This window comes from Rhododendron vialii, chromosome 5a (genome assembly GCF_030253575.1).
Source record: "Rhododendron vialii isolate Sample 1 chromosome 5a, ASM3025357v1".
Taxonomy (NCBI): Eukaryota; Viridiplantae; Streptophyta; class Magnoliopsida; order Ericales; family Ericaceae; genus Rhododendron; species Rhododendron vialii.
This window is the reverse complement of record NC_080561.1, coordinates 4,171,451-4,243,233: the sequence shown is the minus strand read 5'-3', so window position 1 is coordinate 4,243,233 and position 71,783 is coordinate 4,171,451. Positions and strand designations below refer to the sequence as shown.

At 39.1% G+C, this 71,783-nt stretch overlaps 4 protein-coding genes and 1 pseudogene across 11 annotated transcripts; 4 read left to right on the top strand and 1 right to left on the bottom strand.

The window, feature by feature from the left end:
* The first annotated feature begins 14,133 nt into the window (after nucleotides 1–14,133).
* Nucleotides 14,134–16,245, top strand: LOC131327452 (uncharacterized). The gene is made up of 3 exons (XM_058360619.1): nucleotides 14,134–14,157; nucleotides 14,697–15,183; nucleotides 16,022–16,245. Exons 1-3 carry the CDS (start codon nucleotides 14,134–14,136, stop codon nucleotides 16,243–16,245), a joined length of 735 nt encoding a protein of 244 aa, XP_058216602.1.
* Nucleotides 16,246–42,223: 25,978 nt separating this feature from the next.
* Nucleotides 42,224–55,503, top strand: LOC131327450 (glycine-rich cell wall structural protein-like). The gene is made up of 3 exons (XM_058360618.1): nucleotides 42,224–42,702; nucleotides 43,614–43,726; nucleotides 55,364–55,503. The coding sequence occupies exons 1-3, from the start codon at nucleotides 42,224–42,226 to the stop codon at nucleotides 55,411–55,413; spliced, it is 642 nt and encodes a 213-aa protein (XP_058216601.1). The 3' UTR covers nucleotides 55,414–55,503.
* Nucleotides 55,504–58,532: 3,029 nt separating this feature from the next.
* Nucleotides 58,533–62,765, top strand: LOC131325927 (uncharacterized). Of its 8 annotated transcripts, XR_009199875.1 has the most exons (5): nucleotides 58,533–58,634; nucleotides 58,778–58,858; nucleotides 59,821–59,893; nucleotides 60,171–60,934; nucleotides 62,411–62,765. XR_009199875.1 is itself a non-coding variant. In XM_058358420.1 (4 exons), the coding sequence occupies exons 1-4, from the start codon at nucleotides 58,623–58,625 to the stop codon at nucleotides 60,692–60,694; spliced, it is 675 nt and encodes a 224-aa protein (XP_058214403.1). In that variant the 5' UTR covers nucleotides 58,533–58,622; the 3' UTR covers nucleotides 60,695–62,765. The 8 variants fall into 8 exon arrangements, 7 of the variants coding, with proteins under 7 accessions (XP_058214403.1, XP_058214402.1, XP_058214407.1 ...); XM_058358420.1 differs by having other exon boundaries at nucleotides 59,836–59,893; nucleotides 60,171–62,765; XM_058358419.1 differs by having other exon boundaries at nucleotides 59,824–59,893; nucleotides 60,171–62,765.
* A 1,341-nt stretch (nucleotides 62,766–64,106) lies between these two features.
* On the bottom strand, nucleotides 64,107–65,601 carry LOC131325925 (cytochrome b5-like; annotated as a pseudogene).
* LOC131325926 (hexokinase-1-like) lies at nucleotides 64,143–64,667 on the top strand. The gene is made up of 3 exons (XM_058358416.1): nucleotides 64,143–64,269; nucleotides 64,377–64,458; nucleotides 64,544–64,667. The coding sequence occupies exons 1-3, from the start codon at nucleotides 64,163–64,165 to the stop codon at nucleotides 64,601–64,603; spliced, it is 249 nt and encodes an 82-aa protein (XP_058214399.1). The 5' UTR covers nucleotides 64,143–64,162; the 3' UTR covers nucleotides 64,604–64,667.
* Nucleotides 65,602–71,783: the final 6,182 nt, after the last annotated feature.

Below are 71,783 nucleotides of genomic sequence, written 5' to 3'. Positions count from 1 at the left end.
TTTTTTTTAACAAGAAATAAAAGAACGAGTGTACAAAGATTATTCCCAAAACCCAAGTCAATGATGGGTACCCCTATCGCTAGGAGCCGGGTCCACTTCTTAGTGAAGACAGTGGTACGCGAAAGCTACCCATCAGAACGTAGCCCAACGACTACACAACATGGTCATCCGAATAAACAGGATCGACCAACAATTCATCTGGTTCACCTACTTCTACATATTCCAAAAATGGTTTTAGACGCTGTCCATTAACCTTGAAAATATTACCATTCTTAGGGTCACAAACATCTACCGACCCATTCGGATAAACCTTATGCACAACGTAGGGACCGTCCCACCGGGACCTCAACTTACCAGGAAATAAATGAAGGCGCGAGTTATACAGTAACACTTTCTGACCAACACTAAAGGTTTTGCGCTGAATATTTCTATCATGATATGCTTTAACCTTAGCCTTATAAATACTCGCACTTTCATACGCATCATTCCTAATTTCCTCGAGCTCACACAACTGGAGCTTCCTATGGGCACCCGCCTCAGGTAAACGCGCATTTAGCGTTTTAATGGCCCAATAGGCTTTATGCTCCATCTCAACGGGCAAGTGGCAGGCCTTACCATAAACAAGCCGGTAGGGTGAAGCACCTAACACGGTCTTGTAAGCAGTGCGGTAGGCCCACAAGGTATCAGTCAACCGAAGTGACCAATCCTTCCTATTCGGGTTCACGGTCTTCTCTAGAATCCCCTTAATCTCGCGATTTGCTAGCTCAGCTTGACCGTTGGTTTGAGGGTGATAGGCAGTAGACACCTTGTGAGAGATGCCATACTTGTTCATTAACGCCCCAAAAGACCTATTGCAAAAGTGCGTACCCTGATCAGAGATAATGGCACGTGGCATGCCAAACCTTGACAAAATGTTAGTTCGCAAGAACTCTAGCACGACCTTAGAATCGCTGGTCTTAGTGGGAATTGCCTCAACCCACTTGGAAACGTAATCCACCGCCAGGAGGATGTACTCATAACCGTATGACACCGGAAACGGGCCCATGAAATCAATACCCCAACAATCGAAGACCTCTATCACAAAAATGTTTTGTAGGGGCATCATATTCCGCGGGCCAACCTTGCCTAATTTCTGACAACGGTCACACGACTTACAAAAGACGTATGCATCCTTAAAAAGACTCGGCCAAAAGAAACCACACTCACTGACCTTGGCGGCGGTCTTCTTTGCGGAGAAATGACCTCCGCACGCCTCGGTGTGACAAAACTCTAAAATTCCCCTTTTATCAGTTTCGGGGACACACCGGCGCACTATCTGGTCCGCGCAATACTTGAACACATATGGATCATCATAAATATATTGCCTGACCTCTCTCAAAAATCGCTGCTTCTCAGCTGTGGACCAATGGGGTGGAATTTGCCCAGTCACCAAATAATTGGCGATATCTGCAAACCATGGGCACACATTAGCAGCGAACAACTGCTCGTCAGGGAAAGAATCCACAATGGGGAGATGAGAGGTGGGGTCCTCAAACTCCAGACGAGACAGGTGGTCGGCTACTACATTCTCAACCCCTTTCTTATCCTTAATCACAAGGTGGAATTCTTGCAGCAAAAGAATCCACCGGATAAGGCGAGCCTTCGCATCCTGCTTGGTCATCAAATACTTCAAGGCCGCATGATCGGTATACACCACAATCTGCGAACCCACCAAGTAGGACCGAAACTTGTCCAAGGCAAACACCACCGCGAGCAATTCCTTCTCGGTAGTGGTGTAGTTCATCTGTGCCTCATTTAGCGTCTTGCTCGCGTAATAAACGACGCATGGCTCTTTCCCTCGCCTCTGCCCTAAAACCGCTCCGACTGCATAGTCGGAGGCGTCACACATCAACTCAAATGGCAAACTCCAATCTGGAGGCTGAACAATCGGCGGAGTAGTGAGACTCCGCTTCAATGTCTGAAAAGCCTCCTTACACGCCTCGGACCATACAAAGGGCGTGTCTTTTGACAGTAAATGGCACAACGGCCGGGAGATAGCACTGAATCCCTTAATGAAACGCCTATAGAAACCGGCGTGACCGAGGAAAGATCGAATGTCTTTTACAGACTTTGGAGTGGGAAGATTTGCGATCAAATCAATCTTCGCCTTATCCACCTCAATACCCTTGGATGAGACAATGTGTCCTAACACAATCCCTTGGGTCACCATGAAGTGGCACTTCTCCCAATTAAGCACAAGTTGCTTTTCCTCGCACCGTTGCAAGACCTTTCCTAAGTTCTCGAGGCATTCGTCAAACGAGTCCCCGAAAACTGAAAAGTCATCCATAAACACCTCCACGATCTTCTCTACCATGTCGCTAAAAATTCCCATCATGCACCTTGAAAAGGTTCCGGGAGCATTGCACAAGCCAAAGGGCATGCGACGGTAGGCAAACGTACCATAAGGGCACGTGAAGGTGGTCTTCTCCTGATCCTCCATGGCTATCTCAATCTGATTGTAGCCAGAGTACCCATCCAGGAAGCAATAGAATGCCCGGCCAGCCACCCTCTCCAAAATTTGATCAATGAATGGGAGAGGGAAATGGTCTTTCCGGGTGCTCGCATTGAGCTTCCGGTAATCGATACAAACTCGCCACCCGGTTTGAACACGGGTCGGCACTAGTTCGCCTTCGCCGTTTCTCACGACGGTCACTCCTGCTTTCTTAGGCACCACCTGCACTGGGCTCACCCACTCACTATGGGCTATCGGGTAAATAATACCCGCATCTAAAAGCTTCAGCACCTCAGCCCGAACCACCTCCTTCATATTGGGGTTCAGACGACGCTGAGGTTGCCTAGTAGGCTTCACATCCTCATCTAGAAAAATGCGGTGTGTACACACCGTTGGACTAATACCCTGCAAATCTGCTATTGTCCAGCCTATCGCACCCACGTGCTTTCTCAACATGGTAAGCAACTTAGCCTCTTGATCTTCCTCAAGGGATGAAGAGATCACAACCGGAAAAGTATCATCGCCTTTAAGGAAGGCATACTTAAGTGTGTCCGGCAGAGGCTTTAGCTCTGGTTTAGGTGGCTGGACAGACGATGGGAAAGCTGTAGGAAATGGGGCGCCCAGCGGCTCAAGAACTGGGTTCCAAGCGGCGCCACACACATCCTCCACTGCAAGCATCTCCATTAAACTTCCTACCTCTGGAGAATCTAAAAATGACGCCTCCTCGGCGGTTAAGGTTATCTCCAGAGGATCCTTGTATAACACACTATCGACATGCTCTTGTACCAACGTGTCGATCAAACTCACCTCATATATCTCCTCATCATCCTCAACCCGGCTATCCACGTTGAAAACATTCACCTCCATTTTCAAGTCCCCAAACGACAATTGGACTTGTCCAGTTTTGCAATTCATGACAGCACTAGAGGTGGCTAAAAATGGACGGCCTAGGATGATAGGAGTCTTTTCAAAGACCTCTGGTATTGGGCATGTATCCAGGACAATGAAGTCGACTGGAAAAAGAAACTCGCCCACTTGAATTAGAACATCCTCCACCACCCCCTTTGGAATTCTCACACTCCGGTCAGCCAACTGTAGCGTGACTGAAGTGGCTTTCAAATCGCTTAAGCCAAGTTTCAAGTATACTGAATAGGGGAGCAGGTTGACACTCGCTCCTAAATCTAGTAAAGCCTTATCGAACTTTTGGCCTACAATCGCTATAGGGATGGTGGGACAACCAGGGTCCTTACACTTGGTGGGGATCTCAGTTTGGAGAATGGAGCTCACTTGCTCCGTCAGAAGCACTTTGTCCTGACTCTTGGTTCTCCGCTTCGACGTGCACAGATCCTTCAAGACTTTAGCAAACTGAGGAATTGCGTCAATGGCTTCCATCAAAGAAATAGGAAACTGAACTTTCTTGAATAATTCAAGCATTTGAAAGTTCACATTGACCTTAGGCTTCGCCACCAAGCGATTTGGATATGGAGCGACGGGTGGTGTTGGAGTCGTGGGGGCCGCAGTTGCAGGCACCACCACTTCAGGAGATTCCGCCTCTTTCTCTACTTCAGGAACACTTCCCAAGTTTGGAATGATTTCTGGAATAGCTACCGGCACCGAGGGTGGCACCGATTTCTGCTTTGGGGGCAAATCTTTGTCAATCACCTTCCCACTTCTGAGAGTGGTGATCGCTTTAGCATCTTCCAGACTGAGATTCGGATTACTTGGGCCAGAAGAATCGCCCACATAATGGGTACCAGCGGCATTGACTAAAGGTTGAGAAGGAAACTTTCCCTTCTCCTGTTGGATTTGTCCAACTGCCGCCGTCAACTGGGTCAATTGGGTCCTAATGTCACCAATTGCCTGTTTGGTTTGTTCAGTGAAGCTTAACTGAGACTGCATGAGAGCTTTCATCATCTCATCAGTCTGTTTATCCCGCGGGGGATGGTTTATGCCTGGGGGTGGTCCAAAAGATGAAGGACCGAACCCCTGCTGCTGCTGAGGTGGGTAACGAAATTGGGTCATTTGGCCTTGAGGAGGCCGGAATTGCTGAACTTGTGGCTGAGGTGGTGCTTGGGGTTGCACCGGGGCTTTTTGATCCCTCCAACTCAAAAGTGGGTTTTGGGCCCACCCTGGATTGTAGGTATTTGAATAAGGATCCCAACGCTGGTTAAGTGCGTTCACCTCAGCCTGGTTACTATGGTATGCGTCTTTGACAATGGGAAATGCGGGGCAAGCAGTGACAAGATGCCCCGGACACTCACATAACGCACACACCTCTTCGACTTTCACCTCATTCGCCTGATGGACTTGCTTAAGCTTCAAGTCCTCTAATTGTTTAGCCATCTTGTCCAGCTGAGACTGGACATTGTGCTCTCGCACACTAGAAGGAAAAATGCCAGACCCACTGGGTCCCTGTGTAGCCATGGCCCTATCACCGAGGTCGGAAGGTTCCCAACTTCGGTGCTTCTCGGCCAACTCTTCGAGAAAGTCCCACGCATCGTCCGGGGACTTATCTAGAAAATCCTCCTCTTTACAGAGGTACTCCATTTGTTGGACCGTAGCAACATTCAAGCCCAAATAGAAAAATGACACCAACTGGTGTTTCATGAAACCATGATGTGGTAAGGACAACAACAAGTCCTTGAACCGCTCCCAGCACCTTAAAAATGACTCGCCCTCTTTCTGCTTATACGATTGGATTTGGCGAGTCAGGTACTTCGATTTACTTTCCGAGAAATATTTCTTGTAGAATAAATCTCGGACAGCAGCCCACGTCGTGAGAGATTGTGGCTTCTGCATCCGCAGCCACTTATCTGCATTGTCCCTGAGCGAGGCTGGGAAAAGCTTAAGGCAAGCATTCTCCCACTGAGTAGTGGTGGCCAGGGTGCGCACCAAGCCCTCGAAATGACGGACGTGCTCATACGGATCCTCATTCTCCTTCCCATGAAACAAGGGAAGGGCATTATGTGTACCAGGTTTAATGGTGAAAGCATTACGTGCTTCCACCGTCTCGGTTGGTAAAACTATTGGACTGAGAGGAGTGGTCCTCTCAGGATGCATGTGTGCACGCATCGACATCGGTGGCTCTGCTATTGGTGGCTCAATTATTAAATCAACAAAAAGAGCACCGATATCAAAAGAATCACCACTAAAAGACTCTCCCTCCACGATTACTTTCGGCTCTCTCTCAATGGCTACGAGACGCCTGGTATTGTCTCGGTAGTACTTAGGCTTTAGTGGTGATTGCGTTCCTACAATGGAGGATTGCGCACCTCTACCTATGATGGCTCAAACAAAATTAAAAAGAAAAAATAAAAATAAAAAATAAAACTAACTACCCGAATTCTTTAACACACGTTACCGTCCCCGGCAACGGCGCCAAAAATGCTTGATCGATTTCCTAGTCCTAAATTAATGGGTTGCCCCAAGCGTAGGGCGGAGATCGACGCAGCATAATATCCGGTAAGTCCGGAGTCGAATCCACAGAGACGGTGATGTGTGCTGACTAAAAATTCGAGTTGTAGAATTAAAATTAGCTCTTAGGTAGCTACCCCTTGTTGTTTTGTTTGAGATTAACTAAAACTTAAGAAAAATAACTTTTCTTTTCAAATAATTAAAAAGAGGTACAGTCGTAGGGTTCATAGCACTCGTAACCAGTCCAGATCAACCTGCTCAATTTGGTATTCTTAAAAATGTTCAATTTTGGATTGAAAAGATACCCCGCAAGATGCGAAACCTTAGGGTCGCCGTATACCCATGCGCAGCGGATAATGGGTTTTGGACCCCCATTCCCCCGTTCACAAGGGCTCCGACAATGCCCAGATTTGTCCGCGGGAAGTATTTTTCCAATCTTAAATCATTTTTACATTGTTTGATAAAAAGAGCAGTACCCGAACTGATCACGGCGTGCTAATCACCCCGCGACCCTACCTATATCACTACTCACTAATCATTATGTGATAAACAAAAGAAACCCTAAATTGAAACATGATTCTATTACGCAAGATGAAAAATAAACAAAAAAAATAACAACTAATTAAATACCAATGAATAACTTTAATAAAGAACAGAAATCAATACGAGTTACCGGTGTGCGGAGATCTGAACAAAACTTAAAAGAGAAAAACAAAGCTTCGAAGAAATCAATACTGTAAAATAAAGGTCGGAGTGTGTACTGAAAATACAGTGGGAGAAATTGCAGCCCTGTTCTTTCTTTAACCCTCGATCGCTGCTTGTGTTTTTCTTTGACAACGCCAAAAATGCTTGATCGATTTCCTAGTCCTAAATTAATGGGTTGCCCCAAGCGTAGGGCGGAGATCGACGCAGCATAATATCCGGTAAGTCCGGAGTCGAATCCACAGAGACGGTGATGTGTGCTGACTAAAAATTCGAGTTGTAGAATTAAAATTAGCTCTTAGGTAGCTACCCCTTGTTGTTTTGTTTGAGATTAACTAAAACTTAAGAAAAATAACTTTTCTTTTCAAATAATTAAAAAGAGGTACAGTCGTAGGGTTCATAGCACTCGTAACCAGTCCAGATCAACCTGCTCAATTTGGTATTCTTAAAAATGTTCAATTTTGGATTGAAAAGATACCCCGCAAGATGCGAAACCTTAGGGTCGCCGTATACCCATGCGCAGCGGATAATGGGTTTTGGACCCCCATTCCCCCGTTCACAAGGGCTCCGACAATGCCCAGATTTGTCCGCGGGAAGTATTTTTCCAATCTTAAATCATTTTTACATTGTTTGATAAAAAGAGCAGTACCCGAACTGATCACGGCGTGCTAATCACCCCGCGACCCTACCTATATCACTACTCACTAATCATTATGTGATAAACAAAAGAAACCCTAAATTGAAACATGATTCTATTACGCAAGATGAAAAATAAACAAAAAAAATAACAACTAATTAAATACCAATGAATAACTTTAATAAAGAACAGAAATCAATACGAGTTACCGGTGTGCGGAGATCTGAACAAAACTTAAAAGAGAAAAACAAAGCTTCGAAGAAATCAATACTGTAAAATAAAGGTCGGAGTGTGTACTGAAAATACAGTGGGAGAAATTGCAGCCCTGTTCTTTCTTTAACCCTCGATCGCTGCTTGTGTTTTTCTCTGACAACCCTCCGTTCTTTTTTTTCTCGCAGCTCTCTGTCCTCCCTTTTATATTTTTTTCCGCTGACAGCCGCCCTTTTTTTTCAAAAGCTGCTGCTGCCGATTTTTTCCAAAAGCTAAAGCTGCTGCCGAAATAAAATCCTAACCAAAGAAAATGGCACTCGGCAGTCCCTTTCTTCATTCTTTTCCGCCGCCTTGTTCTTTGATTTCGGCAGCCCCCAAATCTTCTCCTTTCATATGTGGGCATGTGTGTATATATATATATATATATTAAGCCAACAACCCTTCTCTCCTTTTTTAATTCTAATTCCAAGTCGGGGCCACACTTCACTGACCGACCTAATTCCCAATTGATCCAAAAGCCATTATTATCCTATGTAGTCATGCCCATGGACTACTTAAGTTCATAGCAAAATTCTTGACTCTGTATTGACCTTCAAACGGACCACCTCCAATCACCATATAATATTTTAATTTCGCACTTCTTGCACTAAATCCTCCAAATACCTACAATACACAAATTAAGCATTAAACTTTAAATAATAACATAAATGAGACGTAACAAAGATAAATTAGGAGGCGCTAATGTGAACATTTACGCGCCTATCAATACAGAACGGCCATGAGAATCCAGCAAGCAGCTTCCCAATCAACAGCATGCTCGGTATTTTTGGTTCCCCAGTATATGGCTCCGACATGAACGATGATGCGCAGTCCAAACATCACAAAGTTATACCAGCAACATATGGCGCCTTTCATTTCTCCTTGAAACCTGTAAATGCACGAGCCAAAACCGTGGAACACAAACAGATTTGTAAATAGAAGATCATTGAGTAATCGAAGAGGAAGAGGCTGAAAAAATTAAGACAACAACATACCCTTTGCTATCTTCGGGTGCACCGGCAGTGGTCTATATAGAGAAATAGTGTGACAGAGACGTATAGTTGGGCAAGAAATAGAAAACTGTTAGGCAAGAGGGGGGCCCCCGAGATTTGAGAGAACATAAATAGATTCATTGTCGCAGTATTCTAGAATATTAGCATCCAGTTCACAACAATTAAGAGGCAAGACATGAAAGCAACTTTTTTTATATTTTGAAACTTTTGTTCTTTGGTGCATGGTTTTTTTGTCAAAATTTTATGTTTTCCACTTTTCCTCAATTGTCGAGCGAAATTTAAAATGTAAAAAAAGAATATGGTTTAAATTGGAAATTAGTGCAATTACACGAACAACAAAAAATCAAAATAAAAATCGAGTATTTAATTTAACCATCTGTAATTAAAATTTCCCAACTAAAACATTTTTTTTTTCCTGTTTCTTCCATTCAAAAAGAAACGAAGAAAGCATAATATTGAAAATTGGAAAATAGTTCGTATGGCTGAAAATGTAATCTAACAAGGTTGCTGTTCAAAAAAAAAAAAAATCTAACAAGGCTGTAAGCTGGTCTAAATATTTGGGTTATGAAAAAAAAAGGGCTCATATGGATTTGTTGTTTTTCCAGGTGAAAATCAATCGCCGAATATACTTAGCAGTGGCAACAAGAAATTAAAGATTTTCAAATCGGGCCCATTTGATTACCAAAGCTTAATTGAGGCATGTAATATTTATAGGCCTATTTTACCTTTCGAACAAGTGTCCTTACTTTATTTAAGGATGCTACCGAAAAGTGAGAAAAGTTATTCGCATAAAGACTCGTGAAAAATGATTCCCCTAACGTACGTGATCCACCGAATTAGGACTAATTGTTACGTGATTGAACAATTCAGTCGCATCCCTAATTTCCAGGACTCCAAATACATCCCCTAAAAAGAGGACGGTTTCAAGCGAACTACGTAAACTTTGTAGTTTGGTATTTTCTTAGTTAGATCCTGAGAAAGGACGTGATGAGAAACAAATCTCACAATTTTTTTTACTCTTACCAATTCCTTCTTTCTTTACTTACCAAATCACTCAATACAAAGGGACAATTTTTTTTACTCTTACCAATTCCTGCTTCTGCATTGGTATCCGGTGCAATGTAATTAATGTGCATTACAAACAGCCCGTCTTGGACCAGGATTGCACACACATCCACCAAGGCACCAACCGTTACGTGCCCATCAAAGAGCCAAAAAAAATTGCAATCAGTAGTAGTAGCATTGTACCGTTGTAGCATGTCCAAAATCCTTTACCGTGTGGCCTCCATATGAGGTTGAGGACATACAGAACGGCCATGAGAATCTAGCAACCAACTTCCCAATTAACAGCATGCTCGGTATTTTTGGTTCCCCAGTATATACCTCCCACGTGAAGGATGATGAGCAGTCCAAACATCACAAAAGTTATACCAGCAACATATGGCGTGCCTTTCATTTCTCCTTGAAACCTGTAAACGCATGAGCCAAAACCGTCGAACACAAACAGATTTGTAAATAGAAGATCACTGAGTAATCGAAAAGGAAGAGGCTGAAAAAATTAAGACAACAACGTACCCTTTGCTACCTTTCGGTGTACCGGCAGCGGTCTATATAGAGAAATAGAGTGAGGCTGAAAAAATTAAGATAACAACGTACCCTTTGCTACCTTCGGGTGTACCGGCAGTAGTCTATATGGAGAAATAGAGTGAGAGAGACGTATAATAGTTGAGCGAGAAATAAGAAACTGTTAGGCAAGAGGGGGGGCCCCGAGATTTGAGAGAACATAAATAGATTCATTGTTGCAGTATTCTAGAATACTAGCATCCAGTTCACAACAATTACCAAGCAAAGACATGAAAGCAACTTTTTTATATTTTGAAAGTTTTGTTCTTTGGTGGTTTTTTTGATCTTTTTGTCAAAAAAATTTACGTTTTCCACTCTTCCTCAATTGTCGAGCGAAATTTAAATAGTAAAAAAAGAATATGGTTTAAAATGCAAATTAGTGCAATTACACGAACAACAAAAAATCAAAATAAAAAATTGAGTATTTAATTTAACCATCTGTAATTAAAATTTCCCAACTAAAACATTTTTTTCCTGTTTCTTCCATTCAAAAAGAAATGAAGAAAGCATAATATTGAAAATTGGAAAATAGTTAGTATGGCTGAAAATGTAATCTAACAAGGTTGCGGTTCAAAAATAAAATAAAAAATCTAACAAGGCTGTAAGCTGGTCTGAATACTTGGGTTATGTCTGGGAACTAGGCTCATATGGAATTTTTATTTACCTAGGTGAAAATCAATCGCCGAATATACTTAGCAGTGGCAACAAGAAACTGAAGATTTTCAAATCGGGCCCATTTGATTACCAAAGCATAATTGACGCATGCAATTTATAGGCCTATTTTACCTTTCGAACAAGTGATCTTACTTTTTTTAAGGGGATATTACTGAAAGTGAGGAAAGTTATTCGCACAAAGACTCGTGAAAAATGATTCCCCAAATGTACTTGATCCACTGAATTAGGACTAATCGTTACGTGATTGAACAATTCAATCGCATTCCTAATTTCCAGGAGTCCAAATACACAGGCCCCCTAAAAAGAGGGCGGTTTCAAGCGAACTACGTACACTTTGTAGTTTGGCATTTTCTTAGTTGGATCCTAAGAAAGGATGTGATGAGAAACAAATTTTTTATTTTTATTTTTTTATTTGTGAGAAACTCTACCAATTCCTTTTTCTTTACTTACCAAATCACTCAATCCAAGAGGACAGTTAAACCAAAGGGCTTTTTTTTCCTTTTACCGATCGTCTATATATAAGTGTCTCGTCATCTTTATTTGATAAATCCCCAAAAAATATTTTTTTTAATCTTGAAAAGGGAGAACTATGGTTACAGATTATTAAAAGGGGGAAAATTGAACTTGAGGAGTGATTTGTTCTAAAATTAGGACTACATCTCTCTGTCTTTCACTTTCAAGCCTTTTATTATTCACCTATTGAAATGCATTGCAATTAATTTGACCAAATGTTGCTACTTACCTTAGATAAAAAATAAAATAAATTGGTCTAGGGTGCACTATAGCATGTTTGTAACCTATCTCACTATCAAAAGTGAGGGGATTTTTTACAGATAGTATAGCTCCGTTAGTTTTCGCATCTAAGTTAGATTAGTAGGTTATAATTATTTTGATTACCCACTAAATTAAAAAACTTCAAATAAGTTGGAAACGTGTTTGGTGCAACTTTTTATAAGCACCAGTAAAAGTTAAAAAGTAGAATAGATTATTACCATGTAGATGTCTAGATCAATCTCAATAACATGGTAGCCCTTTTTTTTTTTTTGAACAGCAATGGTAGCCGTCTTGAATTTAGTTCATAATAAAATTTATTTTTACATCTTTAAATGAACAAATAAAGTTACAAATTGAAACTTAAAATAATTAAATTGTTCTGATGAAATAAGCTCAGAAAACTAAATATGTAATTATTCACATTTAATACCAAATACTCCCTTCGTCCCTTTTTTTGTGTCCAGTATTCCATTTTGGGCTGTCCCTTTATAAGTGTCCATTTTGTAAAGTTAGGGGGGTAAAAATTGGTGCATTGTCTATTTTGTCCCTAAAAGTAGATTTCATTTTGAAAAATTAGTGAGTAAAAGTGTAATGATGATGGGTAAGTAGGGAAAGTGGAGGAAAAAGTTGATATGAAAGGTGTAATGATGATGTCTTTTTAATAAGTTTGAGTTACGAAGCAGGACACTTAAAAAGGGACGGAGGGAGTACCATTTATGAACTTTTTTAAGCAAATAAACCTATAATAGATATTAAACTAAAAGTGCTAGAAAACGGGGCCTATTTTATCTTTTGAACAAGTGTCCATACTTTCGTGGATCTCTATCCACCGAATTAGGACTAATCGTTACGTGATTGAACAATTCAATCGCATTCCTTATTTTGGGTACTAAAAATAGTTATTTCTCCTTCCACTATATATGTATTCCAACCCTGTCATTTTCCCAATAGTTCTGTTCTTGAATCAATCACTTCATCTTCATGATTGAAATAGAAGTGCTTTCTCTCCCTCTCTTTCTCTCCGAGGATTGTGCATCACAAATGTATAATTGCCATCTGCTACGATCCACTATGCACCCAATCCACCCTTTTGTGTTTTTGGCCACATGTAAGTGCAATGTGCTTGGAATCCTAGGTTCACACTGGATCATACTAGATGGCATTATACAAGATTCATACTGTCCATTGTTTGCATTTTTACAGTAGTTTAGGTCTTTTCATCTCTATTATTTGAGAAGTGGAGTGTTCTAAAAAAAATCAAACTTTCGATCGTTCTAATAGAGACATCAGTTTTTCCGGCATATATATACCAACAAATGTCAACTCCTGGTTCCTCATTGGAACTTATTGCCCAGTTATTATCTACCCGTTTTTGAAGTATAGCTCGCCCACCCATCAATACCTTTTTTCTTTATCCCTCACAACAGGGAATCAATCTCTTGACCTTCTTCCAGCATTGGTGTTTCGGCAACTAAGTTTTGAGTTAGTTGCCAATTATTTTTAATCTTCTTGCGACAAAATATGTTTTGGTCGCCTAAGTATTTAGTTTCAGCGACGACATTTTTTGTTGGCTGCCTAAGTGTTAGATTTCAGCGGCTAAATATTTCATTAGTAGCGGTATTTGGTCGCCAAATGTGTAATAGCGGTCCCAGTTGTGAGGGATAAAGAAAGAAGGTATTGATGGGTGGGCAAGCTATACTTTAAGAACTGGTAGATAATAACTGGGCAATAAGTTCCAATGAGAAATCAGGAGTTGACATTTGTCGGTATATAGATGTCGGAAATACTGATGTCGCTGCTAGAATGATCGGAAGTTTGATTTTTTTTAGAACACTCCACTTCTTAGATAATAGAAATTAAAAGAACTCAGCTACTGTAAAAACGCAGATCTGTTTTGGTCGCTTAAGTATTTAGTTTCAGCAACGACATTTTCTGTTGGTTGCCTAAGTGTTAGATTTCAGCAACTAAAATATTTCATTAGTCGCGGTATTTTGTCGCCGAACGTGTAATTTCTTGTAGTGACGTTATTATTGCAAGTAGTATTTCTGTTATTGAATCACTTCCCTTAAATATATTTGCAACTCTTATTCCATGACTTGTGTATGTGCTCATATACCAACTTTAGGCGGGTGCTTGGTCTACAAGTTCCACGCCCTGAAGTGATACACTTTGCTAAAGAAGTTGAATTAACTTTCTAGGGTTTTGCTGCAACCTTTTTGTTCGTACTTGTAATGTTTACAATCGTCTTTCCAAAGTGCTATAACTCGTATCACTTTGTTTATATTACTTGGAGGTACCTCGGAATTAAAATTAGATAGTTCTATCTCCTATCAAGGAATAGTAGTTGACACACGACTAGAAAATTAAGGAAATTACTAACGGCAAAGAGTCCCTTTAAATGGTAAAACGAGATCGTTTGATTTAGTTTGTATTTCAAAAAACGGAAAGTGTAATTTTTGCCGAACGCCGAAGTAGTTCTGATAAAAATGATCTAATTTTACGAGAATCTTTTCTAGATCTTCTTTCTCCAAACATGTGACTTGCAGAAGGAGTAAATGACCGTGAAAATGAAAGAGAAAGTAATGAAGTAAGGGAGCAATGCACTCTTGCAATAAATTGTGGGTTCCATCGTTTCTATAGTTACTTCTTAAACGGTGAGGTCTTCACTATACACCGGAGCCTCTTACTTCATTTTTCTTGGTAAATTGTACAGATACCACTCTTTGGCTCTACCGATGAATTATTTAGTAATAGGTCTTTCACAACGAGATCTACCTATATAATCAAATTAGTTCTTTGGTTGTTGAGACGAACTCAAACTTCGCTAGGTTTCGCGTTCTTTATACTAATTTTCTTTTTTGACGAGCAAGAGAATCGCAAAAAGTGTAACAGAAGGGTAGAAAGAGCGCACTTTTGCGGCAATTCTCTTAAGAAAAAGAGGTGTACATATTAAAGAAAAGTCATCGAACAGCTAAAATACTACTTGCAATAATGAATATTCCTTTTTACTCTACTCTCTCTCTCTCTCTCTCTCTCTCTCTCTCTCTCTCTCTCTCTCTCTATAGAATTCAAACAGGCATGGTGGCAGAGGGTTGTTTGCTGGTGGCGATGTGTGCAGGTTGCAGGAGCAAGGGTTCGTGGATCTGGCGGTCATTGGCGGTTCAGGTGTTGGAGTCGTTGGTGGCAGATGGGGGCTGTGTTGGGCGGCGGCATCATGGTGGCAGCGGCGGTGGCGATTGGGGCACATGGTGGCTTTTGGGTCAGCAACAGGGAGGCGGCAGTGATGGATCGGCAACAAGGGGGCAGCGATGTAACGGAGCAAGGCGGCAGCAGTGCAATGTGGAGGCAACGAGGGTGGTTTCTCAGGCGGCAGCTCTCTCGTCATGGCAGCATGGCGGCAGCATTTCAGCTGCGCACAGCAGCGACAACAGATCGACTGGCATGGGAGGGGCTTCTTTGCCGCTTTGGGGCAGCAATAGGGGCTGGTTCTCAGGGTTCCGATAGCGGTGATGGAGCGTCTTCATTGTTTGGCGGCTGTTTTGGGTGCCTTTGGCAGATTGGGTGGGTTTTTTCTGGCTGGTTTACGGCTCAGGCAATGGGGAGAGGTAATGCTCGGAAGATATCGGTAGACAAATTTTGACTTATGGAGAGAGGTAATGCTCGGAAGATAAGGTTGTCCTAGCAGTATGCATCTATGCATAATGATCTCTTATTGTGTTTTTTGTATGCATATTTATTGCATCTAATGGATTATATAAGCAAGTATTGTGAAAGAAAAATCCGTGTAATTTTTTTTTCTAGATGCTCTATTTTATGTCTAAATGATATATGATTTGTTGGCATATGCTCTTTCTAGCCTTCTGTGGTTTGAAAGATACCCTCGTCTGCCATGCTAGACTATGTACTAGTCCCACATTCTTTTACTAGCTTAAAAATGATGTCGAAAGGTTGTTCCTTGGAGCAAGACAATGCATTCTAGTTTCCACACTATTTGGCAGGACTTTCTTAATTATTTGGTTTTGTTCTTTGTAATGTCTCATAAAACAACCCGGAGCTATTGTACCTTAGGAAAGCCTCTTCATGTTGGACCACAGTTTGGCACTTGTGGTGAACCATGTGCCTGTTTCCTCATATTGGAATGAACCATGTTTCAGGTAAGTAACATAGATTTGGAGGATCTGCTGATCAAAAGCAAACAGAAAATTCGGTGGATCTATTTTTCTCGGTTCCTCCGTCTCCATAATCGGACATTGGATTAGTTTTATTTCCACCTTGCTGACCGAGGATAGGCCAAATGCGTGTTTTTTTCTTGTTAATCGTGCAGTGTGTTTATCACTTCTGTACGGATATAGTAGTTTAGGAAAAAGGAATCTATACAAGAGTAGACTTAATTCTCTTTGACCTTTAGAAAAGTTTTCTTACTTCATATCGTTTATGTTTTAGGAAACCTCTGGAGCATTTCTTGGGGGCTGTGGACGAAGTTTCAGCTAAGGGTATTGCTTCCATTGCTCAAAAGCTTATTTCTTCCCCCCTTACGATGGCATCTCACGGAGACGATAGTTACCTGTTTCACAAGTTTTGTGACTAGTATCCTCAGTATTTTTTGGTGGAACTTTTCCCTAACTCAACGTTTTGAATCTAAATTTCAGCTACTCTTAATTGAATAACGTGTCGAATTCCTTTATTCAAAATCCACATTTTGAACACTAGGAAATCTGTTAATTTTTGTTTCAGTAGGTGAGATCTTCAACCTTTAGGTTAAGTAACAAATAATCCAAGATCAATAATTTGGCTTTTCATTTTTGTTCTGGGCTTGACATAGATGGTTTTTGATAAGCAGGCAGTCAAAGAATGCAAGCAGCACCGATTAACTTCTACTCCTCACTCTCCATCCTCTGGGGATGCAGTTTTGATTACAAAACCCGATTTAGAAGGCTACCGTAGCTCTGGTGATGAAGATCACAAAAAGTATGGAAAAACAAGAATACAGAGAGAGAATCAAGAGAGAGAAACATATTGATGTTTATTTCTTTTCCTTGAACTGATTACAGGACTGAGATCGTGCTTTATACCCAGCACTCTCTCTCTCTAACAGAATCTGTTACAAAACTAATTATACTCTGCAAATTGTAGCCAACTAATTACACAAAACTCGATTAACTAACCGCTAAACAAGATTAACTAACAGCTAAGTATACTTGGAAATTTAACTACCTAACTAACTAATGTGATTGCTTGACAGCCCCCTGCAAACTCATGGGAGTTGGCTGGACCATGAGTTTGGCCTTCAAGAACTGAAACCTTTCCACAGATAGAGATTTAGTAAAAATGTCAGCGATTTGAGCCAAAGTACCAATATGATGCACTGAAATGTGTTTACTCAGAACTTTCTCTCGGATGAAATGATAGTCAACCTCGACATGCTTGGTTCTTGCATGGAAAATAGGGTTAGAGGCCAGTGCAATAGCAGACTGATTGTCGCACCAAATCAAATGAGGCAAAGTAGGGAGAACATGAAGATCAAGAAGTAATTGTTGTACCCAAGTTACATCAGCAGCTGTCTGAGCCAGGGCTCTGTATTCGGCTTCTGTGGATGATCGTGCCACTGTGGGTTGCTTCTTAGCACACCAGGACACCAAATTTGAGCCTAGAAATAGACAAAAACCTGTTGTAGACCTTCGGTCTACATGATCCCCTGCCCAATCTGCATCACTAAATCCTGTTAAAGTTAAAGGACCAGGCATAAAGTGGAGACCCTGGTGTATGCTGCCCTTGATATACCTCAGAATACGTTTTACAGCTACATAGTTACTCTGTCTTGGGGCATGCATATGTTGACAAGCAAGGTTGACAGCAAAAGAAATCTCAGGTTTAGTTAAGGTAAGATACTGAAGAGAACCAACCACTGTTCTGTACCAATGTGGATTCTCAAAATAAGGATCAGGATCTAAGAGAGCAGGTTTGGTAGAAGATGGTGAAGGACTAGGTTTGCATTCATACATTCCAGCTTTAACAAGTAGATCAGTAGCATATTTGCTTTGAGAAAGAATAATGTTCTTACCATGTCTCAGAACTTCGAGACCCAGAAAATAGCTAAGAGTGCCAAGATCCTTCATCACAAACCTGGAACTGAGAATCTTGATAAGCTCGTTAATGTAAGACGTGTTACTACCAGTGATGAGAATATCATCAACATACACAAGCACTAAAGTAAGGCCTTGATCTGTCTTGAGAGAAAAGAGAGAAGGATCTGCCTTGCTATTGATAAATCCATGTTGAATAAGAAAACTGGAAAATAGAGAAAACCAAGCCCTTGGAGCTTGTCTCAGACCATATAGAGCTTTGTGCAACTTACAAACATGGTAAGGATGAGACACACTCTTGTAGCCAAGAGGTTGTTTCATATACACCTCTTCTTCAACAACTCCATGGAGAAAAGCGTTGGATACATCAAGCTGTCTAATTGCCCAATCATAATGAACAGCAAGACTAAGAACAACCCTGATAGTTGGTTGTTTAATGACTGGACTAAATGTTTTAGTGAAGTCTAAACCCTCTTCCTGTTGATTTCCATTGGCAGCAAGTCGTGCCTTATATCGTGCCACACTGCCATCAGAATTATGCTTAATTTTGTAAATCCATTGGCAACCTATGATATTTGCCCCTAGAGGTGGTGGAACAAGAGACCAGGTGCCTTGTTTAACCAAGGCCTGATATTCTTCAGCCATGGCAGCTTGCCACACAAAATGTTTAACAGCCTCTGAATAGTGTGTAGGTTCAGTGTTAGGGGTGGGAACAGAAGAAGTGACAGCAGTCAAACTCACAATAGTTTTAGGTTTAACTATCCCATGCTTAGCTCTAGTGGCCATAGGATGCTGATTAGTAGGAAAAGGGGTGTGTTCTGTGCACGAAACCTCAGAGGAGGAAGAAGAAGAAGAAGAAGAAGAAGAAGAAGAATGGGAACTATTAGAAGAATGATCAACAGAAGTAGAAAATGGAACAAGTTCAGAAGGAGAAACAGGAGATATAAGAGGAGCTAAAGGAGAAGAAGCAGAAATAATAGGAGTGCTAGAAGGAATAGAAGTTCTAGGATCAACAAGAGGAGTAGGGATAGAAACTGAAGTGGAATGAGATGGTGAAACAGATACAGGCACAGAGATAAGAAGATCATCAAATGAGGTTACAGGAACAGTAAAGGAAGAATCAACAGAAGATGAGTCAGATTTAGAAGAGACAAGACTGGGATAAGGAAAAATATTTTCAAGAAATTGCACATGCCTAGAAGTGTATACCTTTGTGGTTTGAGGATCATAACATCTGAAACCCTTAGTGTTATCACAGTAGCCTAAGAATACACATGGTGTGGATTTAGGAAGTAACTTGTGACTTGTATATGGTTTAAGCCAAGGATAGCAACAACAACCAAAGGGTTTAAGATTGTAGTAATTGGGTGTGGTGTTATACAGACGAACATAAGGAACTTGATAGTGCAAAGAAGAATGGGGTAAACGATTGGCTAAGTAAACCGCAGTGATTAAAGCTTCAAGCCAAAAGGTAACAAGTAAACTAGCTTGAAGTAAGAGAGTGATAGTGGTTTCAATCAAATGCCGATGTTTCCTTTCAACAACACCATTCTGTTCTGGTGTATGAGGGCAAGTTGTCTGATGAATGACACCAATGGAAAGAAATAAATGAAGAAGAAAGTGGTTAACAAATTCTCCTCCATTGTCACTTCTAACAATCTTAATAGAAGTACCAAATTGGTTCTGAACATAAGCCTTGAAATCCGAAATCTTGAACTTAACTGCGGATTTATAATGCATAGGGAACAGCCAAGAAAATCTTGAGAAATCATCTATGACAAGAAGATAGTACTTGAAACCTTTATTAGAAGCCACAGGGGATGGTCCCCATACATCCATGTGTACTAACTGAAAAGGTGCTGTAGTGTGAGTTTCAGAGATAGAAAACTGAAGTTTGTGACTTTTAGCCATGTGACAACTATTACAGTCAAAAGAAACAACTCTGTCAACAGGTAAACTGAATTGTTTTATTAAGGAAACAAACAAAGGAGTACTAAGATGCCCTAGTCTTCTGTGCCAAAGCTCAGAGGAAGTAGATCTACTAAGGAAAGCAGGAACAACACCAGTGTCTAAAGTAGAAAGTGGACTAGAATTGGATGACACTGACCTATATTGGCTCAGAATGGGGTATAAACCCTTGTGACATGGGCCTCTGTACAGAACTTGAAGAGTGTGCTTGTCCTGGATAACAAGACCATTGGAATCAAATGTAAGCAGACAATGATTGTCTTTAGCAAATTGATGAACAGACAAAAGATTGTGAGTTATATGTGGAGTACGAAGAATGTGAGAAAGCTGAAAAGTAGTATGAGGTGTTGGAAGTAAACCCTTACCAGTGTGAGTGACCTGCAGTGTATTCCCATTACCAACCATGACACCTTCATTCAGAGCTGAGGAAGGAGAATGACCCAAATTGAGGTGCTGCATATTGTTAGTAATATGATTTGTGGCCCCACTATCAAAATACCAAGGTTGTGAGACTGAATCATCATTGTAAACAGATGCAGAAGAAGAATCTAAACCATAGAAGGCAGTAGACGGTTGTGAGATGCGAGGATTTCCATAGAAACCAGTAGAACCAGAAGGCAACTCATAACCACCAGTAAAACCAGCAAAAGCAGTTTGAACAGGTTGCATTGGGTGCACTGAATGAGTAGGAGGAGGTCTGAATCCCCCATTAGGTCTGGTCTGTCCGGTGAAATGCTGAGGAAATCTCGGTGATGATGATGAAAAAGGAGAATAAGGAGGTGCATGAAACTGATAGGAACCAGAACCAGCAAGCATAGAAGGTATCCATGGAGAGAACTGATAGGGATCTTGATAACCCCTCCACTGAGAACTTGACATACCAGTAAACCCATTGTGTGGTCTATAATAACAGTAATTAGTGGAGTGATTAGTTCTGCCACATATATCACAAGGTCCTTTGGGATAATAAGGTCCTCTACTCCCTCTACCTCTTGGAAAATGTCTAAATTGCTGAGGAAACGGTTGGTGAGAGTTTGGTAGAAACTGATTAAAACCAACACCCTGAGTCGGAGATGGAAATTGGTTAAAATTAACCCCCTGAGACTGTGATGCACCAATATGAGATTGAGAAACAGGGTTAACCAAGGGCACAGAGGAAAGAATGCCTGTGTCATTATGAGATGATGTTGGATTTCCATGAGCAGCAACCAAAACGGTATTGTGCACCTCTGTCTCAGCAGTTTCTCTACTTAACTGTTGATTTTCACTTTTCATCATTACCGCAAGTTCATCAAAACTCACATTATGACCTCTGGTGCGTACAGCCCGTACAGCAGTTCTAAGACCATTAAACACCTTAGGTAAGCCATGTAAAGCACGAAAAACAAGTTCATCATCTTCAATTGGACAACCTGCTGCAGCCAATTTTTGTGCGATTTCCTTGATATTATCAATATAGACATCAATAGTAGATGTTTTGGTCAGATTATACAGCTGATCCCTAAGCTCTTGAACATGAGTTTCTGATAAGGTATTATAGCGATTTGATAAAGATTCCCAAACATGATGCGCAGTGCGTAACCCTAGAACATAGGGAAGTGTGGCTTGGGAGAGAGAAGCAGTTAAACAAGACCGAAGTTGTGAATCTATCAAACGCCATAGAGAAAAGGTAGTATTCAGAGTAAGTTCACCTTGAGTATCACGAACATGTGTGGCTGGAATTTCAACCGTACCATCAAGATAACCAAGAAATCCATTTGCTTCGACAACATTCTCAACCTGAATTCTCCGGGGTAAATAGTTGGTGCTATCCAACTTGATGTTGACCAGAGAGTGCCAATTTGAAACGAGAAAGGCAAGCGCCGGAGGTAACGTAACAGCCGTGGTTGTGGTCGACATTGCAATAGTTGAATTTGATGTCATAATCGATAAGATCGATGACCTAATTTGCTGAATGTGGAAACGAACAAGATTGAGAAGATAACAATGACCTAATTTCGTCGAAGAATGAGAATGATGACCTAATTTCGCTGTTGTATCAAAGAACTGTGTTTTGATCGAAGGAATGATGACCTAATTTCGCTGTTGTATCAAAGATCAGTGTTTGAATCGAAGGACTTTCGTCTCTGTAATGGCTTTGATACCATATGGAAAAACAAGAATACAGAGAGAGAATCAAGAGAGAGAAACATATTGATGTTTATTTCTTTTCCTTGAACTGATTACAGGACTGAGATCGTGCTTTATACCCAGCACTCTCTCTCTAACAGAATCTGTTACAAAACTAATTATACTCTGCAAATTGTAGCCAACTAATTACACAAAACTCGATTAACTAACCGCTAAACAAGATTAACTAACAGCTAAGTATACTTGGAAATTTAACTACCTAACTAACTAATGTGATTGCTTGACAAAAAGGAGTTGGCAATTATCCCGAGAATGGCTACGTCTAAACCAATGATTGCAAGGCTTTCCTGTCTCTTCGCTTCTTTGAGAGTCTCCGGTGGTTGTGGACCTGTTCCTAGGCAGCTGACTGAGAGGCACGTGCTTGCTAAGGCCTAAGGGCATCCGTAGTAGTTAAGGCAGTTGCTTGTACAGAGTGTTGGTGGAAATAGCATAAAAGGAAAGTAACCTATTTCCATGTTTCCGGTAATCATGTGTTTAACGGAGAGAAAGATACGGAATAATTGCAAAGAGGGGAATTTGATTGGTTGCCCAGTTGAATTGTTATGTAATGATTGCACAGTACAACCTGCAAATCTATCTGTAGATGACTCTTTGCATCAGTATATATTTTGCGATTTTGAAATCAAGTTGCTTGTGAAGTGTTGTCAGGCCATATCCAGGCCCAAGCTGTCATCAAGGATGCATGTTGTGCATCTTCTGATTCATGTCTGTACAACTCCAACCAAGAGACAGGTTGCGATTTTCAGCTACTGTCACGTGCCTTGTTTTCCTGCAACAAAATACTTATACAACTCCAACCAAGAGACCGCGCGGTTGCAATTTCCAGTTATTATTCTCCTATTTCTGTTTGCTGTTAAAAAAACAAAAACGCATGCCATGCTTATATGTAGGTTGGAACGCGAAGCTATGCTAATTTCATAACCTGAAGAGAGCCCTATTTTCCCACTAGAGAAAATTGAATTGCACTGAGCAACCTGTACTTGTTTTCTATACCTTCAACTGTCATATACACATTTGCTGATGGACATCTTGCATTGAACCCATAGCTCCAAAATCAGCCCAGGGAAGCTCTCAAACCGCTAAACCGGTCCTTTTAGTTGGGATTCTTCCTGCTCTTTTTATTTTTTTGATAGGCGTGATGAGTTTCTTTTGCTGTTTCAGTATTACTAGGTACCTAAAAAACTTACCGAGAAAGTACCCCACGGGTCCAGATCATCTTTTGAGCGAATCTGGACCCTTGATTTCTCTTTTCGGGATACTTTCTGGGCAATTCGTTTGGGTACCTTGCATTGCTCTCGGTGTTTGAGGCGTATAACCTTTACGTTGTACTCTTCCTTTGTCCTATTAATAAAAAATCCTGTTTTTATTTATTTTTTTTATTCTGAGAAAATTATTCTAGTGTGCTGATCAAAAAACTAGAGACCTTCGGTTTTCAATTGCGCAGAGCAGAAGCCTGTTTCGCTCTTTAGGAACCAAAAACCATTACTGATAAGAGTGCAAAGATAAAACTTACAAGATAAGCACATAACATCCGGAGTCTGGTTCCTCGATCACCAACTTTTTGGGTCTTAAGGCAAATGATTGTCGAGGGCTAGTGTGTCAACCTTATTGGGATGCCCGTTTTTCTTCGTTGTGATGCCGTTTTCTTTGTCCTGTTCATGATGATGGCATGCAATGTCACCAACGGCGCCATCAAAAACCTGTGCGCAAGACTAGTAGATAAACAAACAAACAAACAAAGAATTAGATCCAACAGTAAACACCATAATTTTGTAGCTTGGGTTTTTCTTGCCATCACCACAGGGGATAATTGGTACAGAACTACTTCATAAGGTAACAGGTTGACATGCAGCAGCTTTAAATAGGTTCCGTCAAGGTTTTTATTTTTTAAGTACTTTTATTTCTTTTCTTACGAGACAAGTCATTTTCTCATGATACATCGCACTTAATTTAAAATAAAATATTTATTCAAAAAATAACTACTTATTTTCCTTAGGAGAATGGGTACAAGTCTTTCTTTCTTTTTTCAGATGAAAAGGATGATTTGAAAGGAGCTCAAAATTCTAAAAAGGTGTTGGAATTGGGAAGATAGTTATTAATGCCGGGAAGATAGATATTTATCTCGAGGAGAATAATAGAAAGAGTATAAAAATATAAATCGAAATTGAAATTGAAAAAAAAAAAGTTCAAATCTTTTACTCTCGTAAGCGAACTTTTTATTTTGTGCTTTTGATCGTAATATTTTGTTTTGAAGTTCTTCTCCCGAATATGAATAATACTACATGTAAAAATTGAAAATTAAACTCAAAGCTGACAACAATTTAAAAAAAAAGACGGATAGAAACACTATTGAGATCTAATAAGCCAAATGGTTTTTTTTTTTTTTGTCTTTATTCAAAAAAAATCGCATTTGATAGTTTTTTTCAATTTTTTTTTGGATTATTGCTTTGTCATGAGAAGAAGAATCTAAAAAGTAAAAAATTACTACAATTTAAAACCTTTTTTTTTAATAAAGACAAAAATAAATCGATATACTAATTTTGGTTTCGATTAATTTTTTCCTTTTTTTCTATAGTACGGTATCTAATTTCCGTTAGGCTGAGGTCAGTCAGGAACATGGCGAGTTCTTCCCTCTCCACCAAACAATTCCTCTCCGCCCAATCCTCCTCGGACTACGGATCTTTGCAACGGCGCGGTCACCGCAAGCTCCCGTCTCCAGCCCACAAATTCTCTAGTCCTCGATCCCGCCACAAGAAGCTTGTTGAGCATAGTTTTAAATATCGGCCGATACGGTACGTATCGGCCGGTTCGTACCGAAATTTTCGACTCCCGGTTCGGATATAGGCCGATATATCGATGAGATTGAAATTCACAGGCGTATCGGCCGGTTCCCGATACGTATCGGTTTGTAACCGATTTTTGGACCGGTACGGCCGATACGGCCGGTATGGCCGGTACGTATCGGTTCTGGAAAAAAAAAAAAACAGAAAAAACCAAAAAACAGAGCTAAAAAAAAAAACAGAAAAAATCAAAAAACAGAGCTCCTTCCACACATATGTATATATTTGCTTCCACGTCATTCATGTACGTATTGGTACCCCCACGTCATTCATTCTGGCATTGAAGTTGTATTAGCAAAATTATGTTTGACTTAAAAGCTATGAGCTTGAAACTAGTTGTGCCTAGCGATTATGTAATGTAAAACCTCTATGGTGTGTTTATTTTAATGTCTTCATCTTATTTTTGCTATTTATGTCAATTATATCGAAACTTATAATGTTGAATTTTTCTCATATTTGTAAAATCTTATTGACTTGCGAGTTTTGATAAATTATCGGATATTTCACATGAAGAGAATGGGCTATTACATGTCTTAAATTAATTAAAATGTGATAATTTAAGCCAATGTTTGGGGCAAAAGTATATTTTTAAAGTTTTATATATGTTGCTGATGATTTTTAAAAATTCACGACCGCGACACCCAATTCCCGCGACGTATCACCGATATGTCCCGATACCGATATACCGCGACCGATACCGCGACGGCGACCGATACCGCAATTTAAAACTATGTTGTTGAGTTTCTGATTAATTCATCAATTCGTCACATGATCCTTCCAATAGTCCCTTCGCTCACGCTCTCAATTCTCGCACTCGCGAATTTTTTTCGGGTCTAAGTCCTATGGTAAGCAACCTCAGAACTAGAGCTGCAAACGAACCCAGTTGCTTGTGACTCGGCTCGGCTCTCTTAGTAATCGAGCTGAGCTCGAGTAGTTTAAGGCCGAGCTGAAGACTCAAAAACTCGGCTCAGCTCGTTTGTATTGGCTCGGCTCATTTAAAGAGGCTCGTGAAGTAAATTAACCTGGGCTCGAGCTCGTGTTTTTTGCAAGTTTACTAAATGAGCCGAGCTCAAACACTATAAAGCTCAGCTCATTTGCACCCCTACTTAGGAACTGAAATTGACGATTCCTTGAGATTGAAACTCGAAAAATCTATATAAGAGAACTCGTAAGTGCTTGCCAAACAAAATCTGTAACACCCCATCCCACATCGGAAGTCTACATGGATGATCTTGGGCATATAACAAACCTTGTGGGCTACTACTAGTACCTTGTGCTTAAGCTTTTGGGCTATGTGGTGTGGCCTGTGGATCAAAATCAGGGTACTGGGCCAGTGGTTTGCTTGGGGCGTTACAAAATTTATGCTCGATTTACGTACTCAAACTATCTATTTGCAGTAATGCTACGCACACAGATTTTATACACAGATTTGTTGTGGGGCCCACTACGGGTCCCACACAAATAATCCAAGCCGTTCATTAAATGTAAAACATTTTTTCAAGGGCCTCCGTGAAAATTCAGCTCAATCCGATACCTATAAGTGCTTGATTTAATCATCTAACTTTTCATTATCCTGAAATTCGAATGAAAAGTTAAATGATTGAATCGAGCATCTGTAAGTATCGGATTGAGCTGATTTTTCGCGGAGGCCCTTGAAAAAATGTTTTACATTTAATGAACGGCTCGGATTATTTGTGTGGGACCCGTAGTGGGCCCCACAACAAATCTGTGTATAAAATCTGTGTATAAATGCTGTGTGTATAGCATTACTGATCTATTTGCCTATTCGTGTACTTTGATGTTTACCCCGGCCCGTCCGACGGATTTTCCTAGTGTACGTGGAGATGTTTTTGGTCATGCACGGCGCTAGCATAGTGTGAGGGGGTTTAGCTGAACCCGTTTGAGGTTTAAAAAATTGATCACAAACATATGAAGTCATGCGTACGTGTGGATCGAGATCGCATCCTTCCACTGAACTCTCTGTTGAATTGGCTTTGTATCGGTTTAACTTACTGGCTTCTATAAGAACATTTGCAATAAGCTTTAGAACATGCTACACATTTTAAATGGCAGCATGGGATACTGGATTGGTATTGGTATCACGTTTTACCAACATATTTGAGTCACTTGAGCTCATCTTACTGCACACTGCACGCTCAGAAGTCAGAACAAGTGCAATTAGGGGAACTTGGTAAGCTTCTATTGAAATTCTGGTCTCTCCTCAATGGAGATCAACATGTACTAGATTTATTACTTGCCTTTTAAGCTCATCTTACTGTATGATCAAGTATTTCGATACTCAATGTTCGTCTCTTTCACATTTGATTCACAGTAATACAGGCAGCTGGGAATAAATACATTTGGAACTTACTTCCGTGTTACCACATTTGGAGAATCTCATGGTGGTGGTGTTGGTTGTGTAATTGATGGATGCCCTCCTAGGCTTCCTTCCTATTTCTGAAGCTGATATGCAAGTAGAGCCCGACAGAAGGTAAAGGTGGTGGTGTTGGTTGTGTAATTGATGGATGCCCTCCTAGGCTTCCTATTTCTGGAGCTGATATGCAAAGTAGAGCTCGACAGAAGGTAATGGTGTGATTGGCAGTTGTTGTCTGCTTCGTAATTCTGTACTTTAGCTTACGTAGTAACGTGTGTAGTTGCGTGTATGATCCCTTCGTTTTGAGATAATTAGTTGGGATTCGGGAACTTAATTCGACTGCCGGAGGACAAGTTGTGACATGAATAGTGATTTTAGATTGCCTATATCTGTCTGTTTATGTGAGAGACGATCCACAGCAGTTGCATAACGTTTCAAGTGTAATTGCAAACTGAGTTTTGAACTCTCATATTAATCCAAACAAGTCAAATGTTCGTTGGAATCAAACAAACCCCGTGTATAAATCAACAGCAAGCGCCTATTTGCACAAATGGTGCCAGCGAGAGCCACAATTGATAGGGAAAACGTTACGATCGCATAGACCAATTCTTCTACTATCAAATTCGAATACCAACATCCATTCAATAGACACGCAAGCGATTTTGTATGAGATCTGGAGGATGACGTTGATGGACCAAAGTAGGGTGAACGCATTAATCATTGCCACATTGCCGAACAAGCCACCGGTTGTGTTCCTTTTTTTCTTCTTGTTCATACATTGCCGTAGTAACTTCTCGTGAAGGTAGTTAATATGGAGCAGTAGCATTGCTCAAATGTTGTCTCCTCAGACAAAATGAAAGGTGCCTTGCCCGCTCCACATTGTCTTATTCTGCTTCTGCATTGGTATCCAGCCCAATAAAATTAATGTGCATTACAAACAGCCCGTCTTTGGCCAAGATTGCACCACACACATCCACCAAGGCACCAACCGTTACGTGCCCATCAAAGAGCCAAAAAAGATTGCAATCAGTAGTAGTAGCATTGTAACGTTGTAGCATGTCCAAAATCCTTTACTGTGTGGCCTCCATATGAGGTTGAGGACATACAAAACGGCCATGAGAATCCAGCAAGCAGCTTCCCAATCAACAGCATGCTCGGTATTTTTGGTTGCCCAGTATATGGCTCCGATATGAAGGACGATGAGCAGTCCAAACATCACAAAGTTATACCAGCAACATATGGCGCCTTTCATTTCTCCTTGAAACCTGTAAATGCACGAGCCAAAACCGTGGAACACAAACAGATTTGTAAATAGAAGATCATTGAGTAATCGAAGAGGAAGAAGCTGAAAAAATTAAGACAACAACGTACCCTTTGCTAGCTTCGGGTGCACCGGCAGCGGTCTATATAGAGAAATAGCGTGACAGAGACGTATAGTTGGGCGAGAAATAAGAAACTGTTAGGCAAGAGGGGGGCCCCCGAGATTTGAGAGAACATAAATAAATTCATTGTCGGAGTATTCTAGAATATTAGCATCCAGTTCACAACAATTAAGAGGCAAGACATGAAAGTAACTTTTTTTATATTTTCAAACTTTTGTTCTTGGTGCATGGTTTTTTTGATCTTTTTGTCAAAATTTTATGTTTTCCACTTTTCCTCAATTGTCAAGCGAAATTTAAAATGTAAAAAAAGAATATGGTTTAAATTGGAAATTAGTGCAATTACACGAACAACAAAAAATCAAAATAAAAAATCGAGTATTTAATTTAACCATCTGTAATTAAAATTTCCCAACTAAAACATTTTTGTTCCTGTTTCTTCCATTCAAAAAGAAACGAAGACAGCATAATATTGAAAATTGGAAAATAGTTGGTATGGCTGAAAATGTAATCTAACAAGGTTGCTGTTCAAAAAAAAAAAATCTAACAAGGCTGTAAGCTGGTCTAAATACTTGGGTTATGAAAAAAAAAAGGGCTCATATGGATTTGTGGTTTTTCCAGGTGAAAATCAATCGCGGAATATACTTAGCAGTGGCAACAAGAAACCAAAGATTTTCAAATCGGGCCCATTTGATTACCAAAGCTTAATTGAGGCATGTAATATTTATAGGCCTATTTTACCTTTCGAACAAGTGTCCTTACTTTATTTAAGGATACTACCGAAAAGTGAGGAAAGTTATTCGCACAAAGACTCGTGAAAAATGATTCCCCCAACGTACGTGATCCACCGAATTAGGACTAATCCTTACGTGATTAAACAATTCAGTCGCATTCCTAATTTCCAGGAGTCCAAATACATCCCCTAAAAAGAGGGCGGTTTCAAGCGAACTACGTAAACTTTGTAGTTTGGTATTTTCTTAGTTAGATCCTGAGAAAGGATGAGATGAGAAACCACTACAAGAAAAATGAAAATTTGTGACGAAAAAGTGGCAACGAAATTTAATTTCGTCACTAAATGAGTATATTTGGCGACGAAAAAATAAATTCGTCTATATTTTGACAACTTTCGTGACAAAATAATTTCGTCACCAATTATATCTGTTTAGCGACGAAAAAAATATTTTCGTCACCAAAGGTACCCATTTGGCGACAAAATACATTTTTTCGTCGCCGAAAACTTAAAAAATGTGACGAAATTATTTTTCGTCGCCAAAGATAATCATTTGTGACAAAATATATTTTGTCGCCAAATAAGAGCAATTTATTAACAAATTGTTTTTCGTCACCAAATGCTTAACTTTGGTGACGAAAAATAATTTCTTCACCATTTTAATGCTTTCAGTGACGAAAAATATATTTCGTCGTCAAATAGGTACCTTTTGTGACGAAATTTATGAATTGCACTTTGTCACTAAATGTATTTCAGACGTAACTCTTTACTAAAATCTCCGATTGAGATAATTCAAATTGGGTTTGAGCAATAACTAAATTGCCTACAACTTTCATGTTTATCAAAATTGTTAATTTTAATGTTTAAAGGTTCAAAATTACATTCAAAATATATTTTCATGTTAAACATATGTGTTATATATTAGATATTTCAAATATTTATTGAAAAATGTGTGTAGTGCAGTTGATCGTCCCTTGTGCGAAAAACTCAAGCGACTCGGGTTCGAAACCCGGTAGGAGCAAGAAAGAAGGATTATTTCTGACCGATGTGATTGGTGACGAAAAAATTCGTCACCAAGAGGAATAATTGATGACAAAAAATTTCATTGTCAAAAAGCAAAATAAGCGAGAAAAAAATTTTCGTCACCAATTATTCACTTTTTGGTGACGAAATATTTCGTCATCAAATTAAAGGCACTATAGGTGACGAAAAATAGATTTCGTCACCAGGTAGGAATCCTCGACAACCTTTAGCCGACAAATTTTTTTTCGTCACCTATATTATTTGTGACGAAAAACATGTAATTTGTAACGATTTTCATTCGTCACCCAATTGAATTTTTCTTGTAGTGAACAAATCTCACGATTTTTTTTTACTCTACCAATTCCTTTTTTCTTTACTTACCAAATCACTTAATCCAAAGGGACAGTTAAACCATAGGTTTTTTTTTTCCTTTACCGATCATCTATATATATATATATATATATATATATATATATATATATGAAAATAAGTGTCTCGTCATCTTTATTTGATAACTCCCCAAAAAATATTTTTTTATTATTAAAAGGGGGAAATTTGAACTTGAGGAGTGATTTGCTCTAAAATTAGGACTACATCTTTTTTTTTTTTTTTTTTTTGACAAGGACTACATCTCTCAGTCTTTCACTTTCCAGCCTTTTATTATTCACCTATTGAAATGCACTGCAATTAATTTGACCAAGTGTTGCTACTTATACCTTAGATAAAATATTAGTCTAGGGTGCTCTATAGCATGTTTGTAACCTATTTCACTATTAAAAGTGAGGGGATTTTGTACAGATAGTTTAGCTCCGTTTGTTTTCACTTCTAAGTTAGATTAGTAGTTTATAATTATTTTGATTAACCACTTAATTAAATAACTTCAAATAAGTTGGAAACGTGTTTGGTGCAACTTTTTATAAGCACAAGTAAAAGTTAAAATTGTTTGGTAAATAAATGGTAGAATAGATTATTACCATGTAGATGTCTAGATCAATCTCAATAACATGGTAGCCCTCTTTTCTTTTCTTTTTGAACGGCAATGGTAGCCCTCTTGAATTTAGTTCATAATAAAATTTATTTTTGCATCTTTAAATGAACAAATAAAGTTACAAATTGAAACTTAAAATAATTAATTGTTCTGATGAAATAAGCTCAGAAAACTAAATATGTAATTATTCACATTTGATACCAAATACCATTTATGAACTTTTTTAAGCAAATACACTTATAATAGATATTAAACTAAGAGTGCTAGAAAACGGGCATGCTGAGAACATTTATTAATGCTGAAAATATCCTTAGCGGGTATTAATTATCAAAACACGTCATTAGTCATAATTTTTCCTTTTATCTTTCGAACAAGTGTCCATACTTTCTTGGATCTCTATCCACCGAATTAGGACTAATCGTTATGTGATTGAACAATTCAGTCGCATTCCTTATTTTGGGTACTAAAAATAGTTATTTCTCCTTCCATTATATACGTATTCCAACCACATCATTTTCCCAATAGTTCTGTTCTTGAAACAATCACTTCATCTTCAGAATCTCTCTCTCTCTCTCTCTCTCTCTCTCTCTCTCTCTCTCTGTGGATTGTGCATCACAAATGTATAATTGCCATCTGCTATGATCTGCTGTGAACCCAATCCACCCTTTTGTGTTTTTGGCCACATGTGATTGCAATGTGCTTGGAATCTTGACTTCACACCAGATCATAGTAGATGGCAATTATACAGGATTCATATTGTCCATTGTCCGTGTTTTTACATTAGCTGAGTTCTTTTCATCTCTATTATCTAAGAAGTGGAGTTTTTAAAAAAAAATCAAACTTTTGATCGTTCTAGCAGCGACATCAGTATTTTCGGCATCTATATACTAACAAATGTCAACTCCTGGTTCCTCATTGGAACTTGTTGCCCAGTTATTATCTACCAGTTTTTGAAGTATATACAGCTCGCCCACCCATCAATACCTTCTTTCTTTATCCCTCACAACAAGGACCGCTGTTACCATTAACAGAATTAAGAGTGATGGTGTGGATCATGGTATCAAATCACATGCATCACTCTTAATTCTGTTAATGGTAACAGCAGTCCCTGTTGTGAGGGATAAAGAAAGAAGGAATTGATGGGTGGGCGAGCTATACTTCAAGAACTGGTAGATAATAACTGGGCAATAAGTTCCAATGAGGAACCAGGAGTTGACATTAATTTGTTGGTGTATAGATGCCGGAAATACTGATGTCGCTGCTAAAACGATCAAAAGTTTTATTTTTTTTAGAACACTCCACTTCTCAAATGATAGAGATGAAAAGAACTCAGCTACTGTAAAAACGCAGATAATGGACAGTATGAATCCTGTATAATTGCCATCTACTATGATCCGGTGTGAACCCAGGATTCCAACACATTGCAGTCACATGTGGCCAAAAACACAAACGTTTGTTCAGTTCGCCAAGGCGGTCGACGGTGGTGTTCCGACGGCTTGCGATTTAGCCAAGCCAATCCTGTGCGGAAGACGTCGATGTAACCTACAACACCTTCGGTAGATGGCGAATCTTTCTTAAGGAGACTGTGGTATTACATAGGACTCGGTTCTTGATTCAGAAATCTATTTGTATCTCGTTTTTATGATATGTCTATTGTTATGTATTCTGTAACTTCGGATTATCAATGGAATTTTCTGTTATTGCCGAATTTTCCCCAACACTTTTAATCCTCGTCTTTCAGTGATTAATGTCCCAAGCTACGACACAGTTAGCAGCAAGTTCCGTCTATAATGGAATTGGCCCATTAACGGAATTGATTCAACTGTCATATACATTTGCCGATGGACATCTTGCATTGAACCCATAGCTCCTAAGCCAGTCCAGGGAAGCTCCTAAACCGCTAAACCGGTCCTTTTAGTTGGGATTATTCCTGCTCTTTTTATTTTTTTGATAGGCGTGATGAGTTTCTTTTGCTGTTTCTTTCATTAATGCTAGGTACCCCAAAGACTTACCGATCGAGAAAGTACCCCGCGGGTCTAGATAATCTTTTGAGCGAATTTGGACCGTTGATTTCCCCTTTTGGGATACTTTTTGGGTAATTTGTTTAGATACCATGCATTGCTCTTGCTGTTTGAGGCGTAACCTTTACGTTGTCCTCTTCCTTTGTCCTATTAATAAAAAATCCTGTTCATTTTTTCTTTATGCTAAGAAAATTATTCTAGTGTGCTGATAAAAAAACTAGAGATCTTCGGTTTTCAATTGCGCAGAACACCCTGTTTCGCTCTTTAGGAACCAAAAATCATTACTGATAAGAGTGCAAAGATAAAACTTACAAGATAAGAACATAACGTCAAGAGTTTGGTTCCTCGATCACCAACTTTTTGGGTCTTAAGGCAAATGATTGTCGAGGGCTGAGGTGTCAACCTTGTTGGGATGCCAGTTTTTCTTCGTTGTGATGCCGTTTTCTTTGTCCTGTTCATGATGATGGCATGCAATGTCACCAACGGCGCCATCAAAAACCTGTGCGCAAGTAGATAAACAAACAAACAAAGAATTAGATCCAACAGTAAACACCATAATTTTGTTTGCACTCACACCCACTGCAATCAATCGCACGAGCTCTGTGTAGCATGGGTTTTTCTTGCCATCACCATACGGGATAAATTGGTACAGAACTACTTCATAGGGTAATAGGTTGACATGCAGGAGCTTTAAGTACATTTTGTCAATGTTCTTATTTTTTAACTACTTTTATTTTCTGTTTTACGAGACAAGTCATTCTCTCATAATACATCACACTTAATTTAAAAAATAAATATTTATTCAAAAAATAACTACTCCACTTATTTTCCTTAGGAGAATGGGTACAAGTCTTTCTTTCTTTTTTCAGATGAAAAGGATGATTTGAAAGGAGCTCATAATTTGAAAAAGGTGTTGGAATTGGGAAGATAGTTATTAATGCCATTCAATTCGTCAAATGATCCTTCCAATAGTCCATTCGCTCGCGCTCTCAATTCTCGTACTCATGAATTTTTTCCGGGTCTAAGTCCTATGGTAAGCAACCTCAGAACTAGAGCTGCAAAACGAACCCAGCTGCTTGTGACTTGGCTCGGCTCTCTTAGTAGTCGAGCCGAGCTCGAGTAGTTTTAGGCCGAGCTAAAGACTCAAAACCTCGGCTCAGCTCGTTTAAATTAAAGAGGCTTGTGAGGTAAATTAACCTGGGCTCGAGCTCGTGTTTTTTGCATGCTTACTAAACGAGCCGAGCTCAAATACTATAAAGCTCGGCTCGTTTGCACCCCTACTTGGAACTAAAATTGACGATTCCTTGAGATTGAAACCTGAAATCTCTCTATCTCTCTATCTCTCTTCTCTATATAAAAAAACTCGTAAGTGCTTGCCAAACCAAATCTATGCTCGATTTACGTACTCAAACTATCTATTCCAAGTGTACATGGAGATATTTTTGGTCATGCACGGCGCTAGCATAGTGTGAGGGGTTTTTTTTTTGTCAAACGGAAATATTTTATAACACCAGCGAAACGGAGTCATACTACGAGTAACAAATTACAAACCATCCTAAAATAAGATGGCCAACCCCCACGGAATCCGCAAGGACAAATTCCCTCGCCGCAAATGGAATAGCCTCAATGACAAACAATTCTTCATCTTCTTGTTGTGACTCCAAACGAGCAAGGCAATCCGCAACCTGATTAGCTTCGGGGGGTTTAGCTGAACCCTTTGAGGTTTAAAAAATTGATCGCAAAAATATGAAGTCATGCGTATGTGTGGAGATCGCAGCCTTCCACTGAACTCTCTGTTGAATTGGTTTTGTATCGGTTTAACTTACCGGCTTCTATAAGAACATTTGCAATAAACTTTGGAACATTCATAAATGCACCATACAGAACGTGCTACACATTTTAAATGGCAGCATGGGCTACTGGAAAAAACTAGTGTATCATCTATAGATTGGTATCAGTATCACGTTTTACCGACATATTTGAGCACAAGAAAAGCAACATGATTTGATGATTTGATCAGTAGCGTCTTATTTTTTGTGATTTTAAGCCAATAGGGCTAAAATTCTGCTGGGTTGAAAATGTCAAAAACACTGCACACTCAGAACAAGTGCAATTAGGGGAACGAGGCAAGCTTCTATTGAAATTCTGGTCTCTCCTCAATGGAGATCAACATATGATCAAAATGTCAAAAATACTTGCCTTTTAAGCTCATCTTACAGTATGATCAAGTATTTGGATACTCAAACGTTCGTTTCTTTCATATTTGATTCGCAGTAATACAGGCAGCTGGGAATACATTTGGAACTTACTTCCGTGTTACCACATTTGGAGAATCTCATGGTGGTGGTGTTGGTTGTGTAATTGATGGATGCCCTCCTAGGCTTCCTATTTCTGAAGCTGATATGCAAGTAGAGCTCAACAGAAGGTAATGGTGTGATTGGCAGTTGTTTCTGCTTCGTAATTCTGTACTTTAGCTTACATAGTTACGTGTGTAGTTGCGTGTATGATCACTTTGTTTTGAAATAATTAGTTGGGATTTGGGAACTTAATTCGACTGCTGGAGGACAAGTTGTGAAATGAGTGGTGATTTTAGATTGCCTATATCTGTCTGTATATATGCGAGACGATCCACAGCAGTTGCATAACATTTCGAGTATAATTGCAAACTGAGTTCTGAACTCTCATATTAATCCAAACAAGTCAAACGTTCGTTGGAATTAAACAAACCCCGTGTATCAATCAACAGCAAGGGCCTATTTGCACGAATGGTGCCAGTGAGAGCCACAATTGATAGGGAAAACGTTATGATCACATAAACCAATTCTTCTACTATCGAATTCGAGCACCAACATCCATTCAATAGATACGCAAGCGATTTTGTTCGAGATCTGGAGGAGGACGTTGATGGACCAAAGTAGGGTGAACACATTAATCATTGCCACATTGCCGAACAAGCCACCGGTTGTGTTCCTTTTTTTCTTCTTGTTCATACATTGCCGTAGTATGGAGCAGTAGCATTGCTCAAATGTTGTCTCCTCAGACAAAATGAAAGGTGCCTTGCCCTCTCCACATCGTCTTATTCTGCTTCTGCATTGGTATCCGGTGCAATGTAATTAATGTGCATTACAAACAGCCCGTCTTGGACCAGGATTGCACACACATCCACCAAGGCACCAACCGTTACGTGCCCATCAAAGAGCCAAAAAAAATTGCAATCAGTAGTAGTAGCATTGTACCGTTGTAGCATGTCCAAAATCCTTTACCGTGTGGCCTCCATATGGGACATACAGAACGGCCATGAGAATCTAGCAACCAACTTCCCAATTAACAGCATGCTCGGTATTTTTGGTTCCCCAGTATATACCTCCCACGTGAAGGATGATGAGCAGTCCAAACATCACAAAAGTTATACCAGCAACATATGGCGTGCCTTTCATTTCTCCTTGAAACCTGTAAACGCAGCCAAAACTGTCGAACACAAACAGATTTGTAAATAGAAGATCACTGAGTAATCGAAAAGGATGAGGCTGAAAAAATTAAGACAACAACATACCCTTTGCTACCTTCCGGTGTACCGGCAGCGGTCTATATAGAGAAATAGAGTGAGGCTGAAAAAATTAAGATAACAATGTACCCTTTGCTACCTTCGGTTGTACCGGCAGCGGTCTATATAGAGAAATAGAGTGAGAAAGACGTATAATAGTTGAGCGAGAAATAAGAAACTGTTAGGCAAGAGGGGGGCCCCTGAGATTTGAGAGAACATAAATAGATTCATTGTCTCAGTATTCTAGAATATCAGCATCCAGTTCACTACAATTACGAGGCAAAGACATGAAAGCAACTTTTTTATATTTTGAAACTTTTGTTCTTTGGTGGTTTTTTGATCTTTTTGTCAAAAAAATTTACGTTTTCCACTCTTCCTCAATTGTTGAGCGAAATTTAAAAAGTAAAAAAAGAATATGGTTTAAATTGCAATTTAGTGCAATTACACGAACAACAAAAAATCGAAATAAAAAATCGAGTATTTAATTTAACCATCTATAATTAAAATTTCCCAACTAAAACATTTTTTTTCCTGTTTCTTCTATTCAAAAAGAAATGAAGGAAGCATAATATTGAAAATTGGAAAATATTTAGTATGGCTGAAAATGTAATCTAACAAGGTTGCGGTTCAAAAAAAAAAATCTAACAAGGCTGTAAGCTGGTCTGAATACTTGGGTTATGTCTGGGGACTAGGCTCATATGGATTTGTTGTTTATCCAGGTGAAAATCAATCGCCAAATATACTTAGCAGTGGCAACAAGAAACTGAAGATTTTCAAATCGGGCCCATTTGATTACCAAAGCATAATTGAGGCATGCAATTTATAGGCCTATTTTACCTTTCGAACAAGTGTTCTTACTTTTTTTAAGGGGATATTACTGAAAGTGAGGAAAGTTATTCGCACAAAGTCTTGTGAAAAATGATTCCCCGAATGTACTTGATCCACTGAATTAGGACTAATCGTTACGTGATTGAACAATTCAGTCGCATTCCTAATTTCCAGGAGTCTAAATACACCGGCCCCCTAAAAAGAGGGCGGTTTCAAGCGAACTACGTACACTTTGTAGTTTGACATTTTCTTAGTTGGATCCTAAGAAAGGATGTGATGAGAAACGAATTTATTTTATTTTTTTTTTTTATTTGTGAGAAACTCTACCAATTCCTTTTTCTTTACTTACCAAATCACTCAATCCAAGAGGACAGTTAAACCAAAGGGCTTTTTTTTTCTTTTACCGATCGTCTATATATAAGTGTCTCGTCATCTTTATTTGATAAATCCCCAAAAAATATTTTTTTTAATCTTGAAAAGGGAGAACTATGGTTACAGATTATTAAAAGGGGGAAAATTGAACTTGCGGAGTGATTTGTTCTAAAATTAGGACTACATCTCTCTGTCTTTCACTTTCAAGCCTTTTATTATTCACCTATTGAAATGCACTGCAATTAATTTGACCAAATGTTGCTACTTACCTTAGATAAAAAATAAAATAAATTGGTCTAGGATGCACTATAGCATGTTTGTAACCTATCTCACTATCAAAAGTGAGGGGATTTTGTACAGATAGTATAGCTCCGTTTGTTTTCACATCTAAGTTAGATTAGTAGGTTATAATTATTTTGATTACCCACTTAATTAAAAAACTTCAAATAAGTTGGAAACGTGTTTGGTGCAACTTTTTATAAGCACAAGTAAAAGTTAAAAAGTAGAATAGATTATTACCATGTAGATGTCTAGATCAATCTCAATAACATGGTAGCCCTCTTTTTTTTTTTGAATGGCAATGGTAGCCCTCTTGAATTTAGTTCATAATAAAATTTATTTTTACATCTTTAAATGAACAAATAAAGTTACAAATTGAAACTTAAAATAATTAATTGTTCTGATGAAATAAGCTCAGAAAACTAAATATGTAATTATTCACATTTAATACCAAATACCATTTATGAACTTTTTTAAGCAAATAAACCTATAATAGATATTAAACTAAAAGTGCTAGAAACGGGGCCTATTTTATCTTTTGAACAAGTGTCCATACTTTCGTGGATCTCTATCCACCGAATTAGGACTAATCGTTACGTGATTGAACAATTCAATCGCATTCCTTATTTCGGGTACTAAAAATAGTTATTTCTCCTTCCACTATATATGTATTCCAACCCTGTCATTTTCCTAATAGTTCTGTTCTTGAAACAATCACTTCATCTTCATGATTGAAACAGAAGTGCTTTCTCTCCCTCTCTTTCTCTCCAAGGATTGTGCATCACAAATGTATACTTGCCATCTGCTACGATCCACTATGCACCCAATCCACCCTTTTGTGTTTTTGGCCACATGTAAGTGCAATGTGCTTGGAATCCTAGGTTCACACCGGATCATAGTAGATGGCATTATACAGGATTCATATTGTCCATTGTTTGCATTTTTACAATAGTTTAGTTCTTTTCATCTCTATTATTTGAGAAGTGGAGTGTTCCAAAAAAAATCAAACTTTCAATCGTTCTAACAGAGACATCAGTATTTCCGGCATATATATACCAACAAATGTCAACTCCTGGTTCCTCATTGGAACTTATTGCCCAGTTATTATCTACCCGTTCTTGAAGTATAGCTCGCCCACCCATCAATACCTTTTTTCTTTATCCCTCACAACAGGGAATCAATCTCATGACCTTCTTCGAGCATTGGTGTTTCGGCAACTAAGTTTTGAGTTAGTTGCCAATTATTTTTAATCTTCTTGCGACAAAATATGTTTTGGTCGCCTAAGTATTTAGTTTCAACGACGACATTTTCTGTTGGCTGCCTAAGTGTTAGATTTCAGCGGCTAAATATTTCATTAGTAGCGGTATTTGGTCGCTAAATGTGTAACAGCGGTCCCTGTTGTGAGGGATAAAGAAAGAAGGTATTGATGGGTGGGCAAGCTATACTTTAAGAACTGGTAGATAATAACTGGGCAATAAGTTCCAATGAGAAACTAGGAGTTGACATTTGTCGATATATAGATGCCGGAAATACTGATGTCGCTGCTAGAACGATCGGAAGTTTGATTTTTTTTAGAACACTCCACTTCTCAGATAATAGAGATGAAAAGAACTCAACTATTGTAAAAACGCAGATATGGTTTGGTCGCTTAAGTATTTAGTTTCAGCAACGACATTTTCTGTTGGTTGCCTAAGTGTTAGATTTCAGCAACTAAAATATTTCATTAGTCGCGGTATTTGGTGGCCGAATGTGTAATTTCTTGTAGTGATGTTATTATTGTAAGTAGTATTTCTGTTATTGAATCACTTCCGTTAAATATATTTGCAACTCTTATTCCACGACTTGTGTATGTGCTCATATCCCAACTTTAGGCGGGTGCTTGGTCTACAAGTTCCACGCCCTGAAGTGATACACTTTGCTAAAGAAGTTGAATTAACTTTCTAGGGTTTTGCTGCAACCTTTTTGTTTGTACTTGTAATGTTTACAATCGTCTTTCCAAAGTGCTATAACCCGTATCACTTTGTTTATACTACTTGGAGGTACATCAGAATTAAAATTAGATAGTTCTATCTCCTATCATGGAATTACTAACGGCAAAGAGTAATTATAACCCGTATCACTTTGTCTTTCCAAAGTGCTATAATCCGTATCACTTTGTTGACACACGACTAGAAAATTAAGGAAATTACTAACGGCAAAGAGTCCCTTTAAATGATAAAACGAGATCGTTTGATTTAGTTTGTATTTCAAAAAACGGAAAGCGTAATTTTTGCCAAACGCCGAAGTAGTTCCAATAAAAATGATCTAATTTTACGTAAATCTTTTCCAGATCTTCTTTCTCCAAACATGTGACTTGCAAAAGGAGTAAATAACCGTGAAAATGAAAGAGAAAGTAATGAAGTAAGGGAGCAATGCACTATTGTAATAAATTGTGGGTTCCATCATTTCTATAGTTACTTCTTGAACGGTGAGGTCTTCACTATACACCGGAGCCTCTTTCTTCATTTTTCTTGGTAACTTGTACAGTTACTACTCTTTGGCTCTACCGATGAATTATCCAGTAAAAGGTCTTTCACAACGAGATCTACCTATATAATCTAATTAGTTCTTTGGTTGTTGAGAAGAACTCAAACTTCGCTAGGTTTCGCGTTCTTTATACTAATTTTCTTTTTTGACGAGCAAGAGAATCGCAAAAAGTGTAACAGAAGTGTAGAAAGAGCGCACTTTTGCGGCAATTCTCTTAAGAAACAAGCCCTTAAGAAACAAAAATTGGAAAGAACGCAAAACCTGGCGAAGTCTTGGAAGGTTATTTCGACTTCTTTAATTAGCCGAATGTATACCACTTTAGGACGTGGGAATTCTTGTAGGCCAAACACCCAGCTAAAGTTGGGATCTGAGCTCATACAAAAGTCAGGGAAAAAGAGGTGTACATATTAAAGAAAAGTCATCGAATAGCTAAAATACTACTTGCAATAATGAATATCTATTCTAATATATAAAGGGAGAGCACCACTTTGGTGTCTCCCTTTTTTGTCATGTTTTTTCATTTCCAAAATTGTGCACCCAAGGAAAAAAAGATTCAAGCACAATTGAATTCATCGAGGACTTAATTGTAAGGGCATAATAGACAAAATCAACATTAATAACCACCAAACCCAATAACTACCCACCCCCACGTCAGTTCCCCTCCCACCATAACTTCTACTCCTATCACAAAAACTACCCATCTTCCTCTATATACTCTGCACAAAAATGGACGCTTTCCTGTTGCATCCAGCATTGGTGTTGGCCATTGATACAGAGATGAGAACAAGCAAGACAAATAGGTTTTGTATTCTCTATTTTTACAAGTGGACTTCATTTGTTTAATCCTTTTACCAACGCATTTTGTTTTGTTTGCGAGAGTAATAAGTTCAATTTGTACTTATCTGATTTTAAGCCATGGAATTGCTTTAAATGTAACATATAGAATGTTACATATATTTCTATTTGTTTGGTACATATTGTTAGAAAAGAAGAGACCAAGAACCAATGAGGGAGGTTGAAGTATATAGTATGACTTTTTCCGGATTATTTTTCAACTTGCACATGCTTATCATGTTAATTAACTTTATGCATGTTAAAGCACTTTCAGTTTGTTATCTAAGAGGGATAAATACAAAATAAGAAAAATTATGTGCAAGATTGATATCATACAAATGATATCATAATATATAAGCAATTCAATGGTGTGATGCTTATTTAATTGTTGTTTATCTTTAACGATAGGTTAATTAGAGCCCGGGCACACGCAAATCAGATTTTAACAAAATTTGTGAAAATTCAATCAAATAACGGGCCACACGCGATGAGTGTGCAAATCAGATTTTGTCAAAATTTGTGAAAATTCGATCAAATATCAAACAGTAAGCTATTGGGAAAATTTTGAAAAATCCAACTTGCACATGCATCTCGTGTGCTTCAGCCTCTAGTTCCTTTTTACTCTCTCTCTCTCTCTCTCTCTCTCTCTATAGAATTCAAACAGGCATGGTGGCAGAGGGTTGTTTGCTGGTGGCGATGTGTGCAGGTTGCAGGAGCAAGGGTTCATGGATCTGGCGGTCATTGGCGGTTCAGGTGTTGGAGTCGTTGCTGGCAGATGGGGGCTGTGTCGGGCGGCATCACGGTGGCAGCGGCGGTGGCGATTGGGGCACATGGTGGCTTTTGGGTCAGCAACAAGGAGGCGGCAGTGATGGATCGGCAACAAGGGGGCAGCGATGTAACGGAGCAAGGCGGCAGCAGTGCAATGGAGGCAACGAGGGTGGTTTCTCAGGCGGCAGGTCTCACGTCATGGCAGCATGGTGGCAGTATTTCAGCGGCGCACGGCAGCGACAACAGGTCGACTGGCATGGGGGGGGGCTTCTTTGCCGCTTTGGGGCAGCAACAGGGGCTGGTTCTCCGGGTTCTGATAGCGGTGATGGAGCGTCTTCATTGTTTGGCGGCTGTTTTGGGTGCATTTGGCAGATTGGGTGGGTTTTTTCTGGCTGGTTTACGGCTCAGGCAATGGGGAGAGGTAATGCTCAGAAGATATCGGTAGACAAATTTTGACTTATGGAGAGAGGTAATGCTCAAGACTTGGCTCTCAATTCTCTTTAAAGAAATTTGGATAAGGTTGTCCTAGCAGTATGCATCTATGCATAATGATCTCTTATTGTGTTTTTTGTATGCATATTTATTGTATCTAATGGATTATATAAGCAAGTATTGTGAAAGAAAAATCCACGTAAATTTGTTTCTAGATGCTCTATTTTATGTCTAAATGATATATGATTTGTTGGCATATGCTCTTTCTAGCCTTCTGTGGTTTGAAAGATACCCTCGTCTGCCATGCTAGACTATGTACTAGTCCCACATTCTTTTACTAGCTTAAAAATGATGTCGAAAGGTTGTTCCTTGGAGCAAGACAATGCATTCTAGTTTCCACACTATTTGGCAGGACTTTCTTAATTATGTGGTTTTGTTCTTTGTAATGTCTCATAAAACAACCTGGAGCTATTGTACCTTAGGAAAGCCTCCTCATGTTGGACCACAGTTTGGCACTTGTGGTGAACCATGTGCCTGTTTCCTCATATTGGAATGAACCATGTTTCAGGAAAAGTAACATAGATTTGGAGGATCTGCTGATCAAAAGCAAACAGAAAATTCGGTGGATCTATTTTTCTCGGTTCCTCCGTCTCCATAATCGGACATTGGATTAGTTTTATTTCCATCTTGCTGACCGAGGATTGGCCAAATGCGTGTTTTTTCTTGTTAATCGTGCAGGTGTTTATCACTTCTGTACGGATATAGTAGTTTAGGAAAAAGGAATCTATACAAGAGTAGACTTAATTCTCTTTGACCTTTAGAAAAGTTTTCTTACTTCATATCGTTTATGCTTTAGGAAACCTCTGGAGCATTTCTTGGGGGCTGTGGACGAAGTTTCAGCTAAGGGTATTGCTTCCATTGCTCAAAAGCTTATTTCTTCCCCCCTTACGATGGCATCTCACGGAGACGGTAGTTACCTGTTTCACAAGTTTTGTGACTAGTATCCTCAGTATTTTTTGGTGGAACTTTTCCCTAACTCAACGTTTTGAATCTAAATTTCAGCTACTCTTAATTGAATAACGTGTCGAATTCCTTTATTCAAAATCCACATTTTGAACACTAGGAAATCTGGTAATTTTTGTTTCAGTAGGTGAGATCTTCAACCTTTAGGTTAAGTAACAAATAATCCAAGATCAATAATTTGGCTTTTCATTTTTGTTCTGGGCTTGACATAGATGGTTTTTGATAAGCAGGCAGTCAAAGAATGCAAGCAGCACCGATTAACTTCTACTCCTCACTCTCCCTCCTCTGGGGATGCAGTTTTGATTACAAAAGCCGATTTAGAAGGCTACCGTAGCTCTGGTGATGAAGATCACAAAAAGGAGTTGGCAATTGTCCCGAGAATGGCTAGGTCTAAACCAATGATTGCAAGGCTTCCCTGTCTCTTCGCTTCTTTGAGAGTCTCCGGTGGTTGTGGACCTGTTCCTAGGCAGCTGACTGAGAGGCACGTGCTTGCTAAGGCCTAAGGGCATCCATAGTAGTTAAGGCGGTTGCTTGTACAGAGTGTTGGTGGAAATAGCATAAAAGGAAAGTAACCTATTTCCATGTTTCCGGTAATCTTGTGTTTAACGGAGAGAAAGATACTGAATAATTGCAAAGAGGGGAATTTGATTTGTTGCCCTGTTGAATCGTTATGTAATGATTGCACGGTACAACCTGCAAATCTATCTGTAGATGACTCTTTGGAATATTTTGCGATTTTAAAATCAAGTTCCTCGTGAAGTGTTGTCAGGCCATATCCAGGCCCAAGCTGTCATCAAGGATGCATGTTGTGCATCTGATTCATGTCTGTACAACTCCAACCAAGAGACTGGTTGCGATTTTCAGCTACTGTCACGTGCCTTGTTTTCCTGCAACAAAATACTTATACAACTCCAACCGAGAGACCGTGCGGTTGCAATTTCCAGTTATTATTCTCCTATTTCTGTTTGCTGTTAAAAAAAGAAAACGCATGCCAAGCTTATATAGTTATATATAGGTAGGAACGCGAATCTATGCTAATTTCACACTCTGAAGAGAGCCCTATCTTCCCACTAGAGAATATTGAATTGCACTGAGCAACCTGTACTTGTTTTCTATACCGTCAACTGTCATATACATTTGCCGATGGACATCTTGCATTGAACCCATAGCTCCTAAATCAGCCCAGGGAAGCTCTTAAACCGCCAAACCGGTCCTTTTAGTTGGGATTCTTCCTGCTCTTTTTATTTTTTGATAGGCGTGATGAGTTTCTTTCGCTGTTTCATTATTACTAGGTACCCAAAAAACTTACCGAGAAAGTACCCCGCGGGTCCAGATCATCTTTTGAGCGAATCTAGACCCTTGATTTCTCTTTTCGGGATACTTTCTGGGTAATTTGTTTGGATACCTTGCATTGCTCTTGGTGTTTGAGGCGTATAACCTTTACTTTGTACTCTTCCTTTGTCCTATTGATAAAAAATCCTTTTTTTTTTTTTATTATTCTGAGAAAATTATTCTAGTGTGCTGATCAAAAAACTAGAGACCTTCGGTTTTCAATTGCGCAGAGCGGAAGCCTGTTTTGCTCTTTAGGAACCAAAACCCATTACTGATAAGAGTGCAAAGATAAAACTTACAAGATAAGCACATAACGTCCGGAGTCTGGTTCCTCGATCGCCAACTTTTTGGGTCTTAAGGCAAATGATTGTCGAGGGCTGGAGTGTCAACCTTATTGGGATGCCCGTTTTTCTTCGTTGTGATGCCGTTTTCTTTGTCCTGTTCATGATGATGGCATGCAATGTCACCAACGGCGCCATCAAAGACCTGTGCGCAAGTAGATAAACAAACAAACAAACAAAGAATTAGATCCAACAGTAAACACCATAATTTTGTTTGCACTCACACCCACTGCAATCAATTGCACGAGCTCTGTGTAGCATGGGTTTTTCTTGCCATCACCTTAGGGGATAAATTGGTACAGAACTACTTCATAAGGTAATAGGTTGACATGCAGCAGCTTTAAATAGGTCCCGTCAAGGTTTTTATTTTTTAAGTATTTTTATTTCTTTTTTGACGAGACAAGTCATTCTCTCACAATACATCACACTTAATTTAAAAAATAAATATTTATTCAAAAAATAACTACTTATTTTTCTTAGGAGAATGGGTACAAGTCTTTCTTTCTTTTTTCAGATGAAAAGGATGATTGGAAAGGAGCTCAAAATTCTAAAAAGGTGTTGGAATTGGGAAGATAGTTATTAATGCCGGGAAGATTGATATTTATCTCGAGGAGAATAATAGAAAGAGTATAAAAATATAAATCAAAATTTAAAAAAAAAAGTTCAAATTCTTTTACTGTCGTAAGCGAACTTTTTATTTTGTGCTTTTGATCGTAATATTTTGTTTTGAAGTTCTTCTCCTGAATATGAATAATACTACATGTAAAAATTGAAAACTAAACTCAAAGCTCACAAAAATTTTAAAAAAAAAGACGGATAGAAACACTTATGAGATCTAATAAGCCAAATGATTTTTTTTTTTGTCTTTATTCAAAAATAATAATCGCATTGGATAGTTTTTTTGTCATTTTTTTTTGGATTATTACTTTGTCATGAGAAGAAGAATCTAAAAAGTAAAAAATTACAATTAAAACCTTTTTTTTTTGAATAAAGACAAAAATAAATCGATATACTAATTTTGGTTTCGATTAATTTTTTCCTTTTTTTCTATAGTACGGTATCTAATTTCCGTTAGGCTGAGGTCAGTCAGGAACATGGCGAGTTCTTCCCTCTCCACCAAACAATTCCTCTCCGCCCAATTGTAAAATCCTGATTTTTTTTAAATTATAGTCACGTGGTCCGAATGGGAACCCGACTCATTGTATGAGTTATGCAACGATAGGATTTTACCTTAAAAATCCGACACTGTCACGATGACCCTTAAATTATTATTAGCTTGTGTTGAATTTTTGGAATTTTTCGGAAACCGGAATCCGAACGCATATGGACCGAAATCGAGACGAGCCCAAACCGACACGCCACACTACGTGTCACAGACTCGTTCTTTGAAATTACAGGTGTAACTTTTCCATCTGATTCACCTCCTTTCCACCGTAGTATATATATAACTATTATAAGTATTTATTAAATTAAAAGACAAAGCAAAGCAAAAAGGAGAGAGAGACCCCTGTAGCTTCACTTTCTCTGCCGAAATCCTCCGATTACCATTCCGTTCGTTTTCCGGAAAATTTCTATAGTTCCTATCGGTAATCTTTCTCATCTATTAATCTATTTTACAGTTAGGAACAAGAGATATGTATACTGTTTATAATAGAGGAAGTAGAATTGGGGCTAAATTTCTTACAATTCGCACACGTTCAGCGCACAGAGCACCACTCTTTCTTGCGCAAGAACTTTACCGCACTCGATGTGCCGAAGAACTTAATTAAAGAGTAAAACTACTACTTTCGGCAAAGAGTTTGGTTCCGGAACTCGCCGCCGTAAATTGATTTAAGTAAAATTATTTATTGATTATTTGCCGACTGTTGTAAGCCTCTATTTAAGAAATTGAAATATGAATTGATTAAACTAATTAAACCCAGTGCTTATCATAAGTGATGAAATCTTTTCCAAACTTCTACGTTAATTTTTGTACCAACAGCTCTAGGAATAGTGCTAGATTAACTAAATACCTCCTCTGTAATTGAACTAATATAATAATAATAATAGTACTTATGCCGACCCGACGGCCTAATGAAGAAATTCCAGTCAATCACTAAATTAAGTTCAACTGTAACAAATGATAATTTGTGGTACATTTTGTTAGGTACCAGTGCCTTGGGCTAGTTCGGTGCCACGTCAAGTTAGACGCATCTTTTTTGGTGAGTTGCGCATACCTTAGTTACATATATTTTTCTGAATTTTGGGATAAAATGCCATTGCTTGTTTTTGCTGAAAAGTGTGGAATTCGATCCTCTTACTTGATTTAATTGGTGATGTTGAGTAAAATACATGTGATGGCCTGTTTATTAAATCTTTGGTGTTACAGTTAATTTAGACCATGGCAATACGTTTTGGGAACTTGAATTTCACTTCTTGTTAGTTCATGCTTGTGATAATATGAATCATTCGAACGGTGTCTCGAGCGCTAGGGGACATGTAAAGAAACTAGTGGCGTGAAGTAATAAGGTAGGAGATGCAGCCAGGCATCACCGGGTAATGATATCTTACCACTCTTCAATGAGGTCGCTCCCCAACCGACTGGCAAAAATACCGTTGAATGCTATTATCGCTCAAAAGTGAAAAACTTGAAAGGGAAATGAAATGAAAAGGGTCCATCTCTTGGACTGAAGAAATGAGCTTTCGGACAAAAATGCTTGTACTAGATGGTCAACAAAATATTTGAATTGTTGCTTTGAACTGTTTTATAATGTGGGGTATTTCCATGGTCAAACTTGTAATTTTGGTATACGTTTCTCACCCGAGCTTCGGCTTATGAAAACCTTTTCCAATTTTTCAGGTTAAGGTAGATAGCAAATTGTGGACTGAATGGGGTGCTAGAATAACCATGAAGAATCATGTGTAGTCTAATGGTTTGTAATTATTATACTTGTACACTTAGAAGCTCTGGGATTATGTTATTTATTCTACACTTCCGCATACTTTGCTTATATGGTTTAAAATAACAATGATGTGAGAAATCCCTAAACTAGAATATGAGCAGGCCTTCGGCGGCTTAACACCCGCTTGGCCGGTCACGACTTCCAAGGTAGGTTTTGGGTCGTGACACCAATCCTCGTCGGACTACGGATCTTTGCAACGGCGCGGTCACCGCAAGCTCCCGTCTCCAGCCCACAAATTCTCTAGTCCTCGATCCCGCCACAAGAAGCTTGTTGAGTTTCTGATTCATTCAATTCATCACATGATATTTCCAATAGTCCCTTCGCTCACGCTCTCAATTTTTGCACTCACAAATTTTTTTCGGGTCTAAGTCCTATGGTAAGCAACCTCAAAACTAGAGCTGCAAACGAACCCAGTTGCTTGTGACTCGGCTCGGCTCTCTTAGTAATCGAGCTGAGCTCGAGTAGTTTTAGGCCGAGCTGAAGATTCAAAAGCTCAGCTCAGCTCATTTGTATTGGCTCGGCTTATTTAAAGAGGCTCGTGAAGTCAATTAGCCTGGGCTCGAGCTTGTGTTTTTTGCACGTTTACTAAACGAGCCGAGCTCGAACACTATAAAGCTCAGATCATTTGCACCCCTACTTAGGAACTGAATTTGACGATTCCTTGAGATTGAAACCCAAAAAATCTATATAAGAGAACTCGTAAGTGCTTGCCAAACCAAATCTATGCTCGATTTACGTACTCAAACTATCTATTTGCCTATTCGTGTACTTTGATGTCATTTGAGCTCATCTTACTGCACACTGCACGCTCAGAACAAGTGCAATTAGGGGAACTTGTCAGCTTCTATTGAAATTCTGGTCTCTCCTCAATGGAGATCAACATGTACTAAATTCTGGTCTCTTCTATTGAAATTCTGAAGCTGATATGCAAAGTAGAGCTCGACAGAAGGTAATGGTGTGATTGGCAGTTGTTGTCTGCTTCGTAATTCTGTACTTTAGCTTACGCAGTAACGTGTGTAGTTGCGTGTATGATCCCTTCGTTTTGAGATAATTAGTTGGGATTCGGGAACTTAATTCGACTGTCGGAGGACAAGTTGTGAAATGAATGGTGATTTTAGATTGCCTATATCTGTCTGTATATGTGAGAGACGATCCACAGCAGTTGCATAACGTTTCGAGTATAATTGCAAACTGAGTTTTGAACTCTCATATTAATCCAAACAAGTCAAATGTTCGTTGGAATCAAACAAACCCCGTGTATAAATCAACACCAAGCGCCTATTTGCACAAATGGTGCCAGCGAGAGCCACAATTGATAGGGAAAACGTTACGATCGCATAGACCAATTCTTCTACTATCAAATTCGAATACCAACATCCATTCAATAGACACGCAAGCGATTTTGTACGAGATCTGGAGGATGACGTTGATGGACCAAAGTAGGGTGAACGCATTAATCATTGCCACATTGCCGAACAAGCCACCGGTTGTGTTCCTTTTTTTCTTCTTGTTCATACATTGCCGTAGTAACTTCTCGTAAAGGTAGTTAATATGGAGCAGTAGCATTGCTCAAATGTTGTCTCCTCAAAGTCTTAGACAAAATGAAAGGTGCCTTGCCCGCTCCACATCGTCTTATTCTGCTTTAGCAATAGTATACCGTATCCGGTCCAATGTAATTAATGTGCATTACAAACAGCCCGTCTTGGGCCAAGATTGCACACATATCCACCAAGGCACCAATCGTTACGTGCCCATCAAAGAGCCAAAAAAGATTGCAATCAGTAGCAGTAGCATTGTACCGTTGTAGCATGTCCAAAATCCTTTACCGTGTGGCCTCCATATGAGGTTGAGGACATACAGAACGGCCATGAGAATCCAGCAAGCAGCTTCCCAATCAACAGCATGCTCAGTATTTTTGGTTCCCCAGTATATGGCTCCGACATGAGGGACGATGAGCAATCCAAACATCACAAAGTTATACCAGCAACATATGGCGCCTCCATTTCTCCTTGAAACCTATAAACGCACGAGCCAAAACCGTGGAACACAAACAGATTTGTAAATAGAAGATCATTGAGTAATCAAAGAGGAAGAGGTTGAAAAAATTAAGACAACGTACATTTTGCTAGCTTCGGGTGCACCGGCAGCGGTCTATATAGAGAAATAGCATGACAGACGTATAGTTGGGCGAGAAATAGGAAACTGTTAGGCAAGAGGGGGGCCCCTGAGATTTGAGAGAACATAAATAGATTCATTGTCGCAGTATTCTAGAATATCAGCATCCAATTCACAACAATTATGAGGCAAGACATGAAAGCAACTTTTTTTATATTTTGAAACTTTTGTTCTTTGGTGCATGGTTTTTTTTTATCTTTTTGTCAAAATTTTATGTTTTCCACTTTTCCTCAATTGTCGAGCGAAATTTAAAAAGTAAAAAAAGAATATGGTTTAAATTGGAAATTAGTGCAATTACACGAACAACAAAAAATCAAAATAAAAAATCGAGTATTTAATTTAACCATCTGTAATTAAAATTTCCCAACTAAAACAATTTTTTTCCTGTTTTTTCCATTCAAATAGAAACGAAGAAAGCATAATATTGAAAATTGGAAAATAGTTAGTACGGCTGAAAATGTAATCTAACAAGGTTGCTATTCAAAAAAAAAAAAAAATCTAACAAGGCTGTAAGCCGGTCTGAATACTTGAGTTATGGAAAAAAAAAAAAAAGGGCTCATATGGATTTGTGGTTTTTCCAGGTGAAAATCAATCGCGGAATATACTTAACAGTGGCAACAAGAAACTGAAGATTTTCCAATCGGGCCCATTTGATTACCAAAGCATAATTGAGGCATGTAATATTTATAGGCCTATTTTACCTTTCGAACAAGTGTCCTTACTTTTTTTAAGGATACTACCGAAAAGTGAGGAAAGTTATTCGCACAAAGACTGGTGAAAAATGATTCCCCCAACGTACGTGATCCACCGGATTAGGACTAATCGTTACGTATGTGATTGAACAATTCAGTCACATTCCTAATTTCCAGTAGTCCAAATACATCCCCTAAAAAGAGGGCGGTTTCAAGCGAACTACGTACACTCTGTAGTTTGGTATTTCTTTAGTTGGATCTTGAGAAAGGATGTGATGAGAAAAAAATCTCACGAATTTTATTTTATTTTTACATTTTTGTAAGTAACTCTACCAATTCCTTTTTTCTTTACTTACCAAATTGCTCAATCCAAAAGGACAGTTAAACCAAAGGTTTTTTTTTCCTTTACCGATTGTTTATATATATATATATATATGAAAATAAGTGTCTCGTCATCTTTATTTGATAAATCCCCAAAAAATATTTTTTTTAATCTTGAAAGGGAGAAGTATGGTTACAGATTATTAAAAGGGGGAAAATTGAACTTGAGGAGTGATTTGTTCTAAAATTAGGACTACATCTCTGAGTCTTTCACTTTCCAGCCTTTTATTATTCACTTATTGAAATGCACTGCAATTAATTTGACCAAATGTTGCTACTTAACTTAGATAAAAAAAAATTGGTCTAAGGTGCCCTATAGCATGTTTGTAACATATCTCACTATCAAAAGTGAGGAGATTTTTTACAGATAGTATAGCTCCATTTGTTTTCACTTCTAAGTTAGATTAGTAGGTTATATTTACTTTGATTACCCACTCAATTAAAAAACTTCAAATAAGTTGGAAACGTGTTTGGTGCAACTTTTTATAAGCACAAGTAAAACTTAAAATTGTTTGGTAAATAAATGGTAGAATAGATTATTACCATGTAGATGTCTAGATCAATCTCGATAACATGGTAGCCCTCTTTTTTTTTTTTTTGAACGGCAATGGTAGCCCTCTTGAATTTAGTTTATAATAAAATTTATTTTTACATCTTAATGAACAAATAAAGTTACAAATTGAAACTTAAAATAATTAATTGTTCTGATGAAATAAGCCCAGAAAACTAAATATATAATTATTCACATTTAATACCAAATACCATTTATGATTTCTTTTAAGCAAATAAACTTATAATAGATATTAAACTAAGAGTGCTAAAAAACGGGCATGCTGAGAACATTTATTAATGCTAAAAATATCCTTAGCGGATATTAATTATCAAAACACGTCATTGGTCATCATTTTCCCTTTTATCTTTCGAACAAGCGTCCATACTTTCATGGATCTCTATCCACCGAATTAGGACTAATCGTTACGTGATTAAACGATTCAGTTGCATTCCTTATTTTGGGTACTAAAAATAGTTATTTCTCCTTCCACTATATATGTATTCCAACCCCATCATTTTCCCAATAGTTCTCTCTCTCTCTCTCTCTCTCTCTCTCTCTCTCTCTCTCTCTCTCTCTCTCTCTCTCTCTCTCTCTCTCTCTCTCTCTCTCTCTATTGTGCATCACAAATGTATGTATAATTGCCATTTGCTATGATCCGGTGTGTGAACCCAATCTTCCCTTTTGTGTTTTTGGTCACATGTGATTACAATGTGCTTGGAATACTGACTTCACGCCGGATCATAGTAGATGGCAATTATACAGGATTCATATTGTCGATTGTCTGCATTTTTACATTAGCTGAGTTCTTTTCATCTCTATTATCTGAGAAATGGAGTGTTCTAAAAAAAAATTAAACTTTTGATCATTCTAGCAGCGACATCAGTATTTTCGGCATCTATATACCAACAAATGTCAACTCCTAATTCCTCATTGGAACTTATTGCCAGTTATTATCTACCTGTTCTTGAGGATAGCTCGCCCACCCATCAATACGTTCTTTCTTTATCCCTCACAACAGGGACCGCTGTTACCATTAACAGAATTAAGAGTGATGGTGTGGACTATGCTATCAAATCATGTGCATCACTCTTAATTCTGTTAATGGTAACAGCGGTCCCTGTTGTGAGGGATAAAGAAAGAAGGTATTGATGGGTGGGCGAGGTATACCTCAAGAACTGGTAGATAATAACTGGGCAATAAGTTCCAACGAGGAACCAGGAGTTGACATTTGTTGGTATATAGATGCCAGAAATACCAATGTCGCAGCTAAAACGATCAAAAGTTTGATTTTTTTTTAAACACTCCACTTCTCAGATAATAGAGATGAAAAGAACTCAACCACCGTAAAAACGCAGATAATGGACAGTATGAATCCTGTATAATTGCCATCTACTATGATCCGGTGTGAACTCAGGATTCCAAACACATTGCAGTCACATGTGGCCAAAAAAACACAAAAGGGTGAATTGGGTTCACAGCAGATCATAGCAAATGGTAATTATACATTTGTGATGCACAATCCTTGGAGAGAGAGAACTTCTGTTTCAATCGTGAAGATGAAGTGATTGTTTCAAGAACAGAACTATTGAAAAAATGACGAGGTTGGAATACATATATAGTGGAAGGAGAAATAACTAAAAAACGTACATTGGCGGTTTTTGGCAGGTTGGGGGAGCAAGGGTTCATGGATCTGGAGGTCATTGGCGGTTCAGGTGTTGGAGTCGTTGGTGGCAGATGGGGGCTGTGTTGGGCGGCGGCATCATGGTGGCAGCGGCGGTGGCGATTGGGGCACATGGTGGCTTTTGGGTCAGCAACACGGAGGCGGCAGTCATGGATCGGCAACAAGGGGGCAGCGATGTAACGGAGCAAGGCGGTAGCAGTGCAATGGAGGCAACGAGGGTGGTTTCTCAGGCGGCAGCTCTCACATCATGGCAGCATGGTGGCAGTATTTCAGCGGCACACTGTAGCGACAACGGGTCGACTGGCATGGGAGGGGCTTCTTTGCCGCTTTGGGGCAGCAACAGGTCGGGGCTGGTTCTCCAGGTTCCGATAGCGGTGATGGAGCGTCTTCATTGTTTGGCGGCTGTTTTGGGTGCATTTGGCACATTGGGTGGGTTTTTTCTGTCTGGTTTGCCGCTCAGGCATTGGGGAGAGGTAATGCTCAAAAGATAACGGTAGACAAATTTTGACTTATGGAGAGAGGCAATGCTCAAGACTTGGCTCCCAATTCTCTTTAAATAAGCAAGTATTGAGAAAGCAAAATCGGAGTAAATTTGTTTCTAGATGCTATTGTATGTCTAAATGATATCAAGTGTATGATTTGTTGGCATATGCTCTTTCTAGCCTTCTGTGGTTTGAAAGATACCCTCGTCTGCCATGCTAGACTATGTACTAGTCCCACATTCTTTTACCTTAAAAACGATGTCGAAAGGTTGTTCCTTGGAGCAAGACAATGCATTCTAGTTTTCTCACTATTTGGCAGGACTTTCTTAATTATGTGGTTTTGTTCTTTGCAATGTCTCATAAAACAACCTGGAGCTATTGTACCTAAGGAAAGCCTCCTCAAGTTGCACCACAGTTTGGCACTTGTGGTGCATCATGTGCCTGTTCCTGTTCCTCATATTGGAATGAACTGTGTTTTAGGTAACATAGATTTGGAGGATCTGCTGATCAAAAGCAAACAGAAAATTCGGTGGATCTATTTTTCTCGGTTCCTCCGTCTCCATAATAGGACATTGGATTAGTTTTATTTCCTTCTTGCTGATCGAGGATTGGCCAAATGCGTGTTTTTCTCTTGTTAATCGTGCAGTGTGTTTACCCTTTTTTTTTGAACTGGCAGTGTGTTTACCACTTCTGTACGGATATGATAGTTTAGGAAAAAGGAATCTATACAAGAGTAGACTTAATTCTCTTTCACCTTTAGAAAAGTTTTCTTACTTCATATCGTATATGTTTTAAGAAACCTCTGGAGCATTTCTTGAGGGCCGTGGACGAAGTTTTAGCTAAGGATATTGCTTCCATTGCTCAAAAGCTTATTTCTTCCCCTCTTACAATGGCATCTCACGGAGACTGTAGTTACCTGTTTCACAAGTTTTGTGACTAGTATCCTCAGTATGTTTAATTTTGGTGGAACTTTTCCCTAACTTCTTTTAATCCTCGTCTTGCAGTGATTAATGTCCCAAGTTATGACACAGTTAGCAACAAGTTCTGTCTATAATGGAATTGGCCCATTAACAGAATTGATTCATGCTGGGGAGTCACAACATCTTTTGTCGTTGATTCTTAGGAACTGCATGTCTTTGAGCTGTCTTGCGTCTGATACCGGGAAAATGAAAAGAAACTAAACTCTGTTTTTGGCGGCAGAGTCTTTTTTATGGTTCTGACAAATGGGTTTTTCTGTTTGACAGTGTAATTGTTCATTTCTTTTCTTATTGAGACGCTTCGCAGACTCTGTTTCTTCTCGTAGTCACATGAATCCTTCTTTCAAAGCAATCTGTTTTTCTTGTTTCTACTTACAAATCGATGTTTTTCTTTTCTGTTTGGGAATGAGCTGAATTATATCCACAAGCTGATTAGAATTCCCCATTATACACAAAAGCTCCATCTGTAAATTGCTTGATTGGTATCCCTTTCACAATTATGATGGCATGCTTTAGTGCTTACAGCTGATTATCATGAGTGCATATAACTGGATTTGGGCAGGGCAAGCATCATGATTTGTGGCTAAAAAATATGCCCCCCCTGGTCCATATCCTGGGACAATAGTCACAACATCAGTGAGTTTGGGGAGACCCCTTTTGCATTGGAATCTCTTGCTTTTTCCAATTTTGAACCAGGAATTAATTACCCAATGCTGAGCAATAGGGATAACTGGATTTTATCATAATGGCAGATCCGAACAGTGATTTTAGAGTTTGAAATCCTTGTCTGTCGGTTGTGGTATTGAACAGTTTTCCAGAAAACTTTCTGAATTTAGTTCTTTTAAAGTATGAAACACTTGCATCTTTTTTGTTGCGAATGCTGAAATAATAATTAACTCGAAATCTTTGAGTACACATGTCTAGGGCATGGAACCCCTTTTCCTGCAATGAGCTCCCATTCTTGTGTTGTTGCGGTGATGCGGTTAAGGATGCTATCCCGACAGATAGGAGGTTTGCCAAAGCTCCTTTGATTTTTGTTTAACCAATTATTCCAACAAGCAACTGGCAAAAACCTGCCCGTGAATCGATTAGTGAATATGGAACTTTAGATTGGCAGCTTCTGGTGGCATGCAAATTGGATCCCAAACCTACCCCGTGCGCTAGGGCAGTCAAGAAGGAGCATGAATGGCGTTTTTCGGTGTGGAACGACAATGGCTACAAAACGCGGGTGAGCAGTATTACGCTTGAAAAGACTCCAAGGTATTTTAATCTAATCTTGAACCGTTGGCACAATTAGAGGGTTAGAATCTATTTTCCAAATCAAGACCAGTCCCAAAAAGGTGGATCAATCTGGTGAACAAAAAGTTTAGATACATAACTAGCCAAACACAACACACAATCTAAAATCCCTCGTATACACGCGGTGCCTACACACATAACATTATTGTCTTGGAGGTAAATAACCCGGAAGTGGGGTTTTCCCAAATTGGGATGTCCGAGGCAGCTAGCTTCGTACATTTGAATAGAAACCTTGGAGATTTCCCGTGTGATTTTTTCAAGTATGGAATGAGGATGAAAGAAATATGTGAAAAATCCAAGAGCGCTTGCGTTTTTATTATCTTAGGAATAGTTTGTATTGATTTGATTTTCTTTAATGTCTTCTGAAAATTCGGTTCTTATGTTGAAAAAATCAAAGATTTACAATTTTTGAAAACAGACAACCAAATAAGTTTTCCAGAAAAGTGTTATGCGAAACTGTTTGTCTGCAAATTGCAACCAAACAGATGAAACTTCGGATGATGGATTTTCAAGTGTTTCCTGTTGTTTGACTCGTTTGATCTGGTTTGCTCTTAGGATATTTAGCAACATGTAATTAACGGGCGAATTAAGTGTCGATTGTGATTTATTTCGTTCGTTATGATGCTTTGTATTAAGACTTGAAACCTAATGATCCAGGAAATACTTGACAATCTACCCTCACTAAAACAACTCCTAATATTGACGAAAACAATCAATAAAGTAGCTAAAACCAATAACAGAATAGTCTAGAATCTTTAATTCATGGTTTGGGTTCCTATAAAAACACTTTTACATTCAATTAACTTAGCAAGAAAAAAATTAACTTACTACAATCAAAATACATTACACACACATAAGTACTAACGGTTAGGTTCTAACCACCTTTTCTTTAACTGATAACCAGTAATTGAACAAAAATTAACAGTTTTATTTTTTTGAAACCATAACCTAACTAATGTACCGCAGAATCAGACCAAATAGGACAGCTCGGTCCGGATTAGACCGATTTTGTAGTTCAAGCAGTTTAATTGAACACTTCCTAAGTTTAATTTACTGAAGCAATTATTATACAACTACAAACACATACACAAACACTTTACACACACTCACATATTTTGATGGATCTCACACACAGTAGGTTTTAATGTGAAAGTGAGTGAGTTTGCATAATTGTTTGTGTGAGTATATGTGGTTTAGGGCTGTAAACGAACCGAATCGAGCCGAACCCTGTTAAGTTCGGCTCAGGTTCGTTAAGATATGAGTTCGGCTTGAGTTCGATTCCAGCCTGAACAACTTGGCTCGAGTTCGACTCGTTAAAATTTTTCAAGGCTCGGGTTCGGCTCGGTTGGGTTCGTTAAGGTACTAGTCTGACTGGAGTTCGGCTCGGGTTCGATTCGAACTTGAATATCTTTGCTCGAGTTTGGCTCGTTAAACTCAAATGAATCGAGCCGAACCGAATCTAAGCTCGAATTGAGCTCGTCAAGACTCAGGTTTGGTTCGGTTCAGCTCATCAAACTCAAGCAAACCCAAACTCTCTCATTGATCGTATAGAATTTGAGAGAAAAATAAGTATTGAATTATATATACAACCTTAAAATTTTATATTTACAAATAGACCCTATTGAAATTTAAGTATAGGTTCGCGAATCTAATCGAGCCGAATACCGTTAGGCTCAGGTTCGGTTCATTTACGGAACGAGCCTAGAATTGAGGTTCAAATTCAGTTCGTTTAGCAGACGAATTGAACTCGAACGAGCTCTTGCCAAACCGAGTCTCGAACAGTTAGCGAATGGCTCAGTTCATTTACAGCTGTAACGTGGTTGTAAAATGATCGTTTACGGGAGGGAGAAGAGAATGGCCCCACGTGCCACACGTCAATCAAAGCAAGGTCGGTTCATCCTGGCGACGTCTCTTCGAAGGAAACCGTCCGAACCCTAATCAAAAGGCAATTCTTTCTTTTGACGAAGGGGAGACGAAAGAGTCAGCCATGGCCCTACAGGTAAATACTACTTGTAGTATTAGTTGCTGTGTGTGTGTTTTTCTGATCTGCAATTTTAAGAGTTATTAAACTCTGTTTGAGATGGAGCAGGCTCCATTTTTTCCTCTGTTGTTTTTGTTTTTTCATATACTTCTTTTTGTTAGGTGATGACTCTCCTGTTTCCAGCAAATCTCTTCCCTCCTTTTTTGAAGTCCGATCGTGGGTGTTTTGATCAAACACGCTTGGTTTGTATCTCTATCTCTTTGTCCCTTTTAATTGATTACTATCCTCCTGTTCAGCGTATTCTCCGTCCCGCTAAGAGAAATAAGTTCTACTTGTTTTTTGAATTAGAGGCGATGTATTGTGACTCTCGTAAAGTTTGAAAATAAGTACTTTAAAAAAAAAAAATTTGAACGTTAGCGGAACGGGGCTTACTATATCTTCTTACCTGCATTTTGTTACCAGATTATAAAGGTTATCATCTCGCTGAACTATCGATGCGTCTTGTTCAGTGGACTCCAATATTTATTGTAAATCCCTATAGTAAAAACACATACAACATCAGGGGTGGTATTGAGCATAATGTGCAATTGATTTTGAACGTCAGTAACCTAATTTTGAGGCTTAAATACCTAAAAATCTTACATCAAAATCTTCATTAATGTCATGGATGTAAGATTTTTAGGATGAAATTTAGTTGGTGTTTCTGAGTGAGGGACGGAACTCCTAACCCTAAAACCACATTTTAGGTGCACTATCTTCCCTAACTTGTACTAATTTATTTTTTGAAGTCATAGGTCTCCTGTATCGGGCGAAATTTGATGTTTGTTTTTAGAACTAGGAGGGATTTTTCTGTTCCTCGTTATCTTGTAATGGCTTGTATAATTGTCGTTCAATTCAGTCTTGCTAATCTAGGTAGTTGTTTTTCTTTGTACGTATTTGGGTTTCCTCACCTTTTGGCTATTGTTGCCTTTGTCTTAGACTCATTACTTGATTGGTGTCCTGCATCATCTATGCTTCCGCCAATTATTATTATCTTTTTCAAACCCAGATTCTCAAAAAAGTGGCCATACGCTTCCAGTTTCTCTATCTTTCTTTCTTTTTTTTTAACATTAACCACTCAGATTTGATTTTTATTTTCTCCGAAGTGCATGTCTGTGCGCGTGCTTATGTGGAACTCATGCTGTTCGTTTCAATTTACTTTTAGAAGTTATCGTCTCAGCTTCGACATGAAGGCCTTGGAAGCTCGTGTGCAGTCAGGATGGTGAACACCGGTGGCAGTGAGTGAATATTTCATCTGCTTATTTCTTTTTCACCCATCCTCTTCCCCCTGATTTCCGTGTTTTCTCTTTCGCCTGGGGTAGAATGCAATATCTCATTAATGGGCCTAATCTGCAAGTCAGCTTTGGTGCCTGAAGCAAAGGATTTTCACACTCTTCCTTCCCTTGAATTATTTTCTTCAATCAAGTTTGCTTACCCCCGTGCTAGTCGTGACTTATCATAACCAAAAAAGATTGTTGTGCTTTTTGTACTTACATCCAAATTTTTCCTTGTTAGGGAATCAATGTGGTGTTGCTCGTAGCGAACTTATTTGCACCACCGAATGTGGTGAATGTGGTGCTGCTCGTAGCGAACATATTCGTCCTAGCGCATGTGGTGTTGCTCGTAGCGAACATATTCGTCCTAGCGCATGTGGTGTTGCTCGTAGCGACCATATTCGTCCTAGCACAAGTGGTGTTGCTCATAGTGACCATATTCGTCCTAGCGCAAGTGGTGTTGCTCATAGTGACCATATTCGTCCTAGCGCATGTGGTGTTGCTTGTAGCGAACTTATTCGTACTTGCGCATGTGGTGCTGCTTGTAGCGAACATATTCGTCTTAGCGCATGTGGTGTTGCTCGTTGTGACCATATTTGTCCTAGCGCATATGGTGTTGCTTGTAGCAAACTTATTCGTACTTGCGCAGCATGTGGTGCTGCTTGTAGCGAACTTATTCATACTAGCGCTGTTGAAGGAAGGTGTGCAATGTGTGACCACACGGGATCCGGGTTTTGTGAAACATGCGGGATTCGGATTTTCTGATTGAAGAAAGGCGAACCACACGGGATCCGGGTTTTGTGATTGAAGAAATGCGTGTCACACGGGATCCGGGTTTTGTGATCGAAGGAATGCGTGTCACGCCAGATCCAGGTTTTGTGATTGAAGGAAGGCATGTCACGCGGTATTCGGGTGTTGTGATTGAAGAAAGGCATGCCACGCCTGATCCGGGTTTTGTGGAGCATGGTGAAGATGCTTCTTCGAATGGATTGAAGCCCATCTAAGGTGTCTTCGAGCTGGGAGTTTCAAAGTTTGAGATTTTTGGAACGTGGCAAATCAATGCAACAAAAGATCATACATTTTTTTAACAAAACCTGTTTATCCAAAAACTGGGGCTATATTATCTCTTTTAGGCAGTTTAGCATATCAAGAAGTGCAGCTTTTCTTAAAATTTGAATGAAAAAAGTCGCAGAATTCTTCAATACTTTTTAAGTAAAACACTGTTCTCTTATTAATTGTGTTTCTATATCGATTGGCATATGTTCCCGGCAATTGAGTCGTCTAATAGTTCTTGCTACCTGCATGCTTATGTTTATCCTCTGTTGATATAAAGGTCATTATTATCTGGTCCTCTTGATGGCTGAAGCATTATATGTTAAAGTAGTGAGATGACTGCGCGCAGCACCTCGCCTCGCGCACAGCCTAGGCCCATTACTGAACTACTTAGTTCAATGGAAATACTCCAAAACATTATCAAAATACTTGAAATAGCAAAATTCTATAGCTTGATTTTTTTTTTTTGTTGTTATTGAGAAGTGTACAATTCATCTACCAAGCAATGCATATAGTTTTTACTAGTATCAAAACAAGTACAGCTACTCAATGTGGAGTTTAGTTTTTCCTGTAAATGTGTTCATGCCTAGCCTGGAAAACGTAATCCGGGCGGTGAAGTTTAGCTATCCTAAGCCTACACTTAAATGGACAAAATATTACCTCCATTCGTACAGCTACTCAATGTGGAGCTTATTGTGAGTTTGTCTTGAAAAGCAATAGACGTGCATATGCTTCTGATTCTTGTTGGCAACTGTCAAGCCTCTTTGTCTAAAGTGTAATTCAGTTGATATGCATATTTTTTATGCTGAATTTTGGTGCATATTACTGATTCAGTAATTAGTTCTTTTACTCATTGTCTAAAATTAGGGATGATGCTTGCATTGATTTTGGATAACGTTTCTAAGTTTAGATGATGATGATGCTGAACTGTCTCACTTAGATTTCAGATGTTTGCTTTTCTATCTATAAATTGGCAGACAATAATGTGACAACAGTGACAATACCCTCCTGCTGTAGATTATTGTTTATTCGCAGGCTATCGGCTACTTATAACATTACACTTTTTTCAGAGAGCTTTTACTAATCATTTGCTATTCTCTCTGTTATTTATCTACTTTTAGTTGGGGTCTGGGAGGGGTTTGTAAGCCGAAAAATGGGGTCGGTGATTAAATCTTTAACAGCCGATTGTGGTCGCTAATGCATACCTTTTCACTTTCATTGGTCTGGTTGATGTGTGTTGTCATGATGATTCTAATACACTTTTTCTTGTAGACTTCACTTCCAGGGTTCAGTGGGGATTCTAGCCGTGCTTTTTCTAATCGGTGTTCGCATGTCAATTCTTTCGGATTTCTTTGGATTGTGTATTGTGATCCTGGAATTGCAGTTATCTGGACCACGTTGAACTGAAACTCGTTTTTATGGTCTCAGATGAAGACACCGGCAGATCTGTGCATGGATTACAACATCAACAGAAAGGCATAAAACTTGAACTGAGAAATGTCTCCACAACAATGTTGCTTCAAAAAACATGCAGACCTCCTTATCTTCCTGACCTCGTTGAGCTGTCTGTTGCTTAAGCAAAAACATCCTGGAACCTATGTAACCATTTACTGTGGATCATGACAATTTGTTTAGACTTACTACAGAAAGGAAAAGATTAACTCTGTATGGTTTTTGTATACTCGGAATTGTGGTTTTGGTTTTCTTTTTGTACACCTAGGTCATTTATACTTGGAAGGGCTGATGTACATTGTTCTGTAGTCAGAATGAAGATGGTTTCTCTCATTTGGTTTTGTTGCATTTTTTGTGAAACCAAAGTTAATTTACTGCTGGATTGTTCCTTAGTGAATATTGCAGCTTTTTGCAACTAACCTTTTTAGTCCATTGGATGTTTCTTTCAGTTGAATCATAATCTAGTATCAAGGAATGCGTAGCGGTTGTTGGGGCAATTAGTGAAAGAAACGGGTGAATGAACCATTGGTTCCAGAACCATCTGCCATTCTGGGTTGAACCACCAAAGAGAATGGGAAAAAAAGTGCAGACTCAGAGAATCAACATTGAGCTCTTAATCTTCAATTCTTATTTTTTACCATGTCTAAACCTCACAAGTTTCTCTAAGTCAAGTCACATTAAGCCGCAAGCTCCTATCCTAGTGGTGCAGCTGTGACGACTCCTTTTTTAATTTTCAACCTTGCAACCATACTTCTCTGGAACTCAAGAACTCTGATGTCTTCTGCGACAAATCCTAAACGCCGCGTCTTTTGATCCTTGGTCAGCATCGTTTGTGGTTGAGAATCAAACAGTATCTAATCATCTTCGAACCCCTCAACTTATGAGCCCCCAATTTTCACGCAAATATCCTTGACAAATGTTATCTCAAATTTTTGCTTGATTATGCAATATGAAAGTCCATGACTGTTCCTTTCTTATCACAAGCCTTCTCCTAGCAGAAATCTTTACAGGTGCCCCACAGTAAAAGAGGCTGGTCTAGCAAATTCAGCTAAGCATTGCTTCTATCCCGAAGGCCAACAATTGGAAGAGGGCATATGATGCTTGAGAATAACTTATTCACGGCTCCCACGTGAAAAAGTTATTTAGGAAGGATAATTTGCATCCTGGTGTATCACTACAGGGTTTCTATTTTGTACAGAGTATCATTTTTATTAATGATATGGAAACCTTTCTTTGCTGATAAAAAAAAAAACCTGAATGGATGCCTGGCCAGATAGTGGAGCACCCTCAAGCTTATCGGTCGGCGCGTTATTGAGCCACGTGGTTGTGCTGGTTTGGACCTGTACGTCCATATCGACAATCGTTGAAAGACTCGCTGCTGCTTAACCCAGGACCTCGCCACATATAGGCACCCAATGATGACACGTGGCCAGACCATCTAGTAATGTGCGTCGAGCTCGTCATTTACTGTTCCTTGAATTATTAAAACTTACATGTACATACATCCATACTCATCCCTTATCCTTCCTAAATAAACCCTAGGGTCTATCTTCTTTTCTTAGATATACATACATCCATACTCAATCCTCAACTAAACGTCCAATTATCTTCTTTTCTTTTCCTTAGTTTCTTGAATTTCTGTCATAAGTGTTCGTGCTATTTAGGCTTACCAGTTAACATGGATAGAATGTTTACATCTCTAATTTCTTTGAGAAGATCATTTCTGGGATGTATTTGGGAGAAATTTTACGCAGGGTTCTATGCAGAATGGCAGATGAAGCTGCCTTCTTTGGCGTTACCGTTCCCCCAAAACTGAAGATTCCACCTATATTGAGGTAGATTACCGTTTTTATACCACAGTTGAGCATGTAGCATACCCCATTCCCGTTCCTTGTACCTGCACAATTTGCAAGAGGCAACATACTTGCGGCCCCATGTGCAGGTCCCCTGATATGTCTGCAATGCACCATAATAATTCTTCTGATCTCAAAGTGGTTGGGAGCCAGTTAAAGAATATCCTAGAGGTCTCTCTGAGTTACCATTTTGTTATACGTAGGGAGCCGAAATTTAGGGCTTCGAGGCTTTCTAATTTTTTTCTTGATTTCTCAGATATCCAACACCTCTCTGAAAACAAGAAAAGTCATAGTGGAGCTATGTGAAATAATCTAAACTTTGGAGAGCACTATCAACGAGTTGTTAGGCGAGGCATCTGACTCAATTGTGATTACGCATTCCAATTATGGCTCTGGCATAGGCTGCCTCACAATCCCAGTACCTCGACGTTGAGGATTCATAGTTACGATATGAGTGCTTGTTTTCATAACCAGTTTTGGAACAGCATTCTACAAAAGTGATTTTCATAACTACTTTGTTCAAGAGATGAATACGGGCTTTATTCTGGTATACTAAATACAAAAAATTTAATGTATTTCTTAATGTTGGTTTCTAATACTCTTATCATCATTTCCAGCTAGAATTCATGTCCTGTCAAGGGTTTAATCCGTCAATCTCCGGGAAAGTCAGCTTTGGAACAAGGTGGTAGCCTTGTTGCCAAAAGTTAGCTTTGATTGCTAACGCGAACTTATTATGGGTGGAATTAAAATTCCACGGCACGCTTAATTTAAGACAATTTCGTATAGAAACAGATTCCAACGGCCACGCCCAAGATGATGAGGGGGACTAAGAATTGAAGTAGCTTGATGATGAACTCTGATGTCTTGTCCTGGTTGTAGTGAGGCTGCTTGGGAGGAGTGTACTTTGTCTTGGAGGGAATGCTTGACGAATCAATGTCCCCAACATAGAACTCATCCATCATGGCTCTAGCCTCTAGCACTTGTACTGTGCCCAACATCCTCAAAATCATCCGTTGCTTCCTTCCCTGTGAAGGACATGGCTGTGAGCTTCGTCGATATTTTAACCTAAATATTGACAATTACCCATCATGTACGAAACGGAGCTTCAAATGTGGAACACATTGCAAACCTGTTGCAGACAACAAAACCTCATCACCACCGGGATGATCCTCCAAAAACTTCGTCACATCGTCTTGATAGAACAAAAAGTCGAGCATGAAAGTTAAGAAGTTTGCAAACAATTTGACAACAAAATAACTAACTCAAAACCTTACACTTAAATGAAGATGAATATTACCCTCATTTTTATTAGTTAAAATAATAGTATAGGATCCACCCCTGCAATACACTTTTTAGTAGGCATGACATCATTTTGTAGATTTATCAACCAATAGAAAAGAGGATTTATCCTCTCAAGTGGAGGGTAAACAAAATGAAATTCGCTAAGATGATTGTTTCACAAAACTAGGATATAATAAACCAATGGGGTCTTCAAGGTATATGGAAATGGTTCATTCAATAAAGTATAAATATCTCTCACCGAGGAGGAAGATCAAACACGCTTATCAATGTTTGGTAGGAGTAATTAATAGAGAATTTACGTAGTATTTTGTAATGTCAGTGAGGAGACCACAACGGGATAAAGTGGATTTTTAACCCCACCATATATCATTCACAAGTAGGTATGATACCTATTCCCCAATATCTCCAGAATCCACGTAAAGTTGTTAAACAAATTGGATCAATGTTGAAAAACCGATCTTGCGTCTTCCGGTTGATGTCATTGAAGCAGGGGTTGATTTTTTAAAAATCTCCCTTGACGCACCTCATGTGCACCTCATGTGGGGGATTCTGTTTTGGTTATGACCAATGATGGGTTGTTGGTAACTTCTGCACATCTTGTTTGCCGAAGGCCCAAAAGCAATTTGGTGGCATGTTCAAACTATTGGAAGTTTTTTTGATCTCCTTTGGTGGGGAGAAGAAGACGTTTAACTGTTTGAATCTGGAGCGTGAACATTAAAATCGATCTTGTGTCTTCCGGTTGATGTCATTGAAGTAGAGGTTGATTTTTTAAAAATTTCTCTTCACGCCCCTCGTGTGGGGGATTCTATTTTGGTTATGGGATACCCTGAATCTGGAGAATACTTTGCGTGATTTTCTTATATTCAGTATGTTGATCGTATTCCCTACATTTACCTAGCTCATCCCAATTATGATAATTTTCCACCCGGTTTCACATTGTTGGAGACCGCATTGTTGACCGGCGGGGCTTCTCCAGAGCCCCGTGGTGAACATGAAGATGGGCGAGGTCGTAGGGGTCGACATGGCCTCATTTACGGATGCTGGTTTTGATTCTCTCGCGGTACTCAGCCGTTATGTTTTGGAGATTATTGAATGGTACAAGAACAATGCTGCTGGAGTAAAAAATTTTGTGCATGATAATGGGTACAAATGGGACAAGGCCTGACCAGCTGATCCACCAATCGAAATCCTGAATATCAATTTTTTTTGGTTACTTCATGTGTAATAATTGGTAACCAAAAAAACTGATAGTCAAGATTTCGATTGGTGGATTAACCGGTCAGGCTTCCTTCCATTTGTACCCATATCATACACAAAAATCCTTCCTCCAGCAACATTGTTCTCATACCATTCAATAATCTCCAAAACATAACGGCCGGGTACCTCGAGATAATCAAAACCAGCATCCGTAAATGAGGCCATGTCGACCCCTACAACCTCGCTCATCTTCAAGTTGACCACGGGGGCTTCGGAGAAGCCCCACTGGTCAACAATGCGGTCTCCAACAATATGAAACTGGGTGGAAAATTATCACAATTGGAATGAGCTAGGTAAATATAGGGAATATGATCAACATACTGAATATGAGAAAATCGCGCAGAGTATTCTCCAGATTCAGGGTATTCCATAACCAAAATAGAATCCCCCACACGAGGGGCGTGAAGGGAAATTTTTAAAAAATCAACCTCTACTTCAATGACATCAACCGGAAGACACAAGATCGATTTTAATGTTCACGCTCCAGATTCAAACAGTTAAACGTCTTCTTCTCCCCACCAAAAGAGATCAAAAGAACTTCCAATAGTTTGAACATGCCACCAAATTGCTTTTGGGCCTTCGGCAAACAAGATGTGCAAAAGTTACCAACAACCCATCATTGGTCAAAACAAAGCCAGTCCCATGTGATTGATTAAGTAGATTTCCTCCTGAAAACAAATAAGAGATAGATCAGAAAATTAAAAGCCAAATTTTAGGAGATTATACTACCCAGAAAAAACCAGGACACCAAATCAAAAGACAGCAGTTAAACATAAGTAAGCCTCTCCATTCTCTCTCTCTCTCTCTCTCTCTCTGGGATTTTCCGTGACCGAAGAGGTTTAGGCTCTGTTTGTTTGAGCGTTTACCTATTTTTCAGTGTTTGGTTGTGTGTAAAAAATTAAAAAATATTTTACATGTAAAACATTTTCCATCAATAATTGGATGAAAATGACTTACTCTTAAATTTTCCATAAGTTATTTTCTGAAATAAACCCGCTGTCTTCTACTGTAATTCTCACTGTTCATTTTCCTCGATCGTTAGTCCTGATCCACATTCAATTTCAATATTCTTATATCTCTCCACTGTTTAAGCTCCCTCTCTTTACACTATTTTGTTGATTTCTAAAAATATTTTCAAGTGTCAACCAAATACCGAAAAATAAAAACTTAGGGAGTTCAAAGGATCGCCAGTTCGAGTCTTTCTCAATAACCACTTGAGATTCATTGCATGGGTCATTAAAATTTCAGGGACGCAATTTGAGGGGACGGAGATATCGAGACATAACATAGTTGTGCATAACTTTTTCTTTTTTTTCGATCGATTGAAGAAATCATTTAGATATATGAAGTACAAAATAAAAATTCAAGACACTACATCAATTGTGCGAGTCCACGAGACAACCAAGCTTAATAACTCAATCAATACAAAAAATAAGCTCATCATAGGGTAAAACCTAAGGGGGGAAAAAGAGGAAAAAGCTTCAATGGGGGAAGAACAATTACATGCAGGTTGCGAGATTCGAAGTCCTAACCTCCTAACTGCGTATAAACTAAGGCCGTGATCTGTTACTGTGTCTAAACACGGTTCTTCATCTTAAACGTGACCTTATTGAACTATTTAACCACGGTTTTAATTCAAATCGTGATCTTAGATGATCATTAACAACGGTTGTAAATCCAAACCGTGATCTTATAATGTTGTTTATCACAGTTCTTGTTGGGAAAAATATGCAGAATTTTTCACAAGTAAATCACGGAGGAAATAATAAGACAGCAGCGAACATAATCCAAATGCGCAAAACTTCAAGCCAAACGAACACAAAGAATTTTTACGTGGTTCTCCCTAAATGAGAGGTACGTCCACGGGACCGGAGACCGATTCCACCATCAAAAAATGTTTTTACAAATGGGTTTACAAGAGATACAAGATCTCACAAATACCCTAAGATGTATCCAACAAACCCCAAATACAAAGAAAAAAGACCTCACCAAATAGATGAACAAAACCATCCGATAGTTGCTGGAAATGGAGAGCCACGGACTGAGAGCAAATCAGCCCCCAATGAGCACAAGAAGCTGCTGCTGTTGATTGCTTCGAAACAGAGAGTAAATTGGCTGCCCCAATTTACTTTGACCACCAGAACACAAAACCCACACACAGTGCACTCTCTCGTTTTCTTTTTCTCCAGAAGGCTACGAATGTTTTGATTTCCCAAAGAGACAAAAAAAACAATTTAGCTTCCAGGAGAAGCATAAACCCATGTGCAAGTCATGTGCCAACATGTGTAGAATGTTCTACCCAAATACTAGCCCATACAAATATAACTCTTTTGGACCAAACAATTTATCATTGGGCTAACAAAATATTGGGCTTCCACTAAGGAGGGAACCCAACAGTTCTTAATGTAAATTGTGATCTTATATAGTGTCTTCAATCACAGTTTTTAATGCATAACGTGATCTTATGCCAAATAGTGGAGTGCCCTCAAGCTTATCGGTCGGCGCATTATTGAGCCACGTGGCTGCGCTGGTTTGGACTCGTACGTCCGCATCGACAATCGCTGAAAGACTCGCTACTATTCAATCCGGGACCGTGCCACATGTAGGCACCCAATGATAACACGTGGCCAGACTATACTAGTAATGTGCGTCGAGCTCGTCGTTTACTGTTTGGCTGTGCCACATGGCAGAACTAAGATGGTGCCACGTGGCCGAACCAAATTGTTTCATACTGGGGCACCTGAGATCCACAGTAGAGCCTGAGCGCGACCCGGCTCTCCCACACATGGTCGAGGTATGTCTATGCTCCTGCCCTCATTCCCAAAGGATGGGCTAGTAGGAGTATGGGCCCAATTAGCCCATTGGACTATAATCAATATTTCGGCCCATTACAATTTTAAAATTAAAATAGTATTTCCTTCCAAGAAACCTGAAAATTATTTTTTTTAACGAACCCAATTTTCGGAGCGTTACACATGTTTCCGGTAATCTTGTGCTTAACTGAGAGAAAGATACTGAATAATGGTGAAGAGAAGAATTTGATTTGCCGCCCAATTAAATAATCATGTAATGACTGCACAGTACAGTCAGTAGATGACTCTTTGCATCAATTTATATCTTTGTTGATTTTGAAATCAAGTTGCTTGTGAGCATGTTAGGATCAAGCGCTTAGAGCATCTCCAATAGCCTCAACAAATTTCAAGCCAATTTGTTGAGGAAAATTGGTTTGCCTTAGCCACCAAAAACTTGCTACACCCAACAGCCTCAACAAAACCTCAACAAAGTAAAAAAAAAAAAAAAAAAACCAGCCGTTGAAGCCGAACAGTTGAACGGAGCGTGAGAGCTCCGGTGACGTCGGTTGCCGACGAGATTGGTGGCGTTGGAATCTTCTCGACAATGTCTACAATCCTCTAGGCTCAAAACGATTTTTGGGTTTCCGTCGAAGTCACCGTCGCCGGAAAACGCTGAAACATAGAGAGGAAGAGTTGTCGTCTGCGTCGCCGTCGAATCCGTGTATTAGAGAGACAAACAGAGAGAGGGGGGCTCATGCCGGAGGAGGCTGGAGCTAAGCTATTGGGTTTGCTGATTTGCCTTGGCTCGCCAGATTTGCCTTGCCGGAGCTTTGTTGAGGCTATTGGAGATGCTCTTACAATTTTACCAAAATCAGCAAATAGTGGTAAATGCACAATTTTATTTCTTTATACTAAAACGTAGCAGGTCCAAGCGCCACGGTTCCACTCTCGTGGACAGGATGCTAATTGATTTGGTGGTGGAATGCTTTCAATTAAAATTGTTCTGGAATAAGGAATCAAGCGTACCATGCCTTCCTATGAAGTGTGTCACTTGTCTGCCGTTTCTTTTTATGCTTTGATGCTATCACATCACACTGGTGGTTATAAGATAGACTTTTTCACAGCTGCTCCGTGAACAAGGTGTTTACGGAGCGGCTCAAGTTCAGCCGTTCATTCGTGCATTCAATGACTGAGATTCGTTTTCAATTATGACCGGTCACAATTAACTTTTCTCCAAAAAAATTTCATTAAAATTTGGACCGTCTAAAACATTTTTGGATGGTAGCAATTCACTTTCATAAACTTTCTTTACGAAAACTTCGGTAAAGGAGTTTTTCTTGGTGGTTATATGGTTTTCACGAGTCCAGTTGCCAAGGTTGAAGTTTCAGCTGCTAGATTGATCTCTGAAGTGGTAATTGTGCTTTATTGATTGTAATCTTTGGATGATTCCACTTCTTCCTAATTGTGGCTTCATTCAATTTCCCGTTAGATGTATTTTCCATTTTGGGAAAGTCTACAATACGCACATCTTAAAAGGGTATACCATATGCACCTATTTTGTGGTTCATTCATAACGTTTTAGAGTGTTTCGTAACTTTTGTTCTAGAATTTATAACTTTTCAACAGTACGATTCGTAACATTTTCATTATGATTCATAACATTTTGGTGTATCTCGTAACCTTTATACGATTCATAACTTTTTATCATTTTTCTTTTCCTTTTGCCCTCTTCTCTTGCTTCAAGTTTTTTTTGTTGTAGCTTGAGTTTAGACTGAGTCCGATGTACTTTTTGTCGAGTTCTAATAAAATTTTGTTGTCTATAAAAAAAAAAACAGAACGGATTGGTGTTTTCTGATGATCAGCAAACCTCTTTGCATTTGGGAACGAAGTGTTCAGAATGTTGCATCCTGCAAGCCATTTCCAAGCCCAAGCTATTCAAAGATGCATATTGTGCATCTTTTGAACCATGATAGACCTTTTGGAAGGTTTTCCCATTTCTTTTCTTTTTAATAATGAAAAGCAAATTTTATTAATAACCAAATAAACAATACAAGAGATGGGAGTGGGAAAAAAAGGCATGCATTACAACGAGTGAATGACATTCCAACTATGTTGGTACCTCATGCGTTCGACAATCATATATAT

Bases quoted from the DNA above. Each gene is read 5' to 3' on its own strand.
- LOC131327452 (XM_058360619.1), top strand. From the start codon at position 14,134: ATGACCGTGAAAATGAAAGAGAAA. The intron at 14,158-14,696 runs GTAATGAAGTAA...CGATGTGTGCAG, and splicing joins CCGTGAAAATGAAAGAGAAA to GTTGCAGGAGCAAGGGTTCG. The intron at 15,184-16,021 runs GTAATGCTCGGA...TTTATGTTTTAG, and splicing joins GGCTCAGGCAATGGGGAGAG to GAAACCTCTGGAGCATTTCT.
- LOC131325926 (XM_058358416.1), top strand. From the start codon at position 64,163: ATGTATTTGGGAGAAATTTTACGCAGGGTTCTATGCAGAATGGCAGAT. The intron at 64,270-64,376 runs GTAGATTACCGT...CCCCATGTGCAG, and splicing joins AAGATTCCACCTATATTGAG to GTCCCCTGATATGTCTGCAA. The intron at 64,459-64,543 runs GTCTCTCTGAGT...TTGATTTCTCAG, and splicing joins AGTTAAAGAATATCCTAGAG to ATATCCAACACCTCTCTGAA.
- LOC131325927 (XM_058358418.1), top strand. The intron at 58,859-59,820 runs GTTTGTATCTCT...ATTTACTTTTAG, and splicing joins GTTTTGATCAAACACGCTTG to AAGTTATCGTCTCAGCTTCG. The intron at 59,894-60,170 runs GTGAGTGAATAT...TTTCCTTGTTAG, and splicing joins GATGGTGAACACCGGTGGCA to GGAATCAATGTGGTGTTGCT.
- LOC131327450 (XM_058360618.1), top strand. From the start codon at position 42,224: ATGGTGGCAGAGGGTTGTTTGCTGGTGGCGATGTGTGCAGGTTGCAGG. The intron at 42,703-43,613 runs GTGGGTTTTTTC...TTTATGCTTTAG, and splicing joins GGGTGCATTTGGCAGATTGG to GAAACCTCTGGAGCATTTCT. The intron at 43,727-55,363 runs GTAGTTACCTGT...CTCGTCTTGCAG, and splicing joins GATGGCATCTCACGGAGACG to TGATTAATGTCCCAAGTTAT.